The sequence below is a fragment of the Pezoporus flaviventris genome, unplaced genomic scaffold, assembly GCF_033815535.1.
Source record: "Pezoporus flaviventris isolate CSIRO_AGI_PZ_B2104156 unplaced genomic scaffold, CSIRO_AGI_Pfla_v1 ptg000005l, whole genome shotgun sequence".
NCBI classification, from domain to species: Eukaryota; Metazoa; Chordata; class Aves; order Psittaciformes; family Psittacidae; genus Pezoporus; species Pezoporus flaviventris.
Window position 1 is genome coordinate 11,967,941 of NW_026892553.1, and position 70,908 is coordinate 12,038,848.

The window sequence follows — 70,908 nt, forward strand, 5'->3', positions numbered from 1 at the left end:
CCTAAGCAAGGCAAATCCAAAGCTATTGCCTTTAATTTGGCAACAGTTTCTCTCAAAATCAGGAGAAAGAACAGCAATGCATATTGGACTTCATACAGTAACAAAGTATTTTCTGCTCTCTGGGAATCTGCTTCTGTAGGATTAATTTCTAACAACAAAATTCTGTAGGATTGTGAAGAACATAGGAAATACTCTTAAGAAATTGTTAGTGGAAAAATCATCCCATGCATTTAGATGCCTCCACACTTTAACAGAATGCACACATGTGAGCAGCATTACTGGAAGACATTCATCGTTCTGATTCAAACCCACCACACGATGGGTTACAGCAGTGCTGTGCAAGGTCAGCCTCCCTGCAGCATACATGCCTTCAGGAGAGATCAGTTTGGAGCATCAGCTCTTACTTTGCCATAGCTCTCCCATTCTCAAACTACCCCTCCAGAGCTTGGAAAGCAAGATCAGAACACCCTGACACCCCTCTCCACAAAGTCCTCAGAGCACCTGCACCAGGAAGGACCAGTCTGAAAATACCCCTGACAAATTCTGGTCAGATTTAGGCCAGTGGTTCCAAATGGCTGAAGAAAAATTAAGAATGGCCCAGTTGGTCATCACCAGTAACAGAAACAAGTTCCTTGTCCAGCCCTGTCCTGTACTTCAGAGTAATCGTGCCACAGCCATTAAAAAAACCTGCTAGCTTTACTGGGAAACAAGGAAATCATACAGCAGGAGAGAATCCTCCTGTACTAGCAACGAGCCAGCAGCTTTGGTAGTGTTGCACCATTTCTGGCACTTTACACATTCAGTTTGTAGGATGTTTACTTCCTTCCTCCCCATTAACCTGGTAGAAGACTTGGTAAAAAAAATAAAATTCAGGAATGGAAGCCACTTAGAAAACTCAAGGGATTTTAATGACTGAATAAAGGAGGAACTACTGATTATTATACTTAAGTAGCAAACAAGTATTTTGCTATCAAAGCACAAGCTAAAGAATTTAAAGAAGCCACAAACATTAATAAGCCCAACATACAGAACTTTAAGTAAGAAGGCATTTTACACACAGGGGTTTATCAACACAAAACTGTTTTAATATTTATTAAATGACACAAAATACCTAGATAACAGACTCACTCTCTGAAAGGACATGTATTTACATTATTTACCAACTTAAGAAAGACTCTCTGTACCCATATCAGACTTATGAAACATAAAAAAGGTTTTGCTGCTCTTTGCATCGAAGGATGCAATGGTGATACATGCCCCATTTGCAAGTCTGCATAAACTATAACTTTTTGATGCAGTGAAAAAGCACAATTTCATATCCTGGTAGCCGAGGGAAGAGGCTTCTGAAAAGTAACAGGGTTAGTTTTCTCCCCCACTCCAGACACACTCTGAAGAACTGTTATACAAAAAGTATATTACATTTTTGAATGCTGCTGTACTCTTACAATTTTAGTGTAACGTTTCAAAGAAAATATTCTTCCTACTATATGAAATCACTAAAAAAGTGGTATCTGAACATTTCTTTAGATGCACTTTTTTTTTAATTTTTTTTTAAAAGCATTGGGCAAATGATATGTCTGGGAAAAACTGAAAGGCTGAAAAAAAAAACAAACCAAAACCAACCCCAAAAAAGAGCAGAGACCAAAATTCGAAGAACAGCTAAAGCAATGCAACAGTTTGCTTGGGTTTGGGGGATTTTTATTAACTATTTACTTTGGCACCTTTGTGTAAACTATAGAACAAAACAACACTTACAACACATTTGCAATTACAGCATTTAAACAAAATGGTCACTTTTTAAACCAGCCAAGACAAAAAAATAGTCCATTTATGGGTATAAAGATTAAAAAACCTAAAATATATATTTCTAAGAATAAACTGCAATTTCTTATGAACAAGGTGCTATAAACTGCATGCAAGAGTCAAGATTAAAAATGTGTGGCCAAACAGACAAGCTGTGTTCTAGCCAGATGAGCTGTGGTCCAAGCCCACTTTCATTTTTCTTACAGAGATATATATGGCTCAATAGTCAGGCACATGATCCCAGCAAGAAGTTGCAGAGTTGTACGGCTGGACAGTAAATCTTGGCTGCAGCTTTGTCATTAACCAGGAATGAGCGATTCCTTAGCAGAGATGAACAAGTTCTTGGGGAAACCCCATGCAGATACAAGGAGAAGAGTTCTCCTCTCCCCTCGTTCACCTCTTCTCTTGGCATAGCCAGGGCTCTCAAAGTCCGTTCTTTGGGTTGCTTTAACTAGATTGCCGCTTAGGGTCTGCCTCAGATTGTGAACTCTGATGAGATTTGAGGACACTTTCTATGTAATATTTTCTGCATTTAACTTACTGAAATGGATGGGATAAAAAAATAAATAAACCTTCAGACCTTTCTGGTTAGGTTGACTGACTGCAACACACTTGTGTTGCAATGAGGGAGGAGTTTACCAAAATAGGTGTTTTAAACATGTAGTGGTGTTAGATTTATATGCTACAACAGACTGAATGGAACCACTTCAATACTGATAACTCATCATTTCGTGTCTCCCAAACAGTTAAGTTTTATGCTCCTTCTCAAAAACACCTTTTTAAAAGGAATCTTTTATTGGCTAAAGATACAAAACACATACAACAAAAAGGAACACTGAATGCAAAATACAGAATTTTCTGGGGAGCTGTTCTTTCCTCCCCAGTGGATCTCTATCTGAACTAATACTTAAAAGATTTGCAGGAGCAGTCTTCAAGTTTCTTACCAGATAACTCTACTGTTAGTATTTTTCTTGCAGAGGCAAGGGTGGTCCTGGATGTTTACCAGTGGTTATGCTGCAATAGTGTCAAAGGATAAGGTAGATTTTCTGCAGATCACAAAGAGCTGTATGACAGTTAGTAGAAGGTGACAGCAAATAATTTAGTAGGAGGAAAAAAAATCCATTTGCATCATCTGTCAGCTGAGGGCTGCATATAAAAGAGCTTGAGAGAAAACACAGCTGGGGGAAATATGGAATTTAACAGTAAATCAAAAAGCAATAGGGATGGGATGTGTCAGATACAAAATACACACACGTACACACATTCACCCTCTCTCGCACATGCACACCCCTGAATGTGGAATCACAGTGATAGAAGTTATAGATCATAGAGAGCTAACTTACACTGCCACTAAACAAAAGTAACGTCTTGCTTCCAAGAAATATCTGGTATTCCCCAGGACTATCAGTGCCTGAAAGAGGATGAGGTTTTTCATTGTGCTCTGCAACACAGCTGATGGTAGGTCTAAAGCCTGCTGGGTAAGGAAGAACTGTTACATGGAGGAGTTACCTTTTCTGCTGACACTCCCTCCCCCCATATATTCCTGGCACATGCTGCTATAGCAATAAAAATAATGCATCTTGTTGAAACAAAGCTCTACATTCAAGTGACTTAATCTCCCATGTCTTATAAAGATGCAAAGAATGCTCTCTGGTCATCTAAGAAAATATATTTTAGATGCCTTACAGCAATACTTAACTTTATATATGAGAGGTAGGCTTCTGGGTTCTAGGAGGCCTGCCACATCTAGGGCTGAGTTCTTAAAGCTTTAAGTTAAAGCAATCCAAAGCAGGGCAGACTTTAGAAGAGCTGCCCTGTCTAAACCTTGAGGTTAGTTCAAGTTTAGAATGTTGCAAAGCAAAACAAGTATTAAAATCCATTTGCAATTTTTGTTCTTACAGCTTTACCACAAGAACAGCGTGGCTTTTCATAGATACCTGTAAATAGATCTGCTTTTCTAGAGTATTGCTGCCAAGAGGTGAAGGCCTCCTACCCATGACTAGTAAAAACTGTCACTTTTTCCATTATGGCTGTTTTATGCTTAAAATTCCCAAGGGTGAACACTAAGTCTTATAGGCAAGCCATATAAATCTAATCTGAACTTGTTTTGTTGGAGCACTTCTTCAAGAATGGTGTTTGCTTATATACAGTATGTATGCCCACACTGCAAACTTTATACATTGTTTTATATTGGTACCATTTTGTCCTAATTATGACCAAGAATATTTTCCATTACATCAGCAATAAGCATAGCTTAGCTTATTCCCTGTTTTCCCTCCCTCAAGGGAAAAACCCAAGTGTGGGCATCAACCAAACCAATGGTATGTTACTAACTGAAATGCATTCTGTACAGTAAATTAAAAGTTTGCATGCAGTTTAAGCATTTTAAAGGCTATTTTCTTATATTAACCTCCTGTTTCCTTTTAAAGGTGTGAAAGACATCTGTCATCTATCAAGGGACTCCTCTTCAGACCCAGAGACAAATGGAATCACAAAGACCAGGTACTTTCTTTCAGCTTTCTGCACATCTTACTAAATAACATGCAAAGAGTTCAACAGCATTCTTCTTAAAATGTAAATAGTACTCTTTAAATGGGCATGTTAACCACTGAAAGAAGTCCACTCTACTATACTTTTCCATTACACTGCTTTCATTCAATCATCGGTAGTATAAAAAGTCAATTAACGGGATCAACAGGCTAGTTTATCCACTGGCAATTGTGTATGACACCAAGTGTGCAGTAAAACAAAGGCCAACATATGTTTATGCAATATAGTTGTACTGGTTGGGGTTTTCTTTATCTCTTTCCATGTAGTCCCTGTCAATTAAGGATTCTATTCTCTTCTTAAGGTCAGCAGGCTGTAAAATAAAGCAGATGTCAGCATTATTACTTTGCAGTCAATGTTTCTCAGTTCGTTCTTTCTACTTAAGCCCAATATCCTTCCTATTAAAGATGGCTGAGGAAACGGGAATTACAGTTGGAAAAAAACCCCAAACCCTTAAAACATCAAAGCTTCTAAAGTCTGCAATGTATAATTGAAGAGAAAGTAACCAAATTAACTTGTCACTTGCAGCTAAGCAACTTTTATAGCAGGTAAAGATATTTATTGCTGTTTAAACTGAACTCTAAAGAGCTGCAATTCATGCACTATGTACCAAAATGTTTCTATTTCTGACTTTTACCTGGTAAAAATGGCACCAGTTTCAATTTATCTTGATGTGAGTGAGCTTTACAATGGTTTTGGTGCCCTATGAATTCGATGGGTGAAGGACTTCATAACGATATATCATGATAAGAGTCAGAGAGTGCATTTAAGTCTATTATAACCCTGCAAAGCCCAACTGCAGTTTATGCAATACTTACAGGACTGCAGGGACAAACCCACAAAATGAGATGGCAGTACTTTTAATCTTGCATTCCCATTGATAGGAAGCACTATATATTTGAACTCAAAAGAGATACATCACTGTATTTGAAAATACATTTCTATTTGTACATAATAGGCTATTCATTTCATCTTGCAACTGTGGGCTTCATTAGCTTTGAGACATTTACCAGTATCTAATTTTCATTCCATCTATATGTGTGTGTATATCTATTAAGCAATGTCTGAAAAATGCACTGAACATTTACTGGTTCCTAATTTATTAGCAAGCATCAACCAAATTAAGAATCAAAACCAAGTTTTCAAGGCCAAGTTGGACAGCTTTGAACAACCTGGTCTAGTGGGAGTTGGACCTAGATGAACTTTAAGGTCCCTTCCAACAAAAAACATTCTATGATGCTATGAATTCTGCATTACGTATCTGAATCACTTTCTCCTTGTCCCCAAGAACGCATTGCCAGAACACTTCCAATACAAGAACAAGGAGAGCTAGCTTCACAGTTACTGCCAACACATTCTGCTTCTAGAAGCCTTTGGTAATAGGTTTTATTAACTCACTAAAAGCCTGAGGTAATTTTCAGACAAGTGAATGCACCTGGCACTTTAGGAAGTCTGAAAGCGAGTATTTGTCTTTCCCAGTAGTACAAAGATGGATGTTTTGGACAGAAGCGCTGTTCAACTAAAGACAGCCAGGGAATATAAAAAGTAATAAAATGTTTTAGAAGAATAAAAGTCAGTACTACACCTTTACTGGGAATTTAAGCTGGTTGTAGACCTCCGACACAAGCAGGTTATGACTCAGCGTCTTGCGCATCTTCATGATTCGTACAATTGCAGCATCAATCTGATATTGCCTGTCCTGGAAAACTCTCTCTGTAGTGCTTGCCTGTTCCTCCACCTGAAGGATCCATTTAGAAAAGTTTTAAAGGGAGCACTAGAACTGTCAAAACTATTCTTCATAGATCTAAGACCGTAAAATGTCTGTTGTCAAATATCTGACAGAAATTCTTTAAAAATATGAAGACTGCCTGTTAAAAAAAAGCCCTTTTGCAAGGAATTAAAATCTTTGCACAGATTTTACACTGAATGGCTGACAGGGAAAATTCACTGTGAACTTGTTTCTATGTTCACAAATCATTCAGTAAAGCTCCAGCGAATGATCAGGGGTGAAAAGAACATTCACTAATTTGAACTTCCCTTTAACAACCTTATTAGAGACACCTAGAATCACTGGTGTCTACATTGGTATGGAAGTACACATTTAAATCAGCAATGGTAGACACGTGCTATCATCCAAATGATGTGTAATTTACAAAGATATCAGCATGTATATTACAACCTAGAGGAAAATGAAGCATGTAAATGGGCAGGCAATAAGATACTTAACCCAAGGATTTAAACCCCAGAGGATTAAAATGAATATACCGTTTCTTTCATCTGAATTTGGTTGATCTTTATCCTGAAGAGCTTATGTCTGAAATCATCATTACATGTGAATTTATCACCATCTTCTACATCTTTGCCTTTGGGGCTTTTAGTCAGTACTCTGGCTTTGCCGCAAGCCAGAGATTGAAGTGTCCTTCTCAGCTCTCCGTCCTCTAAAGCAGAAACAAGTTGTTTAGGTTTTTTTAAGAAAGAATGCTTGGAAGTAGTCATCTGTTTTCAATACCAACCTATCCCAGTGGCTTGTTTTATCTCCTCTAAACTGAACTCCTCTCCTTCATTAAACATGAGCAGCACCAGTGTCTGGAACAAGGAGACCTGAAGTTCTTTTTTTCCCTGTCACAAGGGAAATTAACAGGTATCACTAGGCTGGTTTTAATTTTTTCTTCTTTGAGGGTGGGAGGGGAAGGGAACACAGCAATAACAATGACACAGACACTCCTGCACGTCAATTATTTCACTTAAAGGATGTGATTTAGTTTTTCATATTCTCAAATGGATAAAGAGCTACTGGTCACCTTGTATTACTATGAAATACAGAATAAGCTAGAGGTCAGAAAGTTAGACTATCCAGTGACAACACTCACCCAAGACATGCACCAACTTACTCAAGGCAAATCGCAAAGCAGTGAGTGCTTAAAATTACAGTTTGAAAGACTTTTAAATCAATGTGCAACAAAAACATTAGTTTAAGAAATACAAGTATAAGATCTTTGAAATAACTAAGTTTGATAATATTTGTTTTACCATTAACATTTTAATAAACACCAGAACTGGTAAGCATTCCTACTCCAAGATTAATTTTCTTGAAATATATTTGTGCCCATAAAGAAATGCTGAAGGGAAGTGACTGGCAGCCCTCTGCAAACAGTTGTGTTCTGGTACAATCCAAAACTTTTCTCTGTTTCAGTAGTGAAAAGCTTACTGTAAAGATACTTCATGCTGTCAGTTGAATTAAAATCATCTGTGGAACACAGCCTCCTCCTTTTTCTTCTCCCCGGTACAAAAATTAGTGCTGTCTTTAATATGTAACTACACCCACTGGCTATTTTCCCCAAGCAGTAACCAATAGCCTTCCCCTCCCTCATTGATAAGAGATCAGATCTGTCTTCTTAGACCTTAATACATCTATCCCAGAAACTACCAACTCTGGAAATGATAGCAAAAGGTCAAAAGTTGAAAGTAATTGCAAAAACAGTGCTAAGTTTTCTATCATGGCACAAAAAACCTTCCAAATATATCCCTAAGTTACAATTTATACTCTGAATCGGCAAAGCAGCAGGAATAAGAGAAAGAAAACACACTCACCTCTTTAAATTCTGCTTTTAGTACACAGTGTCCTAATGTTGACTGCCACTGAAGTTTCCTACCACTGTGTTTTCCTAAATAAAAGGTCTTGAAAATCTCCTGAAGTTTTACCATCTAAAGAAAGAAAAAAACCCAAAACACTAACACACAATTTCTACTCCAAAAGAATCCTTCCCTCTGCAATCAAATGAGCCATAAGCGAAGGCTCAGAGAGATAAAGGGAATTGCAAAAGAAGAAAAACTATTTAAAGACACTTCTGCGCTTCTTTCTAGAGAATACATGCATATTTCAAACCGAGCTGCAGCTGACATCAAGATGCATTACTGATAGGCTGATAGGTGGTATAATATGTCTCTATTCATTACCTCAGGGGGCAAATGGACCTCCATAGGCACATAGGTTGGCCAGTAACCCATAGTCAGAATATTCACTGTCAGTTCAATGTTGCCAGGGACATTCTGATTTTGCATATACTGCAGAAAGAAACAAAGTAAACTGAAATAATTCAGTGCTTATTGAACATATTTCAGGTAGATCTGAGGAGTCAGAGCACAGAAGAGAAGTAACCTTATGATGTCTTTGCTGTACAAACTGCAAGTTACATACGTGAAAAATAAGATTAAGAAAAAGCACTTTTCTGAAGTTCTAAAGGCACTTCCATACAGAAAGAAAACAGCAAAACAAGTGTTTTAATAAGCTGATGTGAAGATGAACCCAGATATGTGTGAATGGATGAAAGAATGTTAAAATTTGCTTGTAATCAAAACATTACAGAACCAAACTTACTAGACAGTTCATCAGATATAGTGGTGTATAAAATGTTTTGTAAGTTTACAGTTCTTTTATTAGGGTTGGTGATTTGGAAGTGTGTGGGTGTTTATTTATTTCTCTTTTATAAGAAACTTCTGGGGTCAGGTTTTTTGCTTCTTTGCTCATGAAAACCATTAATAAATGCAGTAAAACATTAAAAAGCACAGGCAGCACAGAATTAAGAAGTAGATTCTGACTGATTTTCAGTAGAGACTGTTTTCCCAGTTGGGCTTTTGTCCGCTGTTTTCAAAAGCTATCACCTACAAAGTCTTCTTCTCTTTAGTGTAAGAACATTACAGGCAATGGGAGTAATTCAAAAGAAGTTTAACTTAATTGCAATACAAATGTACACAACTGAGGACACCCTGTACGCTCTCATTAGGCTTTCTGAGAATAACTAATTCAAAAAGCAAGTAAATGAAGGCGCCATGGCAGGCTTTCCCACAGTACCTGTTTAAACTGAATCATTATGTCTTTTGAAAGCTCCATATCTTTAAACATTCCTTCAAGTTTGCTGGTGAAAGCAGCTCCACATTCTATAAAAGAGAAAATTTAAATCTTAAAAATTAGTCTTCATTTTCAACGCCACAGAGTAGCTATTCTAAGTATCAGAATATACTTTGAAGCAAGGCTACCTATTTCAGTGTATGTTCTTACCTTAAGTCCTGGATTCTGATTAAGATACAGAACAAGGTTATAAACAAGGGGGGAAATGTTTTAATGTGGCAGCTATTTTGCAACCCGTTTTTTTTCCACATGGACATGATGGGTCATCCTAGGACTCCACCTGCAACCTGTCACTTAGACAACAGTTTTGATCCTTACCAGATGCCTGCCAAACTGTCTCTTAGAATAAGATCAAGTTCTAAAAATCTTACTCTCGCCACCCAGAGACACCATCCTACGAAACAATGAAGACCAGGCTAGAAGATTGGTACCTGGCAGCTTGATGTTTCAAGTCCTTATACAGAATGAGTAACAAGCAGAAGTCATCAAGTTCTCTGAGCACAAGCACATCACTGACTTACTCAGCAGGGAACCTCAGCTCTGTCCCACAGGCCAAGATACACCATGCACTTTAAGCTCCTGACTTTTGACTACTGCTGCTATAATTACAAAACTAAAAGCAAATGGGTCTCTTTCAAAATCCACCAGTCATTCAAGATTTGCACACCAGCTCATGTAAAAGGGAATTACCAACAGCATTTCTAGGAAAGCCTGTTTTTTTAAAAGATGACTGTTTTTAAAAGAAAGCAAACTGATAAACAGACATTTACCATGTTTGAGTTTGGAAAGCATGGATTTTTCGGCATCCACTGATGCACTCTTCCCAACTAATAGTCTCTTTGCTAGATCTTTTTTATAAAAGGCCTCAAAGACATCTTTTCCTGCAAAAGATAAGATTTGACAGTCATCACAAATCATTGTTTGTTTTATACAAACCTTACTTAGCCCCAGTTCAAAGCTCAGTAAAGCTAACAGTAACCTTAAACAGCGCTATACCAGCAAACTGCACCTACAGAGACTGAGCACTTGAAAATGCAGACAGACTGCAAAAAATATTTCAAAAATACCTTTATGTTACTGGTTAAACAACTGTACCCCCACAAAAAACCCCACAACTTACCATATATGAATCTAAATATGATCATAATTTTATCCAGCATTTTTTCAAGTTCTTCATCAGTAGCTTCTTTGTTGCCTGCACGAAGCTTTGAATCTACATATTTAGCTAAAAGTATTGAGGAATAGAAAATTTAGCAAATGCTGAGTATCATAATGGAACAATAATTTATTTTTTCTACATCTAATATTGTAAAAATCTTTTGGAAGGGTAAATGATCCTGAAATCACCTTCAAATCAGTTTCACTGCAGCTAGCTTGATATATTTTAATAGAGGTTATAAAGTTCTAAAAACATTACAGCCTAATCTCTTTTTTCAGATAAGCAATTACTCTATCATAACTTTATCAGCATACATAATGTTAAAAAAAAATTCCTGTGCGTATTAAAAAAATACGTCCTGGTCCATATTATGATCTCAAAGCAAAAAGTCACCACTGGTATAGATTGACACGGCTATAACAGAAGCAAAAAGATCAGAATTAAAATATGTAAACCAGTTACTTAAATGTGGAATTTCTCTAGCAGATTACCGTTTCGTTTAATTTCAGATGGTCTGGTAAGCCCATTATAGTTAGTGAATTAATTTTAAAAAGGGAGGGCAGAAAGCATTACCCCACAAGCCTAACAGCACAACAGACTGCAAGGTATTATTCACTGTGTGGGGAAACCATTAAGGTATTCAAAGTGCAGACAGCCCTGTAACATGAGGTAAAGGTCATCCTCATCCCTCTTCACTTTTATGTATTAAGACATAGCTATGTAGAGTCCCTCATAGGTCTGTGCACATGTGCTGGTAGCACAGTTATGTAAGCTTTTGAAAAAGTCAAATTACTAGCAGTATGCTTACATCTGGACACCAGTCAATTGCTGGAATGCCCAAATTCTAATGTTCTTCATTTTTCCATAGCCTAGCCAGTGAACTGCTGCACAGAGCTTGTTCTTAATGTTTAACGCTATTCTATGAAATGGTTCACTTGCATAACAAGGCACAGTAGTTCCCCAGTTTGACAACGCGCTGTGCATCATGTCTTTTCACACATAACTCCATCATATCCCATCTGTAAGCTGCATCAGCAACTCCCTCTTGTCCCCCACCCAAATTCTCACATGGAGAGAAACTGAAGAAAAATACCTATGAGTTCAGCTGGCTTATTTGGTCTTTTGTTAATGAATGTTTCAAAGGCTTCTTTCATGGCATTTACAAACTTCTCATTCTTGAGAAAGCAAACATCAATAATATGGTCAACTTTGTCTTTAAAATCAAGTAGTTCTTGGACCATGGTTTTGTCTTTTTCTGGATTAATTACTATGGTGCTACCAAATGCCTGCAAAATAAAACATATCTTTCAATTAGCCTGAACAATGAATTTAAATTACAAGACTTTTAAAAGCCCAAGTTATTTTTGTAATGTCTTGTTTCTGGTATTCATATTAGTTCCACTGGCACAACATAAGTAGTTTACTATTATTTACTTTATAATCATTTCTAGACCTTGTATGTTGATTCAAAACCGATCTGAATAAGCGAGCAGATTCAGAACTGCCTGAAAAAATAAACTTAAGCATGATAAAAGTAATATACCATTTTTAAACATCTCTATCCTCAGGTTTCACACAGCTAAAGCTCCCACTGAACTCAGTTTTATTTAAGAGTACTGCTATGCTATTATCGAGCCTTCCTTCACAACCACCATACTTTCTGTGACAACATTTCCACTAAGTGATATTCAGGTGCTTTTTGAACTTAAAATAGTTGGTAACTTAAGCTACCACTCATTCTACCATGAAATTTTACCAGGGAGAAGACAGAAACATTCTGCCATTACCAAAATATCTACTGGAGAAATACAGTTGCCCCCCAACTAACTATAAGCCATGTAAAACCTCCAAATTTATTTGGAGTTCAGTAGTTCAACTGAATGTTCAGTATTTTCTTCAACAGGGCTAGAGCAGTTACTGTACTTTTCCTAGTACAGTTTCAAAAGCTGCTTATTAAATATATGTTTATAAGCAAGTAGCCTTTGCTTCTTAGTAAAATGCAACAGTTCATCAAGATGACTCAAGTATCTGTGTATAAACCCCATCGAGACAGTAGCAGTGTCTGTTCCAGAGTTCTAGGAACAGTACCTTTATGTACTCAATCCAGTGTTGCAAGAGAACCTGTACTCCACCTCTCACACGGCTGAACAACTGATACAGAAGAGACAAGTCCTGAATCCGGTTTTCATCAAGAAGGTGGTTTAAACCTGCACATGAGAGAATTCCAGTAAAAGTGAAAACCAGAGTAATTCAAAGAAAGTGCAGCATATTATTTCTGAAGGGGCCTCTTCAAAGCTAGTTTTATTTTAATCAAGCAATTAGTGGTTTTCTTTTATTTTAAGCTACCTAACTGTGTATCTTAGGCTACACGTACTTTACATACACAATACCTTTGCTTACTTCTGCTTTACTATTCCCTGAAGATTTGAAACTTTTACACTAGTGATCTGTATGAAAAGTTCCTTGGAAAGACAGAGCTCTGGGTCTCAATTCCAGCTGTAAAATAGATTTGACAGATATTTGAAGGCAGGCAGCTTCAAGAAATAGCTTCATCTTTCACTTAACATTTGGGAAGAGAAAGCCTGATGCTCCACAGCAAGGTTCTAAGAAAGTAGCCAGATAAACATTGCAAACTTGATACTCCTCTCAATAAAGAGTCTGTTACAAACTTGCAGAAGATGCTCACAAACCTGTCTCATCCATAATCTGTCTAGTAAGGACTTTATATTTTATTATTCAACCTTTCCTGCACCCATATCTATTTCCAGACTATTCCTCAATGCAACAGAGGGCTACCTGACTCCAAGACTATTGCAAAACAGAGGCAACATACTTCATGGCTCAAACTGTATTAAATTTTTAGAAAAAGCTGCTTTTTGTAAGCAGGAAGTAATCAAATGTTTCCCCATCATCTGAAGGCTACTCCTTTATCTCCAAGTCTTCAAGATGCTATTTAACACACTGAAATCAAGAATTCCCTGTTACAGTTTTTCTTTTGCTTTGCTGCATATCTGAAGACAGCACTGTCTCTCTTCTGACAAGGAGAATGGTATTTGCCCTCTTGCAAAATGGTCAATGCTATTTCATGAACTGAAAAGTTCATGAGTAGCAAAGAGCACTAAAGAATGGCATAGCTTGTGTATTCCCGCAGCACCTTGATCTGCCTCTTTATTTTTCAGCACAGGAATTGAAAGCCCCAAAGCAGTAATTAGAAATGTTTTTATAAAGAAGAAAGATTACCTTTCTGAAGAATGGCTGTTAAATGTTCACCTAGAAGCTGCTTTTCTACAGTAGCAATTAGTGGCTTCCTAAAGAAAAAATGTTTAGAGTTATTTTTCCTTTTTCCGTTACTGAAAGTTTTAAATCCTTTTTTTGAGATTATGTTAACTACACTTGTCATTGGGAGTGCTCTACTTATCTGTGGCCAGGGACCTAAAATGATTATAGACATATTTATCCTTTTTCCTCCCCAGTAAGCAATCTTTCTTCTCTTTGCTGACTGGCTGTTTAGTTCACACAATAAGCCTGTTGTATGTGACCTCTACGGAACTGGACAGTGATTCCATCAGTCCAACTGATGGGAAAAAAAATTGGGCAAAAGTCTGACAAAGAATTTATCATCTGTTCTGTGGGAGGAGACTCATGTCTTGGGAGACAAACCAAGGAGAAAAAAAACCACCTCATGAGTCAAGAATTATTAAAACAAAACAGGGAATTGGCCACGAATAACAGTGTGGAAGAAGGAAGCCACTAAACAGGCCAAATGTTTTTAACAGCTGAAGGAGGAAGGAAACAAAAACGTATGAGGATCATCTCAGAGAGATCCTCTGTGCCTGCTCTTTAAGCTGCCACCACTTGCTCAAAGAGTTTTGTTCTATTAGTGACCTACATTTTCTCTCAGACACAACAGCTATAGCTTTATATCAGAGAAAATTTCTCATGTCCTATCAGTCATGACCTCCGCTTGACTGTGTTACAGGAAATCCTGTCTCTAAGTAGGAAGACTGAAGACTGACGTTACTCAGTAATTTCCCAACCTCCATAAATAACATGCAAATATTTTAATGTAAATATTCAGTCTTTAGCTTTAGAATTCTCTGTCCCAGGTCCTATCTTTTTCGGATAGGATGGTACTTAATTAATTGCATTTCATCACAAAAGTGACCTTTGGACCGGGGGTGGCAGCCTGTTTTTTTTCCAACCAAATGACCAACAGCATTTATGTCAAAAATAGAAGGAAAGGATATTAGCTGTGTCAGCCAATACAGTGCTTCGTTGTAAACAACGAATTGTCGGAACTGAGAAGCATCTGATGGTCAGTCAATAACTGAAATAAACTGTAGCTATTAGATGGCCCTCAACAGAACAGCCAAATGGCTTATACCAAGCAAAACTGCACTTACTGTGTGCTCTGATCTAAGTACGTGATTATCCTGTCTGCTTCTTCTTCCAAGCGCTTGTTGACATGGTGAAGATATTCTGGAACCTGAAAATACCAGAGTAGTTTTGTACATTAAAAAAAAAAAAATTAAAAAGAAATACATCAAGGTGTGTGTGTGGGAAGACAGTACTGGTCTGACAGCAGCAGTTCTAAGCAGAAATCATTGGCATTGTGACTGAAGTCTGCATGTGAATTTCCTTTTTCAGAGTACTATAAAACATAAAGGTCACATTATTGCCCGGTATACTGGCTAATGCAGCAAAATAGTTCCTTTTCCTGACAAATACTTGGTAATTAAACATAACAAATATTGTTAAACATTCAAAATACCTCTCGTTCCTGCATAAGCCTCTGTCCCTCTGCTGCATACAGACGGTTAGTCTCTTCCAAGAATCTATGTTCGAAAGAGTCTTGATAAATCTAGGGAAACAACATGATAACAATGCAGGGTAAAACTTAATGAGCACTAAATAAGAATCTGAGCTCTTTACCAGTCTAAAAGTGAAACAAGTTTACTCACCTGTAAGTCAGAAAGCATGCTTAGAAGGCTTCGAAGTAAACTCCTATCAATAGCCTCACCATTTCTTTCCCTCTCAATCAGGAGAAGAATGCCATCAATAGTTTTGTTCTGAACTTTCTGATCACTGATTATATGAGTTCTGAACAATTCTAGACCCATATCCCTAGAAAGAAAATACTGTTCAATAAACTGCATAAGAATCAAGCCGAATATATAAAATTTTATCTGGATCAAATAGAGAAGCCAATAAATGCTAGCATTCTTCAAATTTTAATTCCTCTTCCCCCAAATGACTCAAGACGCACGCATAAACATTAAAGTAAGCTGTGACAAAGCATCAACAGTAAGATACAGATTTTAAAGACAAAAGCACATATTTTTCCCTAAATGACCACCTAACGTTCCAGTGTCTTTATTTCTGAGCTGGTTGACAGGATGATGGAAGCTGAATGGACAGCACCCTTCACAAGAAAAGGATAATGTCACCCGAGGTCCCAATTCCATGGTTAAGGTGTTGGATAATTTTCTTTGTCCATCCCTTTCTAATCTCTAACTCTTAGGCACAGCTTAGAACTCAGTGATGTGAAAGTCAAGGACCTCTGCTTTGTGCATCCCAGTTAAAACCTTCCATTAATTTGTAACTGTGAGCTGGGACACTTTTAGGAAAAGCCAGAACCTGCATCCTCCATCTCCACTCCTTCAATCTCTGGCAAGGTAATTCAGGTAGTACCAAAGGCACTGTAGGGCATTTGCTAGTTATTAAAATAGCGGGGGGAGCAGCACAGGGGTTGAGTCGATACAAGAGTAACTTCTTTTTATTCTAGGTAACTTCTTCCTTTTCAAAGTATTTAAAGAACTTTGAATACTGTGTATGTTAAAGCCAGTAACTGGTTAACCCAAACCCTTGCACTTCAGTTGTTAAACACACCCTTTCCTCTAAGTGTACAAAAGGGAGGTTGACATCTACCTAGCTGAAATTTGCTATCACAGCTATTCTAGAAGAATTCTGTAACTCATAGAATCATAGAACGGTTAAGGTTGGAAAGGACCTTTGGATCACCTAGTTCCAACCCCCCTGCCATGGGCAGGGACACCTCACACTAAATCTTATCACCCAAGGCCTCGTCCAACCTGGTCTTGAACACTGCCAGGGATGGAGCATTCACAGCCTCCCTGGGCAACCTACTCCAGTGCCTCACCACCCTAACAGGAAAGAACTTCCTCCTTATATCCAGTCTAAACTTCCCCTGTTTAAGTTTTAACCCATTACCCCATGTCCTTTCACTACAAACTCAAGGCAAATAAAGTGGTATCTCCCTTTGCAGCAGGCATGTACACATTCACCATTTAATGTACAGGTCACTATTAAGAAAATCAGCAGGATACATGTGATAATTTAAATATCCCCCAGTAATTTTATTCTTTGTGTTCTTACCAAATAGACGGCAGCATTGAATTCTGAAGTACGTAAGTTCGGTCCAAGAACAAAAAGATACTTCTAATCATAATCTATTATGAGAAAGAATAAAGAAACCCCACAATCATTTTACTCTTGAAACTGAAAAGCAACACAGATCATGCTCAACAACAACAAAAATACCCACTGACAAGTTTCAGGCAGTGCTTTCTTAGACACTGCTGATTTAAGATATTCTGCCAATCTCAGTGAGATGATCTGTGTGACATTTATCGTCTTTCTCTAGCAAAGAACAGCTCCTTTTATGATAGGCATAAAAGGAGACAGGTTTGTATAGAAACAACAGTTAGGAGCTGGGGGTGTGTGGGTCAATGATCAGACCAATGTGTCAAAAACCACACTACAGACAAGTATTTTCAAGGCTTGATTTCTGACAAAACTAGATAGAGTTGTATTTCACCATGAAACCTTATGTAAATTTAGAATATTTCAGAAGCACAATACATTTGTAAAGGAAAAAAGTTAAGCAAAACATACACTGACTAGTAAACTGGTTTTCTTTAAAAGGACAACAAACTTACCATTTGTCTGCAGTGATCTTGCCAACATTTGTCTATTTTCTTTAGAAAAAGGACACTATCCAATGAATCCATGAAGAAATAATTAAGGAAATAATGATTAACAGGTAGTGTTAGCAATGGAATGAACCAACGTTATTATTTTTTTAAAAACACTTAACAGAGCACAACAACCTCACCTACTCCCAAAAAGGATGAGTTAACTTCATGTAACGTATTTATTTTTAATGAGAGCCCTTAAGAGTGAGAAATCAAAATGATTCAAATGTTGTAATAAAACAAGGATTGAAATACTTCTGAGTGCTTTGTCTAAGCCTCCATCCCCGAGGAGTGGAACAAACATATATATCCCCACACCTCAATTACCAACAATTCACAACAGATTTAAGAGCCACCACTACACAGCTACTGCAGCATCAGCTCATGTTAAGAGATAACCTTAAGAGATAAATTTTGTCCTCGAAATTTAACTTTTACTCAGTTCATTGCATAGTTTTGGTACTATTAATATCCACTTAATGGGATCTCAATATGATGCAACTCAAAAACTTTTGAAAAGAAAACATTTTGATTCTCAGACTCCCTAAGACTGTATGCTGCCAGACCACTAGCACTTATCAAAACCAAAACAAGACTACTTGTTGGAAGACTTTCCCGTTTACCTGAGCATGGCAAGTTCAGCATATATAAAGACATGAGGTGGTAAAGCCAATAGAGTCTTTTTTACCCTTGCTCTAAGTTTAATATCAGCTTCTGTGACAAGTTAAGTGTTCTACAAATACCAATGAAACTTTCTCAGACTTTCTCACAGCTTACAGACATAAAGGAACTAGTAGTGTTCTCTGAAGTCTCACAGAAAAATAAAACCTGATCTAATTATGCAAGAACTAGGAATTCAGAACTAGTCAAAGAAATCCATCACCACAAACTGGCAGGTAAAAATGCTCTGGCTTGTCAACAGCTGAAAAAAGGATATTCTCTGAATTGGTGAATTTGTGCTTTAATATGGTCTTCACAGATCTGTCTCAATTGTTTGTACAAGTTTGCAGAGATCTTGTAGGAGCAGAGATTTTCAACAGCCTGAAGTAAAGAGAAACAGATACTAAAAAAATGTTTATATGATGCTTATACGTGGTTTTACAAGGAAACAGGAAAAAAAAAAACAAACCAACCATGGAATTCTTTCTGCTTCTCGCTCAAAAATCTACCAGCTTTTAATTATAACAGAGTTAAATGCTGCATGCAAACCACCAGATATGGAACTACAGTGGTAATAAGAGACAAAGGAAGGCCATGCCCTGAACAGCTTACAGTTTATTAATTTCAGTTGGAGTACTGATATCCCATAAGGAACTGCAGGGCTTGCGTCTCTAAGAACACGTTTGTTAGTTTAATATGTTCCAGCAGCTTGCTGGGTTTCATACTTCAAAGCAGACACTTAAGGTCTTAATTTTATTAACTGCTGTGCTCTGCAAATCACACTGATACTAGCAGAAAAAGCAATACCAGTGTTAATTTGTTTTGCAGTTCTCTCCTTGATTAAGCTTCCCTCATCCCCAAAAGTACATATATATACACATATTTTATATATGTATATCTCCATCCATCAACCCCTTGCCTAAATAAGTTGTTGTACTCCTGAACAATTTTTATACTAAAAAATATTTTTGGAAAGGCTCATATTTAGAACGACATTCCAGATGTGTGCAGTGACAAAGCTCAGATTTCTAGATCATAAGTAAGTATTAGAAGATTTTTTGCTGTGCTTCACAGTGTGAAAAGTAGCTTAATGGGGACCTGTCTTGGAGGCTGCTCAAGCAAACAAGTATTCTTAATCCCTAAGTGTAACTCAAGACTTTTCCAAAATGAATACCAATTGCCCAGATTTGGAAAGGAACTTTAACTCTTTGCAGACTGATGAAAGACACATTATACAATTATTCTGTAAAATACCTGTAGAAGCTAGAGAGGAAAAGTATAATGCCTTTTGATTTTACCTATTTATTTTTTTTTACGTAAAATACTTCAGTTGCCAGTACAACCAGCTCACGGGAAGAAAAGAACTGAAAGCAACTGCAGGCAGCCATGCAGGGACAGCATAGTTCAGACATATACAGAGCAGATCTACTCCATTACACTGAAGTCCCTCAGAGTATTTCCCAACAGTCCAAACAGGAGCCACCAGCAAACAGTAAGCAGCCATCACTAGAAGCATAGCAAGAATCAAAACAACTGAACAGGAAGTTCCTCAGTTTATCCTAGGATATCAGTCTCAGTATCAACAGTACACAACTTTCCAGAGCAAGTTCACTACAGCTAATACTGGCTCTAGGACAAGGAGGAGCCAAAAAACACTTAACAAAAAAAAAAAACACACTCCACAAAACCCAAAACCCCACAACAAACCAACCCACACAACAGAAATCACAAAAGAAAACCAACCCTGCATAGGCTTACTGTCAGAAACAAACGATACAGCAAGAAAGTGAGTATGCCAGTTAAGACTAAACCAGGTCTGAATGATGATAATTAAGAAAGCCAGAGTTATCACTGAAGTGTACATGTCTTAGTATTTGGAAATAGCAGCAAATTCAACTCCAGCCTTAATACTGTAAGAAACTCCAAGCAAATACAGTGATGCTATAGGAAAACATATTCTACGGCTCACTGTTCAGAGTAGGTTATGGACACAGCTTAGCTCTGTTCTGCTGCTGTACCCACAGGGCCAAGCTCTAGATGCAACAGCAGCAAAACCAGAAATAACCACTACTCTCATGGAGTAGGAGAAAACGGAGATAAAACCACTACACTTCAAGAGCCTGATTATACCCCAGTAAGTGCAATAAATGCATTTCTTCTTTTCTCCCATTTGATTTGGAGAAGCCGACTGAGAGCTAGGAAGAGTAGTTTAGAACTTGCTGGTTGCCTGTACAACCACAGCTCTCTCGCTTCTACCTATCAGCCCTGGACACCAGCAGCCACTTTGCCATACTTCATCTGTCTCAACTACCAATGTTTTTGTAACTGCTGTCTATCAAGGCAAGTACTATTGACATATACTGCTCCAAATCCTTAAAAGGATTAGCCTCTGCACTGCAGATGGACAAACGCATTCCATTAACTCTTAGCGAAGCAAGCTTACATCTATTAATATACACTTACATTTATGTAGTGATCATATAAAGCTGTGCTTTTTCATTTGCATATCAGAAACTCCCTAGTGTTAAACACACATCTGCTAGCATTGAGTGTTTGAACATCAAGTGCAAAACTTCTGCATCTTCACTGGTAACATCCATAGAAATATTTTGTGAATTCTGCTTAATTGGCACTTTTTTTTTTAAGAGATTAAACTTTCTGAAGACACTGATACAAAACCTTTTACTAACATTTGCTCTGCGGCGCATAACACTACTACTGCAATATTGTAACTTCCAAATTTAGTTACTGTTACATAATAACAATATATCAAAAATTCCCAAGAACTTTAGGGGCTCTAAATTATCTTGTTCTGAATTAGAGGAACAAAGGCTTCTGATCAGGGAATCTGTGCCCTAAAGATGGTCACAGCATCTAATGGCAAAGAATCATATTGCTTTTGGGTAAGATATATTCTGTTGTTGGGCTTTTTTGGCTGGCTCTCTATCCCACCGAACAGCAGCATCCACACTTGGGTTTGTGTGCTGGGCAAGAGAACTGAACACAGCTTTGATTGAGAGCAAAAGCAGAAACTCCAGAAGTATTTAACTCTCTGATTAAAAAAAAAAAACCCAACCAAAATGAACAAAACCAAACAAAAATTAGGGAGCTGGTACCAAAGATCTGGATCTCTATTTCCTCGTACTAATTTAGGGAAAATTATTTTAATAAAGAAGCTTTCAATCCTGCAGCACTTCAACCACTCGAAGATGTGTATCACTTCTCTAGCTGAGAAGGAAGAAAGCGTGTATGAATCTAGTGTCCCACAAAGAAATAAAGCTTCAAAATGTTTGCCCCGTGTGATTTTCCAGCACAGAGCAGAGTTAAACCAAACTCAAGAAGTTTAATTCCATCAAAAAACCCCTAGTATCTCATTTTAAGGTGTGCAGTACAACTTTTGCAATTCCCCTCTACGTCTGGATAATGGTGTCTGCCAAGGCATATTTGGCATCAGATCCATTTACCAAGCAGCTGTTCAGAAATGACATTAAATAGCATTTAAAAACATTAGTGATTCCTATTACTATTTTTAATCAAGGCATTTATTTTTAGATTTATTGAAAAAAAATATCTAATCTGTTTGCACCCTATTTCATTGAAAAGGAAGTTACTGCAGTCTTAAAATGAAGGCTGAAAAGAAAAAAGTGCTTTTTTTTTTTTGAGCACAAGCAACATAAAATTAGGCCTGTGGTAAAAGCAAGCAGCAATGTAAGTGATTATTGTGAAGCAGAAGCAAGACTTTCAGTAGAACTTTGTATTTTTAAACAATTTTGGATATCCTTCACATATTTAATTATCAGTTATTTGTTCTGTTGCTCAATCTAAAGTAATTTACAATACCAGCCAATACAGTGGGTTGCAATTTGTTATTAGTTTTACAAGCTTTGCAGAACTAACAGTACTGTGCATCATCCTGACAAACTGTTAAAAGTTAACATTATAAAAGATTATTATGAGCTCAGAAACGTACTGGACTGACGAACTTGGTTCCATGAGAAATGGCAATTTATCCTCCCCTAAGTCTGTCCCCAAACCTTGGCAAACACAGTTTTTCTTCCCAGCTTTTCTGAGAAATGCAACTTTGAGGACAGGGGAGGAAGAGACACTAAAAATAGATGGAGAGAAAGCTATATACACACAGAGGAACAAATCAAACAGCCAACCAGGCTTTAAAAGTACAGTAAAAAGTGTAAGTGCTTCTTAATACCTAACTAAAGTAGTACTGTTGCTAGGTCACTAAAACCACAAATACCATGATGTTAGTAGGGAAAAGGTGAGGAGGGGGAGTCTTCCTAACACATTCAGGTGAAAAAGCAGAAGTGGAGCTTGTAAAAAAAAAAAGTTAGGAAATGCAGTTCAAGTCTGATGACTTCCTGAAACATTTAGGGCCAAGCAATCACAGCTGTTTCTGGGAATAAAATTTGACTCTCAGTTGTTAGAATAGACAGAATACTGATTGATAAGAAAATCGCAACCAAATCAAAATAACACAGTTCATGGAGAAAAATGGTCTTCTATTTACTTTTAGGAATTAAAACATTTCAGTTTCTAAGTGTTTTATGATCTTCAAAAGAGAACACACGTTGCCTTCAGAAAGAGGATTAGATTTTAATATAAAAATCATCTTTTTCTTACCTAAACACCAATGTTTTAGGATTTCATATTTCTCCTTTAGCAGCTACACACTATAGACCCTGAAACAGTAAGGGAATACAGCTCCTTGCCTTATTTAATTCTTGTCATCTGTTGCAAGTGAAACCATCTCTTGGACTGTGTTTGACAAAAGCAGCTACGAAGCAAAATCTCATATTCTTAGCACTGTATCAAGCCAAGAAAAAAAAAAACAACAACAAAGCAAAAAGCTCTACCCCAGTGCTCTTACTTAAAGTACTTACCTGATAAAGCTCCTCTAAATTGTACTTAATTGAAGTACTGTTCTGGATAGCTTCTACTGCTTCTTTCAGTTTTTGCCAGGTTTCATCTGTGTAGTTTTCAGGCAATTTGGGTTTATCTTTAAAATAAATGATACAGAGTTTGAAAATTCTTTAGAAAAAGCAGATGCATTGAAAAAATTCAGCACTGTTCTTCACATACACACCACGGCATCTGTAGCCCAAACAGGACGCGTGATTAATAAAAATCACAATACTGTGTCTGAGCAACTCAAGAAGGGATAAAGGCTAAAAACCAGCAAGAATGATCTACACCTTCATTACGCTTTTTCTCTACAAAAACAAAACAGCTAAAAAAAGTTGAAAATGATGTGGGTTAATAGATACAGTTGTGTATAGTTGCCTTTTTTCTTTTTTTCAATTTACTGCTCATTAGCTCTACTCTGTACTAACAGTTGGAAAGAAACCCTTGAGAAACACACATGGAAATACTGTAATTATAATACAGGCTTTAGGGTGGGAAGAAAAATCTTCCTACCTACAAGTAATCCAGTTACATCTCTCTTGCCTTTGGTCAGCAAATTTTTGTTAAGAGTTAAGCTCTCTTTTAATGTTCAAATAGCTCAAGCTTCACAGATTTGAATCTTTCTATTATTTTTCTCAGGCTCTCAGAGGCATCTCTAGAGATGCCCCTGCTATGCAGCAGCATCAACAGGACTAAAACATTTACAACAAGCTAAGAAAGATTCTCCAAGTCACAGCCACAGCATACAAAGACTATTTTAAAATTCTCTGCGTTCTCGTAACTAGCTAAAATGACTATTTTTAATTCTAATAAGCATGTTCCCAAACAGAGAAGGAGAAAATTTAGGGAGGAAGGCACATTCATATCCATGCCACCAACAGGTAAAGTGGCCCAGAGTTTATACTCTATTGAAATTGATTTTTATATACCTGAAGGTAAAAAACAAATTGTGAAGCTTTACGATTTCTCTAGAAGTAACAGAGAGAGAAGTTTGTTGGGTTTATTTTTATCCCGCCAAGCATTTCCCTACAGTATTGGCAACATCCCAGCATTAACTGTATTGTAAGAATCTGGAGAAACCAACTACAAGTAAGACTTGCCTGTTTTTACTAGCAGCTAATGACTATGCTACTCAGCAGTAAATACCATGATTCTGCATTTTAGGAAGTTATTTAAGTTGCAAAGGATGTTGCTGCTATCACTAAGATAAAGGCAACAACCATAAAATGAGTATTCAGTTTAGCATTTGAGAGTAAATAAAAAGCAAAGCTGGTAAATTCCTGAGACAACCTTTTTAAGCAAGTGATTCAAATACCAATTCATAAGTGATGATGATCACAGCACCATGCAATCCATAACATTTAACAAATACTTTAAACATGAAAAGTTGACTTCCCTTATAGATAACAGTGTACAAGCAACAGAAGAATGGACTCTATTTCTCACTATCATGCATCATAACTATAAAATTTAAATTAATAAAATTAAATGATAATGACATAATGGGCAGACAACATTTCTGAGGACCTTAGAGCAAAAAGTTACACTGTGATCATGAATTGCTGTAAGACACAGTGGGTAAAAGAATCCTAATCCTTAACTTGTGTGATGTCTCTACCAAAAATTTCTATCAAATGTGTATTTAGAAATCATTTTTAATGCCAGTAACATCTTTCACCTGACCCCCTTGTCTCACACCCTCCGCCAACCCCAATACAAGGGGAAAAAAAAACCTCAACCCAAAAAAGCAAGCTACCAAACTATTTTATAACAAGAGGCAGGAAGTAAGCCTATGATTTCCTCATCTTTATGGGGAAAAAAACCGACAGAAGTTTAGCCAAGCTTTCTGCCTATTTGCTAGAAAATGAAGCAGCATCACCACAGAAAAGTTTAACTTCTCTGCTTCAGCTGGTCTCTAGTAACAATATTTGAAAGTCTCAAACATCTTTTGAGAGAATTTATAAAATAATGTAAACTTGTAAAGTGAGAGTACGTTAAGACAGAAAAAACAATAAAGAGTTAAATAATAAAAATCACAGCGAGGATATTGCAAGGAAAATACTCAGCAAAAATCTGAGCTACCTACTTTAACGGCAAGTGGGGAAACCAGAAAGGAAACCCGCCATAATAGCCTGATAATCACCTTAGTTTCACCATTTAAAGCTAAGCACAGGCAGATTAACCTATAAACAGACAGCATGGATAGATGCAAGGCATCTATAGATTCAGGCCCAGTTTCAAAACAAAGCCCCCAGTCTGTGCAAAGATTTATCATACACTGAGCTAAAATACACATATATATATACATATACTAAACCCTGAATTAGGATTACTAGAAAAGAAGAATCAAACATTATAAGTCTGAATAAAAGTAATTTACACACTTAATGTAGTAAAAGCTTTCGTTTAACAAACAAGTTAAGGCCTCCTCAAGAGACAGAGTGAAAGGAGTCTGAAAAATAATCCCAAACAGCAAAGTGCAGCTCAGGATGTATACATGACTGGGCAAGTATGTATCATAAGACATTATTCGCCCTTTACATAAGCATAGAAACATTCACCACAGAAAAGCATTTCCTGTAAAACCTGGAGCTATTTGAAAGCCAACCGGTTCTCACGTCAAAAACAAAACACGAAGGTGAGCATCAGCTCCCCATAGGTTGTGACAAATGGCCTGTTACCTTTAAAGTTCTTGATCACTAATTTCTTAGCGGAGCCAGGTTTACTGTTGGCGAAACTGGAAACAGTAGAGGAGGCAGCTTTGGTCAGGCCATTCGCATGGTGCCCCACAGCCACTGATGAAATTAAAAGGCTTTTATTTTTGAGCTGTTGTTGGTGCTGCTGTTGAGAAGAGGCAGCAGGAGAGGAGGATGAAGAGGACTCTTCAGCCATCTTCACATCGAGTCCAACAAAATCCACGGAGTCCTCAAAGCGCAGCTTCTTCTGGAGGTGATGGTTAGAAGAAGCAACTCCTGAGGAGGAGCACGAGGAGGTGGAGATGATGGAAGAAGATGATGAGGAGGTGTTCTTGGAAGGAGAGGAGGCGCAGGAAGAAATGGAATCAAATTCCTCTCTTTCAGAATTGCTGTTGCTGCTGTTATTTAACTTTCTCTTCTTGCAGGAGGAGCTGCTGCTGGTATTACCATCAGTGGCAGGTCTGACCTCCTGGGCTGCAGCTGGGGGGTTGGGGGAAGAGAAACCTGTGGGAAACATGAACACACAGAAGTGAACAGGCTGAGGGGCATCAAATCCTTGTGATGTGACAAAGAGAGAGAGAGAGTTTGAGTCAGTCTCTGCTCGGTGTCTCTCGAGGGGATCTTTCAACTCCTCTCTCTCATCAGTATAGTCCTTCCGTCTTCCCTCTCCGTCGCTTTGTTCTTTCTCGAAGGAATCAGTTTATCTTCTCTCTTCCCCTTTTCTTTATTACTTGTTTCTTCAGGTAGTTGGTCTCTGCTTTCTTGCTTTTACTCCCTTCTCAGCTGAGCGTCTCCTGTTCCTGCCTCTCGCCACCCACTAGTTCAATTCTTCTCTCCAATACCGGTATCTCCCCGCGGCTGCCCGCTCCCCCGGCTTTTCCTTTCGCTCCCCTCCTGCTCCGGCCGCCTCGTCTCCTCCGAGCAGCAGCGGGGAAGGCTGAGCGCGGCTCCCTCACGCCTCGGCTCCAGCCCCTCGCCCCACACACCTCCCGCTGCCCCGCCGCCGCCCGGCCCGCTCTTCCCCCGCGGCCCGCTCTCCTGGGGCTCCCGCCTTCCCCCCTCGCTGCCGCCTGCTCGCGCTGCCTGAGGGGGGACGGCCCGGCCCGGGGCTTGTTATTGTCAATACACGGCAGAGAGGGAGCCTAAAGATGGCGGCATATCCGGTCGCCGTGCATGCCGGGGCGCGGCCGTCCGGAAGCGCGGCCGGGCAGCCAGGATAAGGCGGCGGATCCCACCTCCGGCGCACAGCCCCGCTGCCGCCGCCACCCCCCGCTGCTTCCCGCTGCCCTCTGGCCTACCGGAAGTGATCATAGTTGCCGGCCGCTCCTAACGGCCGCACTCGTTACCGCGTCCCGCAGGAAGGGGACGTGGCTGCCGCGCTTCGTGTGGCGTGAAGGCGGAGGGGGCGGGGCCCGGCGGGCGGCCGCGGGGCGCGGGGCTTGGCCCTCGTCGCGGTCCGTATCGGGAGCTTGGGGTCCTGTCCCCTCCCTTCCCATCCGTCAGCGCGGCGGGACACGGCTGCCGCTCCTCTGCCGGTGACCGCTGCTGTGTGCTGCGGCTGAGGTAAATGCGGGGCCCAACCGGGTCTGTCAGAGCTGAGGCCGGGATCGGAATGATGGCGGCGGCGGTCTGCGAGCTGGTCCTGGGAATGGTTTTCCTTACACTGCTATGTAACCGATCGTTTAGCATCAACTTTTAAACATGAATTTAATACATATGTGGACTTGCACTGCGCTAAGGCCTGGGGTGGTGGTTTCTGCTATTTACTTACTTATTTTTAAACGTCTGGAAGCAAAAATAGAAACCGTGGACCTTTAGTGGCTCTTCCTTGATGCTGCTGTATCTGTTACCAAAGGAAATGTGAGCTTTTTGAGAGTGTTGGTGTGATTCAATGGCTATTGAGAAATAACTGCAGAAAAAGTAACAAAACAAGTGATGACGTTTTGTTCCAGAAGGGATTCTCCAGGGACTTTGGCCAAGAGCGTCCCCCTGCCCTCTGACTGCAGAGCTGCTCTGGAGAGGCTGCTGTGCCTGTGTTCGGTGGAAAACGATAGCGGACTTGTCCTGACAAACGGTGGTTCATGGAGGTGTGACAGTAATTCTGCAGAGGTTTTTCTGTCTGAGTAGCTGTCAGGCAGCTCCTGAGGCCTGAAACACAGTGCTGGTGATAGAGAAGCACATCTTTAAGAAGAAACCAGAGCCAACCAGACCTTCAGTCTGGTTGTGACTGGCTTTTGGACAGGATGCTTTGTTCAGAAGTTACAAAAAGTAAGTTACTTTCCAAATCAGATGTAATAAAAAGAAACAGGTTTGCTAAGGAAATCTCATACAATTATGCTGTCAAGTTTTCCTCTATTACCAGTAACTGTCGTGTTCACTCAAGCCAAGTAATGTAAGAGGTGTAGGGATGTAAAAGATCTTAAGTGTCTACAGTTTCTTGCTTGGCGAAAACAATTGGACTATGAAAGAGGAGACATGAGGAGGTGGAGAAGCAGGAGCGTTATCCTTTCATGCTGCCCTTCAGGTGGGGAGGTGTTGGCAGCTGTGTCCCATCAGTCAGACTGCAGCCCTGGGTCAGTCGTGCTCTGGGATACATGGAGAGGGGGTGAGTCAAGGTGGAGCACTGGGGGATCCAAGTGCAATGGATTTTGCCCTTTTCCCACTGAAACATGAGGAGAGAGATTTTAATCCTTTCTGTTTTGCATATGATCCTAAGGGGTGGTTTCTGTTGGGGCTGTAAAACCATTTGCTGGGTGTGATACCAAATTAAATTAGTATTTCACTGAATATAGAGACTTAGGGCTACAAGGATTCTTAAACTAGTAGTTCACTGTGTGTAGAAGCTACAAGGATTCTCAAGATAAGGAGAGTATGCAACAAGAGAACCAGATATCTTCTCTCAAAACAATGTAGGCTTCCTCCTGTTGATAAGGCCTGAGAAATAGGTTGCAAAAGGAAACAACTCAAGGAGCCTCTCAAGGTCGTAAATTAGCCCAAGCAAGAACATGTAGCTAAGTTAACTCAGTCCTGGAGGAGCCAGTGGTCCAAGTGCTTTAAGGTAGCAGAACAGAGAAAAGAGCTTCCTGAAAATTAGGAAGTAATGTTGCTGTTTTATGCTGTGGTTCAGGTGTTTTTTCTTCAGTGAGCTGTGCCATATTCATTAGGAGTCCCTAAGGGTAAAAGCTTACCTTGTAACACTCAAGATGGGAATGTGATGAATACTTCACTACAGTTTTAAAAATGGGAGCACACCTGCAAGGATTCTTTACTTGGCAAACTATTATTTCATAGAAGTTATTCTGAGAAACACAAAACCAGTGTGGAGTGGTTTGTCAGTGTGACAAACTCCTGTTCCCGCTTTCTAATCTGGGCATGAGCAATGATGCCGTGTTCCAGTTAAAACTGAATTCCTGATTATAGCTCAGTATTTTTAGTGATGCTACAAAATAGGTGGAGGTGGCATCCACGAGTTAAATGCCAGTTAAGTGTGTTCCTGACTGTGTATTTCACTATTTGAATAAATGATACCACATACGAAGGCTTGGTTTTACTTTATTTGACCGACGTAACTCTTTAAATACTAGGTTTTAATTATTTGTTATAGTATCAAAGCTTATTGTTTTTTATAGAAAAAAGAACTTGGTGCTTAGCATAAATGCTGAGGTCTTTTACATCCTCTCCCTTCTCTTCATGCTAGAGGAAACATTTCCATTACTCTGAAAAGAAACAAGGCGGTTGCTTCTACATGTGCTTATACAGTAGGTACCTGCCTGAAGAACACAAACACGCATGTCTGCTCTTGAGACTCAAGAGGGAGTATGGTAAGTGCCCTCTGTCCACCTTTGTCTGCTGGTGATTCACAGTTCCTGCAGCCATCACCAACCAAAACCTTATTTGATTCAAATAACCGCCATGTAGCGCAGTCATCTTCACCAGACCCCATCTCTCTGGCTGGCAGCTGAAATCTTCACTGCGAGACAGGTTTCTTCAGCACCTTCCCTTCCTGTTACTGGTTCCCGCCTGGCTCCAGTCCTTTCTCTGTTACAATAAATGCCTTGTTGGGTATTTTATCCCAAGCGCTGTCAGCAGGATCTCATGTCCCGTTCTGAGCTGGGTGGAGGAGGAGGGTGGCTTCTGCTCTGCTAGTTTGAAGGTGGCCGCGTTTCGTCCTGTTAAACATACATTGTGTTTAAACGCTGTTAGCAGCTATTAGCGCTTCCAAAGGATTTTTTCAATGCAAACGGATGTGTTACCTGGGAAAACAGCGCGTAACTAACGGGAAGCCCCGCAGGCGGTTCGGTAGAGCCCACGTGTGGTGGTCGCTGTCGAGCGCTCGGGAAGAGAAGGGGACCTGGGGCGCGCAGTGCGCATGCGCCAGGGCGCCGTGCTGTCCGCTGGGAATTGTAGTCCCCATCAACACCAGCGATGCTGCGTGCTTTCCGTTGTCATGGAGCAGCGCGACAGGCCGTAAAGCGGACTGCGCTTCCGGCTGGCGCGGAGGGGAGGGCTGGGAACCTCGTGTGAGGGAGCGTGGAGGCTGTGGGTGCCCGCCCGCCGGCCCCAGGCACCCGCCCGCCTCGCCCGCCCGGCGCCCACCGCCCCCAGGATGTTCAAGAAGTGAGTGGGTCTGCGTGGTCGGCGGGAGGGGTGAGGGGAAGGGGAGGGTCAGGATGGGCTCGTCAGACCCCTCGGTACCAGGACTCGGCCTGGCCGGGCCTTGCTCGGGGGCTGGGACTGGAGCGGCCGGCCTCTCTCCCTGCCGGTTGCTGGGCCCTCCCTGGGGCACCGGGCGCTGCTTCGCCGCCAGCTTTGCCTCCGGGGGCGCTGGTCTGGACCGTTTGGGCACTTGCTTGCGAAGAGACAAAACCCTAGACAGTGAGCTGAGTCATGAACTTGTGTGAGCTTCTAGGTGGTACAGAGCGCGGTTCTGCGCCTGTGGTGAAGGTTTCTTACAGATACGTGTGAACAGGGCCAGAGGTGTTTGTGTTACCAGCCATGTCTGCTGTAGGGGTTGAATGAAGTAATGCTTTGTGCTAAGGTGAATCTGTGAGACTAAAACCGTGTTTTGTGGATTCATATAAAGTGTACAAACAAAGACAGCCTACGGGTGGGGGCCCCCTGCCTTTCCCCAACCCACTGTTCCCAGGGGATAGTTTATGCCTCGTGAAATCCTAGGTTTGAAGGTTGGGCAAATGTGATACTGTTAATGTTTTTCAGCAAATTTATAAATGCTTCTGAAGAGTCTTGCTGAGATATGGCATCTTTTGGGCAGTAAACTGTGCATTTCTGAAACGTTTTCACTCACTTGACAGATTTGATGAAAAGGAGAATGTATCAAACTGTATCCAGCTGAAGACTTCAGTTATTAAAGGAATTAAGAATCAACTGATAGACCAGTTTCCTGTTATTGAACCATGGCTAAACCAGATCATGCCAAAGAAAGACCCAGTCAAAATAGTAAGATGGTAAGTTTCTTTTCTCTTAAACGTTTCTGCCAAGGTGCTGGGGTTTCTTCCTTTATATGTTTGCTTTGTATAGTCCATGAACCTGGTATTCTTGAAAAACAGTTGTTGTTTCTTAACAGATAATGATATATGTTGTGTCCAAACCAGACAGCTTCTATGTGCTCATCACACTCTTGAAGGTACTATTGTTTGATGAAGACAAAAACGCTGCCTAGTAGTGAATGTGTAACCTATTTAAGGACTCTCCACATAATCAGCCTGTTGTTGAATAAAGCATTCAGCTTTATGGATATGGAGGCTTGAACTTGTTTGGATAGTTTCCAGTACTGTGTGTGTTGGGTATTTTTCATACTGTCTTTGGGCTTCCATATATTATCTGAAGTATTTTCTTTCATTTTTTATTTTATAGAGGTAGCGTAGCTTTGGTGATTCTTTCTCTTTGTCCTCTATTGCATTTAAAACAAAGCGAAGAGCTGAATATTTGTCTGTAGATTTCTTCTTCCTTTATTAAGGGGCAGGCAGTGTGCAGGGGCCAGTGCTGAAGAACAAACCATTACAAAGTTTAAAATTTTCTTGCTAATTGACTGTCTTGGTCTTCAGATGCCAAGAGAGAGCAGACTTTGTGAAGTGAAATCTTTCATTTAAACTCTGAAAGGGTGAGGCACCTATTGGAATAATTTTTTTCTTAACCTTACAGCCATGAACATATAGAAATCCTCACTGTGAACGGGGAGCTGCTGTTCTTCAGACAAAGAGAAGGGATTTTCTACCCAACACTAAGGTTGCTTCACAAATGTAAGTTTCCTGAGGGTAGGAGGGGTGGGGAGAGGAGCAAGAGCGTGATCTTCTGTAGAACCCAATTAAAAAGAACTTACTGCTTACATATTTTATATATGTATCTAGAATAGATCTTAAAGATACAATATGCTTTCTCAAGTGTAATGTATTGATTTGCTATTTCAGGTGCCTGTATGGATTGTTTTCCTCATATTTGCTGTAATGCTGGATGTTAAACAATCTGAAATTTGATATCTAAGAATTAAATTGTGCAACGCTCTGAAAAAAAACAAAAAAACAACTTGAGAGAGGCTTCCCTAGGACAGAGATCTGAATTTCCTTTTGTTAGTTCCTGTCCTTGTTCTTTCAAGTCTTCCTTTTCACTTCCTTCTTACTAGAGTACAATTCTTTACTCATGAGTTCAATAATGTAATATATACTTGTCTCCTTTAAGGATTTCTGGTTGCGTGATTTTTACTTTTTACAATTTACTCTTGCATTATTTTTCTTGCTGTCCTCATTGTTCTGCTTTATTCTGTTACTCTGGTTTTGACTAGGGTAGGTATCCTTAGAAATGTTGTTCAGTCAAATCTCAGTATTTGAAATACTTGATGAAGGTGTGTGCACTTGAAGGCTGGCTTGGAGAGCCAACAATTTTCATGAATTTTGTCCATCTTTGCCTTTTTTTGTCCTGTTAATGTTGAACTGTTTCATGGAAAGGCATGGTTGTGTAATTTGAGGGGTTTAAGAGCCCTTAGTTTTAAGACCTCTTAATATGTGGGCTCTTGTGTGGTTGTTTTCACTGGGGGAACTTGTTCAAATTGTTACTCAGTGTATGAATACTCAGGAGGCGTGGGCTCAGTGTTGGAATCCCCTTTTGTTCTTGGATAGAAGGTGTGGTCTGCGCGAGCATTACTTGTGTCCTTTTGGGGCAGCACAGACAGACAGGACCTTCAGTAATTGCTTCGCAAACTTCTTACCCTCTTAGCACATTACATATCTAATTGCCACATCTAAACTGCCTTGATAATGAGTTATTCATGTTATCATTTTACCATGTTAATTGTGATGCTATATCTTTCCCCTCCTAGACCCATTTATTCTACCACATCAGCAGGTTGATAAAGGTGCCATTAAGTTTGTACTAAGTGGAGCTAATATAATGTGCCCTGGCCTGACGTCTCCTGGAGCAAAACTTTACCCTGCTGCCATTGATACTGTTGTTGTATCCTTCTTTAACTATGAATTACTGCTTGCTGTGAGATGAGTTAAATTTATGTTCTTCTGTTCTCAGCTGCTCATAATCTGAACTGCTGTTTATTTTAATGGTGTTTTGTGGAATAACTAGTAATCTGAAGAGAGCTGCAGAGGTTCAGATATTACTTGGCAAGGTTAACATTGACCTTAATTTTTTTTTTTTTTTACTTACTGTGATGTTCCAAACCAAATATCTAGTCCTATTGTGCTGTTGGGTGGAATGCTGCTCCACTAATCTAATTGATAAGTGGAGCTCCTTTGAGTTTAGGCAGAATTGTAAAAACAGATGAGCTACAGTTTAACTTGTCCACTGCCTTCTTAATCTTGTATCTCCTTCAGTTACAGAATTTGTTCCTGTTCCTAGGGAATTTGGAAAGATGTCTATGATCAGCTTTGCTATAGTCAGGACTTACTCTTAGGTGATTGATGAAATTAGCATATGTAAAAAGAGGAAAATGTGCTAATTCACTCCTGTTCATTATATTACAGAGAAAGGAACCCTGAGTGCATACAGCATTAAAACCACCAAGCTGTACTGCTTTTGTTGTTAGATGCTATTGGAAGATATCAGTAGTTAGCATCAGTGTTGCTAAGCTTTGAAAAGATGCATCTGATTTCAGTACTTCTGCTCTTTTTAGGTTTGTGTCTCAGTTCCTCTGGAATCTAAAATGATCCTACAGTTTTGTTTCAGAAAGGATGAGGCCATCAGTGTTACGAACAAAGGAGTGTAGTGTGGGAGATCTTTTCTGTAACTGCTGTTCGAAGTTCCTAAATACATGCTTTGTTCTACACACTGTGATTCAATTGTTAAATGCAGTGCATTGTTTTTCTTACCTTTAAGAGCTGGAGCTCTAGAATTACTAAAAGTTCAACACTGGGTTTTGAAACTTTTGGGAATTTGTTTCCTCATACTGCTTTTCTGAAACAGTTTTAAAACCAGTCTGTTTTCCTTAGCGGTAATTTGTAGGCAATAATGGCAGAAGGAAAACAACATGCATTATGTGTGGGAGTAATGAAGATGTCAGCTGAGGACATGTAAGTGTGTTAAAAATTGAAATACAACTTGCCCCATGTCATTATTCTTATGCTAGTTTGAAATATAAGCACTACTGTCGAGGCTACTGCATTGCTGTTGCAGCATATGTTGTTCAAGTACAGAATTTGTTAAGATTGCATTGTGTTGATTAATAGGGAAAGAGCAGGAGGAAGGGAATAGCTTCCCTGCTTATTTGTTTACTGACTGAAATCAAAATAGTTCTTTTCACGTAAATACGGATTTTTAAGATGCACAACATTTGTACTGCCAATGAATGTCAGTATTTCTTGCTCTCTAATCATACTTTATCAAAGGTCTTGCTGAACAAAGAAATACTTGTATGGAGTACTTACTGCCTGGGCTGGGCAAGAGATGTAATTTGGATTTGAGGGGGTTGAAAATAATTTTTTGTCTGCAGGGACAGCAGAGACTAAAGTTCTGCTGGCACTTGGTTGACAGTTGGGCTTTTCTCTGTGACCTTCTCTTTTTCTTTACCTTGAGCTCACACGCAGGATTCCTGCTTGATGTCGTTGCCAGCTTAGATGAGCTACTTGTGAAATGCAGAAGCCTGTTCAGGGAATAAACATCAACTGAAAATTATTTGAGAAGGAAAAGAGACAGAAAATAGTAATGGATGTTAATTGTTTGTAGCGTTTGGATAGAGCTAAATCATAAGTAGCTGAACCACTTTTAGTTCTGTAATAACCTCACAGCAGGTTGTAAGCTGCACCCGCAGGTTTGGGCTGCTGTTGGTTCCGGCCCCATCTAGCACTTGTGTGTGGGAGGAAGCTGATTTTGATGCAAACAAGTTGCTCTTTCATGTGGAGACAATTTGCAGCAGGATCATCATCTGTGCTGGGTCCCTCTATGGTCCTAAGAGCACTGGGAAAAGAGGTGGGAATGTGTTAAGAGGGCAGGGATAGAGTGGGGCTGCAGCAACCTGGATTTGGACCTCCTGTAGCTGTTGAGGAATTACATTCCTTAGGATTCTTTGTAATGCTCTGGGAAGTCTCCAGGAGCAGGTGGAAAGAGTAGCTGCTTCTGTCCCAGTCCTATATCTGCTGTGATTGCTGCAAATCAAGATCATCTGTATTCCTAACCCTAACTTCAAATTCAGCAGCCTTGCAGCTGAATATCCTGTTCCTGTGAGAAGCAAATGGAGAGGAAATGATACTGATCTGTGCAGCCTGTTAGTATGGAAATAGTGCAATAGTATGATTTGTCACTTGGTGTGACTACCGTACATGATGTGTTGTTGCAATTAACGTAGTGGTATTTTCCTCCCTGATTACTTTTGGACAAGTTGTGTAAGTAATGGGACACTTAGCCTAAATACAGTAAATTATATTCTCCAGGGGAATGAAACTTGTCTCAGTCCTAGAATGAAGAGATTTGTCTTATTTATGGTGACAAAACTAGATTTTTTTCTGTGGAATAAGGTACTGGAAAAAAGATGAACACAAATCCAATTCAGACACATAAACCAATCATCTTTAAAAGATGACCTGACTCAAAAGAGGTAGAAAGATATGTCTGTGGCATGCTGCAAGTCCTTGGAACTTAAATGTAATATTTGTAACACTTTTTTAAGTTGGTAGATGTCCACAGCCATCAGTGAAGCGCCTTACTTGTATTTGATTATGTCATTGATGCACCTGGAGCCAGAACTTGTCAAATTCCACATGCTAGCCATGTTACACAACTTCCTGTGCTTGGAGGAGAAGAGTCACTTAAAACTGCTCTGCTACTTTCACAGGGAAAAGCTTAGAATAAGTAGCAGAAGTGCTGTCTGAAACGTGCCTCCCATGAAGAAGTAGTTAAAAATATCGTGGAATGTTTGTTGAGAAAACACGGAAGGCAAATACTGTCCTCGTGTCATTCAGCAAAGTGGGTACATGTCATAGCAAATACTGTTTCTTGTCTACCTGCTGTTGAAGATTATGACACAGTGGATGATAGCTTCTGCCCTTCCAGTTCATAAGTGTTGCATCTTCTATTTGAAATACTGTATTTTGTAGTGCTGTAATGTTTAACCTAGCTAATACTTTTGTACCTTTTCCCTCCCCCTGCAGTGAGAAGGTCAACAAAGGGATTGGTATCGAAAATATCCACTATTTAAATGATGGCCTTTGGCATATGAAGACGTACAAGTGAAACAAAAAGAACTGTTACTCCAAAGGAATGCACTTAGATTAAATGTGGACTGCTTTGTAATTCCTTATTTTTAATGTGACTGAATGTACAAATTATTTTGTTCTGTGGCTATGCTAAATAAATCAAGTGAATGCAAAAGTTCTGTTAGGCTACAATAGTTTTCTAGATTTCTTTTTATTACAGTTCTTTTGTCTTGAAGTCAAATCTTCAGTGACTGAAGATAGGTGATGGCAAGATTCTGCATGGACTGTGAGTAGACTATTTCAAACAAAAAGGAGGAAAAAGGCAAGAAATGTTTACATTTTTATACTCCTCTAAAAGAGTAACAAAGTGTATGTGAAATGTAATTTAATACAGTTTATAAAACCTCTGAAACATTTCGGTTCTTTTCTTCTGATTAACATCTTTTTAGTCTACCTGGTTCTTGAATCAGTTTTTTTGTCATTATTTTTTAACTTAATTTATTAACAGCATTTATTTCAGTATTTTACATAAGGATTTTCTCTTTTTAATATGCATTTATCTGTATAGGATTTATGAATTAAAGACTGGTATGTGGACTAGAAATTTTCATGCTAGTTCATATCTGAAGTATATATATATATATTCAAGTTTCTACCTGCCAACATTGTTTGATATCTCCTTATAGTGTTCTTAGTAATGTGGACATACTCCAGGTGGAGTGTGTGCCAGCCTGGTGCCTGATGCTGTACTCCCCGTTTGCCGCCTTATTTTAGAAGCAGAAACAAAATCACTGTTTAACAAAGGCACAGTAGCAAAACATAGTTATCAGTGTAGCCAGGAGTAAGTTCTTCAGGTGGACCTTCAAATGAGATCTCTGCTTGTTCACACTGCCACGTGTATGTACACCTACAGAACGGGTTAAAGAGCACTGTGTATTTGTCTGGATATGCCAACTCTTTGTTCAGTGACTGCACACCTAAAGCTACATCTATGGAAAACAGCCTGTGCTGTGGAATCATTTAATAAACTAAAAAAACTTTAAGGTCTACCACTTGTAACTGTCTCTGGAAGCATTTATTAATAATTCAGGTGTATTCTAACACTTATATAGTGGCAGAAGGTAATTTTGTATGCAACTGCCTTGTGTCAGTGCTGTTCTGCATGTTGGCTTCCCCACACTAGGACCTTTACAGAAGGTAGTGGCAGAGGTGGTATCTGTCTGATTCTAAAGTCAAGTTGCGACATTAGGAATGTGCTTCCTAATACATGCTACTGTAAGTAATTTTACAGGAGAAATTTGAAAGATCATACTTGTGAAGATGACTGTTTAAATCTTAAACTATTAATGTAGGAAGACAAAAATTAAGGTGATGATAACAGCAGTGCTGCAGAAGAAAGTTTGGTCAGACCTTCCCTTCAGAGTGCTAATGGACATTTTTATCCATCTTAAAGACTGCTGTAAATGTGTACTCATTTTTTGTTAGTGCTTCAATGGATCCTTTTTTTTTTTTTTTTTTTGCCTAAAACAAGCTAGTCTTGAGTGCTGTGGCTTGCTTTTCCCTTTCCGTCTTGTCTCCTGTTGTATTACAGTACTTCTCAACTCTGTGATAAATGGGATTTATGGTAATTCCTGGTTTTTTTTCCTTGTTTTGCCCTATGACTGCCAGTGTTGCAGTGGGGTCTTTACTATCAGAAACAACACCGAAATAAAAATTTTACTTCATCTGCTTTGTCAGTATTCCCAACTGTGGATCTAAGCTTTTAACAGTGATTCTGTAGAAAAGATGAGTTAAATCATGCTTGAATTAATTTGCATACCAGTTTCATAGAACCCCAAGCTACTGATTTTTCTCTAGGCTTTGGCAGCAGTCATGTATGTGTTTGCCTTGATGTGTCAGCTGAGAGTGTGCAAGAGGTGAGATAAGCTGCACTTTTCGAAACAGCTGAGCTGTGGTGTCCTGTTCGGGGCTCTGAGCAGTTGTTTTGCCCTTCCTGTCAAAAATGAAGGATCTGATGCTTAAAAAAAAAAGTGGATGTTTTCTTTGGCTTTCATGCAGTTGTCATTTCCCCACCTGCCCCTCACAGCTCAGGACAGGCTGAAGTATTAAAAATGGCTTGTTAAAGAAAGGGAAAGTAACATTCACTTTATCAGGTCTTTTATGGATGTTGTAGTACCAGCAAAGCTTGTGACAGTCTTAGATGTACTAGGTAAGGAAGGTACTGCATCTAAGTCTTGAAACATCCAGGTTGGGTCAGTGAATTCTAAATGGGATAAACTGAAGTGCTCTTTATCCCTTCTTGCTGTGGCTGGAAGGGAGTGTGAAAGTGTGACCTGGTAACTTGGATAAATCTGACTATTGTGTAAAAAGCAAATGGAAACACCCCCCCCGCCCCAAACCAAACAAATGCAAACCCACAAACAAAATCACCAGTAAGAAATCCAAAGACCACTGAGGAGTTCTGCAGGTTGCTTGTTGCATGTGTAACCTGTTTTGCATAATATTCAAAGAAAGGGGGGCAGTGCAAGCACATGTTGTTCTTCCTGCACCTTGGTGTTTAAAAAATCTGTAAATGTGTCTATATTTGTATTGATATTTAACTAACTTCTTCCTTGTAAACGCTATTAGCACCATTAACAGGACTGAAAATAATACTGAACCTTTACTCTTAATATGCTTATCTATGGAGTGAAACTTCAAATGAGCAATTACTCCTGTGCTAACAGGCTGCTTGACCATGGTAATACTTATTCAAATATAGTCACCGCTTTTGTCTGCTTAAAACCAGCAGTCCAAAGGTCACTTGGTATTTTTCTGCTGCAATTTCCTGACAGATCTCTTGTTGGCTTGCTTTCTGCTAATTCCTGATGGGGCTGGGAGGCTGTGTACGAAGCAAATAGGTGCTGCGTACACAGCACAGCTCAAACTGTTGTGTATTTAGTGTAAAGGAAATGGCTTAAAATTAGTCTTTGAGATTGCAGCTGTAGCCAGTTTTATTGGTATGTCTTGGTACAGACTGGTATATCTAGAAAGATATAAAGACATTCTAGAAATGCCTGGAAGAATTGAAAGAATCAAAGTCTTGCAAAAAATATAACAGTAGGCTAAACTTCATTTGGGTTTTCATTAATAAATATTTACATGTACAAACCCCCCCTATAAACTTAATTTCCTTTTATTATAAACATTAACTATTTATTTATCATTTCATTCCAGCAGTGTCAAAAGCCAGAAACATTTCTGTATAAAAGATTTAGAAAAAAGTTCTCCTTCCACTTTTAAAATGAAGAGCTTTACCAAACCTCAATGTGCAAAAAGAATCTGTACACCAGTACCACCAGGTACAAAATGAAACGTGTCAGTACAAACGTATGTGGTGAGAAGAGCCATCTCTGTGGTTCCAGGTCTGTTTTGAGGACACATCAGTCATTGTCTGAGCCTGGAGGTGGCAAGAACACCAGTGCATCGTTGTACGTGTGGCCGTAAGGTCGCAGCCTGTAGACACCATACATCATCACGTGCATGTGGTTTGGGGCCAGACCACTGAAGGTGATGGCCATATCAGAGCAGCAGCCATCCACCACCTGCTGAGGGTGAGTAGACATTGCATCCTTAATGAGAGCATTGACTGACTTGGTGTTGAAGACATCTTTTCCTTCTGAATCTTCTGCATTTTCAGCAAACACTCCAGTGTACTTCAGGCAGATTGCCAGCTGTTTGTCCTCAGCAAGCTTCCAAATCATGCCTCCTTGCTCTGGGCACTTGTCAGAGTCTTCAACAATACGGGAGAATCGTCTTAGTGATTCAATGCTTAAGACAATTCCTCCCTCACCATCTACATACTCAAGGTCACCAGATTTCACAGTGTGGCCTATATAAAAAGGCTGTGAGGGGTCTTTTTTCAGTAAGAAATATTTGAGGTTTTCAATAATAGCAAATGTTGTTGGGTATGCAAGGAAGAACCAGCTGAATTCATCTTTATAGTGTTCGTATGTTATCTTGTAAGCTTTTCTCATCATCACCCACATGTCATTTGTGTTGAGGGCTACAGAGTCAAACACTTTGACATTTTCTGAGCTGTAGAATTCCACCTTGTCGCAGTGCTTGCTCCACGTCTCTCTGACAGCAGCCCAGTGCCCCAGATCTTTGGGTTTCACAAGGATGATACAATAAACACGGATACTTTTACTAAGCTCCATGCGTTCACCTTCTGAAAGGTTTAGGACATCCTCTTTGTTGGGAGCCTGGATGTGATGATGCTCGTGGCGATGGGCTTTAGTCCCGTGGCCTACCTTCATGTGTCCCAGGAGTGTGACCAGCATGCAGAAGGCTCCTCCCAGCACCACCCCTTTCACGAAGGAGCTGCTTTCGGACATCATTTTTCCTAGAAAGGAGACACGCTGTGAGAACTTCCAGCAGTAACTTTACTAGGGCAGACCCCTCACGGTTTTAATGTGTTCTTCCATTTCTAACCGCGGGTGCAGTTCCCTTAAGTCACAGACACCGCCGGCGAAAGAGGCGGCAAACCCAACGAGTTCCGGTCTCTTTCGCTGCCGTTACCAGCACTGCAGAACGCCACCCTGGGCTCTCGTACACCGGACCTGCCCCACCGCCGTGACCACCCCGCTCCGCCGCGCCCGGAGCACCGACATGCCGCAGCCACGTCACGGCCGGAGCGCAGCGGCGCTGCCCAGCGGACCCCTCCCGGAACCAGACCCCATCGGTCCCGCTCCTCGCCGTTCAACCACGCTCCCTCCCCTTCCCCCGTGACCCCGCTCACAGCGCCTCGCCCCGCCCGCCGCAGACCTCCGAGACAGCCGGAGCGCCGGCGGAGCCTCACGGCCGCTGTGGCTGGGGCCGGTCCCGGTCCCGTGCCCCGCGTCCCCCGGTGACAAGGACCGGACCGGACCGCCCGGCGCTTACCGGTGCCTCCCGTGACAGGACACCGGCACCAGATCCACCCCACCGGAAGCGCCGCGCGCTGCCCTTCTAGGCGTCGCGCGCTCGCTGGTGCGGAGGCGCCACCTGGCGGTGCGGATGCCAACTCGGAGTGCGGTCCCGGTGCCGGTCCCTCCGCCCTCTCCCGGTGCACGTCGATCCCCGCTGCCCGCCTGCCCCCCCCCCCCCCCCCCCCCCCCCCCGGCCTCGCGGCCCTGCCCCTGCCTGGCCGCGACCGTGGCGGCCGCTCTTGGCGCGCTCAGGCCGGTGCCTTCAGGCAGGGGTTCGACGCCGCGCTGAGGTGGCCCCGCCATGTGGTGGGGAAGGGCCGGCCGCAGCTCCCGCCGCGCTGCCGCTCGGGGTCTCGGCCCGCTGTCCCGCCGGGCAGCACCATGCGGGAGCGGTGCCGGGGTCCGTTACATGTGTTCACTGTACTGACCTGAGCCGCCCTGGGAAGGTGTTGACCTGACCAAAGGGGGAAGCGGTGTGAGTTTCCAGCACAAACTCTCTGCTTTTAAATTAGAGCGTAGGTGAATGGGGACAGCATGGCAAAGGAAGGGCAGAACCCGCCTTAAACCATTGCCGGGATCGAATCTGCTGACGGCAATGGGATATTGCCCTATATTCAATTTCCACATCAATACAATACACTGTGCTGGAAGCATGGTACATCTCAGTTGTTTCCTCCGGCACAGAACACAACAGACACACAAGATTAGTTAATAGAGAATCCCAGAATGGTTTGTATTGGAAGTGACCTTAAAGCTCATGCAGTTGCAGCCCCCTGCCATGGGCAGGGAAACCTTCCACTAGACCAGGTTGCTCCAAGCCCCATCCAACATGGCCTTGAACACTGCCAGGGATGGAACAGCCAAAGAACTTCTTCCTTGTATTTATCTTTTTTTTTTAAAGAGTTCAGCCAATTTTTCTACTAACGTAACTTTTCCTTTGCTTTAGTGATAATCATTCCCGAGCTCCACATTGAAAGATGTAAGAATCACTTTCTACACATCATCTCTCAGGAAGGTAGAATTGACAACCTGATCTGAAGGAGCATCACTGAACCGTGATTTGTTCCCTTTTCCACAAGCAACTTGGATAAAAAAAGGTTTTTATGTGTTTTATCTATTAGCTGATCATAGTATACCCTTAGGCCCACATAGTGGTTAAGACACTGTCCTATATAGGTTTTCCCTATATTGTAAGATATGCCCCAGTTGGATGAACTTAGTGGGTTTTATTTAAGTCAGTTTACCACTGGGCTGCTCTGGATTCTCTGGCATCTTAACTGGGTTCCCCAGATGCCTCAGTTATTCAGGTAAGGGTTTTTTTAGGCTCATGGCTGTACTGTAAACGTCAAACCTTAGCAATGTTATCTTTGGCAAAAAAGATCTGTGAGAACATGGGCTGATTGCCTGTTCTGGCCCTGGGGAACCATTGCTTGTGGTTCTGGTAAAAATGCTACAAAATGGTTATTTTGGTTGGGTTGGTGTATGTGCAGAACAGCTTCATTTGGGGGAACTAAACCTCAGTTACACACTGTGATAGGAAAAGACTGTTAGTTTGTACATTCAGGTAGTTCTGTTACTGAGGGCTCATAGCTCATCCTATCTTTTCCCACCTGCCTGCTTTTAAGGCACAAATAGGTGAACACACAGGTTGTTACTACATACCAGAGATTGGAGGTCAGTTCAAAGTTTCTCCTGTTTGCAGAATCAATTGTCTTCAATCAATCAGGTCTTCAGCAGTTGCTTGATGGTGTGCTATGGAGAGTTTTGAATGAGTTGAGACTTGTTGCTTGGGCTGATGCTTCAACAAATTGTTTTCCTGCTTCACTTCAGAGAGGTTCTTTCCAAGACTCTGACAGAATGACTAATGTCACACATCTTGACTGTCACTTTAATATGTTTTCCACATTGCTTTATCCAGCAGCAGATCAGTGAAGAAACAGTTTAAGCAACATGTAGAGCATGTTACAAACCCGAAGAGGCTTTCCTGGCTTCTGTATTGCGTGGTATTAAAAGGACTAAAATGGCATAGTTGTAGAATCATAGAATCACAGAATGTGGTTTGCGTTAGAAGGGACCTTAAAACTCACCTAGTTCCAACCCCCCTGCCACGGACAGGGACACCTTCCGCTAGATCAGGTTGCTGAAAGCCATGTCTAACCTGGCCTTGAACACTGCCAGGGATGGGGCATGGTATTGTATAAGCTCTCACAACAGCCATTAATGAGTGTTTTGTGGCAATATTAGAGCTCATTTAGGCACACATGTACTCCTGTAAACTATCCATCTCAAATTATTACAAGAAATGTTTTAAAAACTGCAGGAGATCAGTGTTGGAAGTCATTCTGCCCTGGGCTGGAACCAGTCCAATGTCCTAACTAAGGGAGAGCCAGCCCTAAGGTGGAAGTTAAGTGAGGAGAGCGAGGGGAGATGCTGGGTTACACAGTAGGAATGAACCAGGACTGACTCCTCAAAGATCAGTGCAGATGGCTGTGCATTAGCTTTGTATTAAAACATGCACTATGTCTGCATACAGACTATTGACCAGATTTCAGCTTTGAGTGCTGACTTGCTGTCCACTGTATTTGCCAGCTGCAGCTTCACCCCTTACTTCCTGCTGATCCTTCATAGTATCTGTACCACCCTATCAAAGAACAGCAGCATTTGAAACTTTCATACCTGTGCCAGGATCTAAACTGATGACAGAGCTAAAGAGCTCCACGGTTGGTTGCTTGTCTTGACAGACAGCTGATCCCCTGCTGTTTTCTGTTTGTCTTTCCTCCCTGGCTGCAACTGCGTTTGCCTTCTGATGCTCTTTCTTGCCTCCAAGGAAAGCCATCAAGCATTATGTTCTCACTGTGTGGTCCAAGAAATCCGTGAGAGATTGGCTATTATGAAAGCATATTTGATAGGAACTTTGTTCCAATTAATGCCGAATGTTTTAGCTGACACATGAGTTGTTATCTTTTACAGTAACTGCTTGTTAATGATCACAAATGACTGTCCACTCTCTTGGAAACAGACTCATCTGTCTCTCTGTTATGGAAGTGTGCAGCAGAGAGGCTGGTGTAGAGCAGTGCAGTGACATTCAGAATGGGTAACTGAAGCTAGAGGTGAGCTATTGCAGACGTTTCTGGGTGGTTAAGACACCAGCTGCATTTTATGCTGTGTAGAAAGAAGCCCTAATCAGAAGATGCTGTTGAAATTATGAGAAATGCAGAGGTATGGTTGCACTTGGACATTTGACTTTGTTGTCACGTTGCACATGTGTATATAGTGCTGAAGCTATTGGGAAACATGCAAGTTCCACCCCTTCATCTGACTCCATCAGAAGAGGGGGCAAGTGTGGTTGTGGGCTGAAGGCTGCAAACTCTCATCTTGAGGAGTTGAACTCCCACTGAAGCCAACAGAGACAGTGCAGGAAAAGGGCTTTTATGAAGCCCAGTTATTACTGTTCTGTTACATGCCTGCTACTTCCATTGTTTCATTCAGCTCATAACGTGCACAGTTGAACAAACATGTCTGTCAAGGTTTTTAATCCTATTGTTGGAAAAGATTTGGGAATACCCTTTTTAAAGTCATAAAATAGAGAGGTGGAGAGTCTGGTTTGCAGGTGGGTAGAGCCAGACTTCTTCATCCGCTTCACAGGGAGCTGCTCAACCCGGCATTCCTTTTGTAGGAGGATGGGTTCTGGAGCCAAACTTTAGCCTCCTCTTATTAAAATTTTGCCCTGCATCCTCTTCTTCACTTTAGTTTCCCACTCAAAATCTGAAATCTGGGAAGATATGGATAGACTCCTTGTAGTCTGCATCCTGGGAAGTGTGCACAGCCACGTATGACAAGAAGACCTAGACACAGATGTAGGCACTGGACAAAGGAAAAAAGCTTTAAAGCCAAGAGGAGATACAGTGTTGTATTTTCAATACTAATTTCAAAACACAGGTTGAAATATTTACCTCTGAAAAAACGTCCTCCCCAATTGTTGGACAAAATGCTGGAATTACAGGGTGAAATTTTGTAGCCCATATTTTATAGCAGATAATGCATAAATACAATCTTCTAGCCTTGAAATGTGTGGAATTGATTAGCTATGTTCAACAATAGTTTTAAATCACTTTTATCACCGCTGTCAATCATGAGCACTGTCAAGGAAAGGCTTGGCATTGAAATGACCATTACTTAAATGGTGTCCTCAAGCACAGGATGGTATATGAGAAGCAAAAGATGAGTGACTCCAAACGGACTTACCAACTTAGGACTGCTTTATAACTTCTTCAGTTTTTAATGCTGTAGCTGAACGCAAACCCCACCTTATTCTCTGGGTATGCTGAATCAGTCAAGAGAATGCTAATGGTCCTCCTAGCTCCAGCTGGAATTAAACTAGCAGAGGCAATGCCCCGAGCTGAGCTGACATCATTGCGAATGGCTCCGATGCACAAATACAACAGGAAGAGAATAAGAACTAGACATTTTAATGTCAACTCTCTTAGAAGCATAGGAAAAAAAGAATAATCATTGATCGAATAGAAACAGAGAAAAAAGAAAAAGCAGAGAAATCTTATTTTTCAGGCTCCCAAAAAAAAAAAAAAAATTGGAGATGAAAATAGCATTCTATCAGAAAGAATGGGTTCTTAATAGCCCTTTAAAATAAAATGCATGAAGCAGTGATGAAGTGATTTTGCTGCATCTTTAAGGAGCTTGCTTTTGTCAGATTGAGGTTATTTGAAAAAGGCCGTCTGCAGCAAATTACAGTTTCAAATTATGGTTTTTCAGGCTCAGATTGCACAGGTGAGAAGCACCACTGTGAGCAGTGCTGGCGAAGACAGCCCTGTGGCACACGGAGAAGGCAGAAGGGGAACCCTGCTCTTTGGGCTCTGCCATGACACGATTTTCAGACAGTTTGTGGAGCCTGAGTGCAAATGAGGTTTGTGTTTTGGTGTAACAGGAGTTCTGGTCCAGTGACCTAGGAAGTCTTTAGACAATGCTGTGGTTTGGTTACCTGAAACTTGGAGAGACACAAAAGCTTCTGGCATGGTATTTGTTTTAGCAGGGGTTGTGGTGAGTAAATAGTTACTGTTACTAGATGGAAAGATCTGTGAAGTTCTGTTGATGTTGACCCACTAAGAAGAGGAAGAAGAGGAAATACGGAAGCAGCAGAGTATTTGTTAGGCCTGAATGTCTGTAGCTTCCATGAGATGCTTTCTTGTACCAAATGTTGATAATCCTTCATTTCGCCAAGGATACAGATTCTGAAGTATCAGGCTCTTCAAGGAGACATTTGCTTTCCTATACTGATGTTGAAATAGGAGACTCCTGAGCTGTATGTGCAGAGGCAAAACAAAGATGTCTGCTAGCAATGTTTGCAACAAACTGGAATTACTAATAATGTTAGAGCAGCGACTCACAGCCCTGTACTGCTCTTGTAAATCTGTGATTTAGCAGAGAGGAGATGTTCTGTGAACATTATATGCCTGGTCGTGGGGCAGGGGAAGAACTGTTTCATTATGTGCTAGCTGAGGACCCATGAAAGAGAGAGCTTGTCCTGTGTAGGAGGAGATGCTGTCACTGACACTGCGATCAGATGCAGAAGCTTTATGCTTTCTGGTGAAGCAGGGATGTAGGCAGAGCTAATAGTGTGTGCATGTCAGTAGGCAGTAGCACAGACTGTAAGCAAAAGAGGAGAGCACAGAGGGTCTGATAGCTGCACTTGGGATCAGTTGGTGTGTCAGATTTTAGACTCTTTCTCTTTCAAAGAGATATTGACAGTGTTGTGCTGTCTCACAGGGGCTCAGCTTGGCCAGTCCTAGCATGCTGTCTGGTTTCTTTCAGCTGGGTTTGTAAATAGTGGGCTGCATTGAGACTGACCTGCACAGCCTTCTGCTACTGCAGCTACTGCACTGCAGCCTTTAGCAGAGGCACTGCTGTCAGCGACTGAACCACAACGCTCCTCTGCTCTGCCTTTTATTGGCCTTTATGGATTCTTTTAAAATATACAGAAATGTAAAGGTGCTCCTTAGCACTCTGGTAGTATCCACAGTGTGCCAGAGGCTTCACTGAATGGGAGGGGGCAGCAGAAGAAAGGCATCTGGGGGATCTCTGACCCTACAATGCTCAGCTCCTGGCTCCCTGCAGTGCTGGCACTGAGGATGGCAGTGGTGCAAAGTGAATATTGGTTCTGGTCACACCAGCCACACCTCCTCTGATGGCAGGGAGCAAGCCACTGTCACTGCTGCTTGGGGCAGCAGGTACAGATAAGATGCCACTTCCCAATTCCCAAGGGAAAGAGGTCCCAGGCAGTAAATGCAGCGGAGCCTGTTGGGGGGCAAGGGAGGGGATGCTACATACTGCATAGTCTTCTCTGTTCTCCCTTCATTTCTATAGAGCTTCCATGTACTTTATATTCTCTATGTGGGACTTATTTTTTTTTTTAATATGTGCAAATGGCATAATTCTGAGAGTGCCCTAGTAGTTTCAGATGTTGATGTGCAGATACATGGATAATGGTGCCTTAGCTCCCACTCATATCTAAACATCTTACCTTAAGGGAGGAATAAAGCCATAGCTGATTGTTCCACCTTGTTTCATCTGGGCTTAATTTTGCTATCTCATTATTCTGAGGATTTTTTCTTGAGAAAATTTATGCATGTTTGGGTCAGTTCTATCAGTACAAGAGGCTGTAAAGCTGCTATGAAGAAACAGAAGAATCTCTTTAGGAGTGTGAATTGTCAGTGATGCACAGTATCTATTCACACTCCAAAAGATTGAATTAAAAGTGATAATTATGTGCTGTTTTTGCTGCTTAAGTGGTTTAATGCCATTATGAATGTGATACTTAATGGAAAAGCTTTGAATCAGACTAGCATGGGAATACTAAAAATTTTAATGGATTTCTGCTCAAGTCATTTTCCCTATTAGGAAACAAACCCACCAAAATATGTAACTAGGTCTTTGGATTCAATTATTAATCCTCTCTCCGAATTTGAAGAGCAAAATTATCACTTAACAGCAGTTCTCTGAAATAGAATTTTAATGATACTAGTCATCTCGTAGTTGAACATGATTTTTCCTGATAAGAATAAAGTTAAAAGATTCTCAGTGCTGAATCAGTTTTAGTTATTAATCCTAAGCAGTTAAAAAATACACTCTCAGCAGCATGTCTTGAACATCCTTCAAGAAACTGCCAGTTCTTGTGTGTTACCTGGCTTCTCTGCATGAGGAAGAGGCTTTGGTACATGGTAACTGGAAGGGGATTGTAGAAAAAAAATACATAGGCAGACAACTGTGCCATACACTTGAAAGGATACTTACGGGCTGATCCTGACATTCTGTGGTTCTGAAACAAATCTGATGGGCTTCATCATAATGAAGGAAGGAAAGGAAAGTCCTTCAGGTGAGGTGCTTGTTTTGACTGTGAAACGAGAAAAGGAAGCAGGTAGAAGGCTGAACCATTCTGGGTCATCCTTTTATAATTTAGTGCTAAAGCAAATGGATTGAGGTATTGAGGTGGTGTAACTTGTGCTCCTTGAGTGTGGATGGAGATACTCATGGTTTATAGGGAAGTGCTATTGCAACTGCTATTGCAAACTGAAAATCAGAAATAATCCCTTGTAGAAGCTTTGCCAAGCTTGTCTTGGAGGAACACAGGTAAATGTGGGAAGACACAGTACAGAAAACCATTTCTTTTAATGATTAGCCACATATTTCCAGTTGTTCATTCATCTGATTATTCCCTGGGATTTTTTACATTCCCCCTGAAGGCTGTGTAAACCCAGGGGAGAATTTTCCTCTGTGGTGTTAACTACCGACGCTGGTTTATTCCCAGTGTCTCATGGGAACTCTGTGCTTTTTGATTCCTATCCTGGAAAACTAAAGTTAGCAATTATTCTACAGAATGCCTGCTATCTGGGACAATAGTAATTTGCCAGGAGCAACTTCCTGACACATCTGAAGATCAAGTCACCTCCTTGGAATTATAGAATCACAGAATGGTTTGGGTTGGAAGGGACCTTAAAGCTCTTCTAGTTCCAACCCACCTGAACACTGCCAGGGATGGGGCAGCCACAGCTTCTTTGGGCAACCTGTGCCTGTGTCCCACCACACTCATAGTGGGGAATTTTTTCCTAATACCTAATCTAAGTCTGCCTTCTTTCAGCTTAGATGTCAGTACTTTCTTACTGCTTGTGTTTTGGTGCATTATACAGCTTCAGGTTAATACTGATCAAGTTTGTTTGGCCTGTTAGTAGTAGTAAACTTCTGGGCATTCATGACACAGCACCCAATATTACAGCTTGCCAATCTGTTTAGATTATTACATATTTATTTATTTTCCATGTATTTGTATTTTACTTTTCCTCTTTCCATGCTTTAATGACAAATAAAGAAGTGTAACAGACTCATGCGGTATCTTCCCAAGGTCCTTCTGATGGAAGTGTTGGCACTTCTCTACAGTTGCACTCAGTTTTCCTGACTTAGCAGGACAACAAAGCAAAGTCTTACAATTATGAACAAATATTGTGAGGTTGCATTTCTTTCCCTTTGAAACTGAGAACCTGATACAACTTTGACAGAAATGCTCATAAGCAAGTGAATGTCCTGAAAGGCTGACCCTGAGGTTCACTGATGCTATTGGGATCAATGGAAATATTGCTGCTTCATTGTCTGCTATGATCCCTAATTTTCTGTCAGCAGTATCTAGGCTAATTGTTGGAGTTTTCTTCTTTGGGGATTTTTCTGGTTGGAAGCCCATCAGGAATACCACCACGACCAACATTAATATACGTCTGAATGCCACTCCTCTTCCTCAATTTGAAGTGAAAGCGATGTTGGAGTGCAGGATCAAGCTCTTAATTTGTTACTTTTATTTGATTTGAAGCTTGGTGTCCAAGGTCGAGCTAAAAGGGTAACAGAATAACTTAGTCCTGTGAACAACTCATCATGTTAGACAGAAAGCAATTCAGTCCAAGGTACAGCATGCTGGAAGGTTGCCACTTCCTTTCTCTTTCAGTACTGTTTTGCATTCTTATGCAAACTGTAAACAGTCTCTTCATCCCTTTCTGTGAGTAACTGGGCTTCCTTCCTGAAACCTTCCCAAATTCCAACTGCATTTGGCCATAATTTTGTATTTATGTTTGATACAAAAGTTTTCAAAGGAGCTTCACAGACACTAATCAGGGTAAAAATGCAAATCTAAAATCTGTCTTATTCTAATGTTTCCTTTGGAAACCATTTAATTTCTTACAAGCACACTTTGGCAGATGATGTGGCCCTTATAGTAATAAATCACAGGAACATAAGACACTTCACTGCAGCTGCAACATGGCTAGTTAGGATCCTATTCAAGAAAAAGGCTTAGGCAGTGTATTTTCTTTCCTATACTCTGCTGTACCATTTCTCCCCTGTATAGATCAAGTGAAAAGGCTCTCAGAATGCTCTTATAATTGTCTCCTTAGAGTTATAATCTGCAAATGCTTTTTTTCTAAAAGATAAAAATACCCAAATCTTAATGGAGTCTATTTAAATGGCACATCATTAACTCTCCAGCCTCCTTCATGGTTTTGTAAATCTCTTTAATAAGGGTGAGAAGAAGCTTACAGAGGTCTCTTTGATTAAAGGTTTGACCTAGAATTACTTTGAAGTTGTATTATGGAGTCAGCAGGTTTACTGTGGTAGACTTAACAGAGAGTCTTTTGAAGTAGTTTGCAGGTAGAGCTGTAAAGAGAGTAAGTGTTATATAAAACTTGCTAAAACCCCAGCAGGACACTGTGTTGAAAAGCCATCTCCACAGAGCACTGGGAACAAGCTGCCTTACTAGTTTAAAGCCTGAATTTGCAAGTCTTGTGAGTGGGATTATATGGCAGAATTTCAAGCAAAGGAAGTTAGATTCAGTGATCCTTTAGCCCTATGCCCAGTGTTCCTGCAAGCTTATAATCACTAAAAGAGTAACAGTTCTAAGAAATTACTCCAATCAGCAAAGAACACAGCCGGGACAGTGAGTGATAAAATGTTCTTCTCCTCCTCTACAATGATAGCACTAAAGACATTGCAAGTGAATTATTTGTCTCTGGTGTATGATGTGTGCATCCTACCCCAGAACTTGGTGGCTGGATGTAGACAGATTTCTCTGCAAGAGGTTCAATGGTTTTAATCCCTCCTGAGGTTAATGGCAGAGGAGGCTTCAGCTGTTATCAGAAACCCTTAGCGTTCTCTTAGAATAAGCCCCATTTCTACAGACTCTGGGGAAACCAAGTGCTGATCTGTTTGGACTGATTAGGTAGCAGCAAGGCTGAAATACTGTTGAGGGAAGCATTGCTGCAGAGCTACTTGAACACGAGAAATATCTGAGGTGATCCCACAAGTAGCTGGTATTCAAAGCACAGCTCAGGTGAGAACATCCAACACACAGAGGGTAGAGGACATGGTAGAGCACTAGCAGTGATGCATTCAGAGAGCAGTGCCAGGTGCACTATGGGCTTCCTGAGTGCCTGAGAGGTTTTTGATATTTGAAGTTTTGTTACTGTTCCTTTAGAAGAAAGATGATAGATATAAATTCCTTAAAAAGCAGTAACGTACCTGCCTCCAGCTGTGGCCAAATAGAATGTTTCAGCAGTAGACTGTACAAAGTAAAGCATTGCACTGATTTTGCTGGGATGCATTTCCTTTATGACTCCCCAGCAATCTCCATGCATCCTGCCAGAGAGAGAAGTGATTATTCCTGCCTGTAACAGCCTAGCGTTTTGTGGGAATAGTACTGCAGTATTTAAGTTTATTCAAATGCTGGATGACAGGAGTCAGGACAAGACCTTGGTTCTCTGTGTAGTGCTGATGTAACTGTTGGGATGGTCTGACAGTAATGAGATGAAAGGGCTCCAGGTCACAGTTGCCCTTTGTCTATGTGGGGAATGCTGTCCTTCATCCTGGGTTTGATCCAGCTCCAATTACTATGATGTAAAAGCTCCCAAAAACTTTTCTATTATAATCTATATTGGTATAAAGAAAGACCAGATCCTTAGTGTTTGTTGCTGAAGTACATGGTGTTACTTGTGCATTGTCTTCACAGACATGACGAAGAGCAGAAGATGATAACATCTTGTTAGGAAAAACTCAGTGTCTGGAGAAACTAACATATATCTGCGTGGACAAGCCAGAGGCTGCTTGAGCCATCCTGTAGTCCCCAGCTGCCTGTAAGATCAGGCCTTTGTAAAAAGGAATACGTGGACCCATGGATGTGGCATTGTGCAGGGCATCATGAGAGTATGATGGCAGTTTGGGACTAAGCATGCACTGTTTTTCCCATGCTGCGCATAGCAGAGTTAACTTGGGCTAAGCCTTCTCTCATTTCTGTTATGGAGTTTCAAAACAGCAGTGATGTTTCTAAAGGGCTAATGTGAGGCAAGTCCAGCTGTTTTCCCCTTTCCTGTTTTAGGCACATATTTGATCATCTGAACCTCTGCTGGAAACACCCCCCTCTTTCACTTTGTATTCTCCTTGGGGGGAATACAGGCTTCTATCTTTGGATACCATGCTGAAACCGAAAATAGGCTCTGTGTGTGCCCCTTCATGGACATAAAGCTGGAACAGGAAAAATATTACCTTCTACTCCTTGGAACTCTGACAACTGTCTCCTACTCTCTGATTTTCATACTATGCCATTTCCTCATCTATTTTACTGAGTGTGTAGGAGCCTTTATTGCTTCCAGTATTTAGATAGAATGAAAACTGTTGCTGAAATGAATAGCTCCTGAAATTGTTTCCTTGCTGGGAATCATTAATATGCCACACGGATTCAACTCATGTATCTGAGCTAATACTGCACCCAGAACTGCTAAAACTCTTTCTTTTGAACCCTTAACCCTTTATTGGATAGGAGAGGATGATTGTTTTTCACATAGTAGCTGAGGTCTCAAATGTATATATGCTGCAGTCATTCAAGATGTCACTTTTAGGCATGAACTTCTCCTGGAGTGTTACAGATCTTACTCTTTCACCAGGGATCTCAGGATATTCAGCGAAGTTATTCTCAATTCAAATGTGAGGAAAAGGAGGCATAAGAAATACCAAAATGTCTCTTGCAGAGCTGAGAACAGAGCTGCCCTCTGGCTTCCTAGGACACCAGGCAAGTCTTTTCATCTCCATGTGCTGGTGGTCCATAAACTGGCATTGTACAGGAATGCATCTCTTTCCAGTACTCAGAGGCTTGGGAAATTCAGCAGGAACTGGCTGGAGTAACCAGTGTTGGGAGAAACTTTCCCAGCTGGGAAAAGTCTGAAATGAAAATGTGGAGTAAGGACAAGAAACTGCAGTTGATGGAGATTTGAAGGCAAGCGGCTGTAAGTGGTTGACAGTGCTCCCTCAGCCTATTGCAAATGTGGAATTAAACATACTGGCTTTAATCACCTTCCTCAAGCCATTCTGATGTTTACCTGCTACATGCAAGGAAATAGTCACTCTGGCTCAGCTGACAAATGGTAGTTCATTAGGATATGGTAATTTGATTGCTTGTCCTTGTCTTTCTCTGCTCTTAGTATCTGAGAAAGAAGAGTATTCTAAATGGTAAGGGAAATAATCTGTCCTGATTTATGGTATAAAAAAAATCCCAGAGGAAGGTTAATTCAGAGAAACAAAAGTGTCTATTAACATAAATGACTGTTAGCTATAGTGAGCATTAAACTTAGACATATCTATTCTCTCCATGTGGTGCCACAGTTTTTAGTGTAGAGGCTTGAGTGCTCCATTAAGCTGAATGAGGAATAGTGGAAGCTTTATAGCTCAGCTAGGCACTGAAACGGTACTGGTTTGGAAAGCTTCACAGATGAGACAGGCTTGAGAAAAATAGGTGAATCAAAGTTGTAGTTAGAAAACCAACTAAGGCCCAATACACCCATTTCTCCTATGGTTTAGTAACGATACTTCTGTTGATTTACTCCCCTCACCCTGTCTAAGGAGATGAGATCTATAGCAATGATAGAAAGCTCCATTTTGAACTTACGTGAACTCACTCAACAAGGGGATTAAAATTGGATTTCAGTTTAGTAGCTCTCATGTTGTCTAGCATCAGGAAGTGTGTTACTAGCAGGATAGATACCCTGCCTGGTGTGTGCCTGTGTGTCCTTGAGTACTCCTGTGCTACGTTTTTAGGGCAGGGTTGCTCAGGCTGCATCTTGAAGGCCTGTTGTGGCTGAGCTTATCCCTCTGTGAGCTGTTCTCAGGTCAAATAGGTTGTGCTGGGACCAGCCTGCTGCACTACATTGGCTCTGCAGTAAGCCCAGCACGTTTTCCTCAGCTGGGTAGGCTACTCTTCTGTGCTTGCAGAGCAAAGCACATCTGCTTAGGAGGTGTCAGGGCTGTGTGTATGTACAGTCAGCCCAGCATGGTGAGAGGAAACATCGCTGTGGTCTCTGGCTCTTCTCTGGGTGAGACTGGGGAACTGACCCAGCTAACCAAAGACAGCGTAGTTGTGTCCATGCTGCAAGGTGGAGCAGCCCTGCAAGGGGACTTTGCATGTTGAGCTTTGTTATCTCCATTTACATTGCTCTGGCAGATTGTGCTCATGGTGTGTTAATGAGTACTCAGATGGGTAATGAGGCTTTACTGCAGTACTACTGGTTGTGTTAAAGGAAATGGGAAAAGCAAGGAAAATACTTGAGATAAGCACATGCAATAATGCCACAGTAATCCAGACAATACCAAAGGAAGTGGTGACTTCCAAAATTAGCCAGCTTCATTTATAAGGGTGAAAGAGTCAAGATGTCTTGCAGATGGGTTCTGAAAAGGATCCTGGAGAGGCAAGGATACAAAGGTGTCTGTACTAGGAAGTTAAGGCTTAGTAGAAAAATCTAGAGCCTACTTCAGCGGTTTCACAGGCAGCCATTGGAAGAAACTGAGAGCTGGGGACTGTTTCTGATCTAATGAAATAGATCCTTCCTTCAGGATTAACTTTGTGCGGGCAAGTGGGTCAGTGACTTCCTTCTATGGCTGCTACAAAATCTTCAGCTAGATGGTTAAATGGTTGCCTCAGTTGTCAATCGTGGACCAAACAAGAGGCCTGGTATTTTATTTTATTTATTTATTTAACCTAAAGTGTCTTTTGTCTTCATATAAAATGCATGTGAGAATAGTTCTTGAAGTATCTTGGAAGATAACTGTTAATAGCAGCTTGTGCAGAAAGGAATAGACTTTTACTCTACTAAGCTAGATCCTGGCTTCAGCCCTTGCTTGTTTATTATTGTTGGAAATACTGAGTAAAAGTAAGGAAAAGTTTACATCATTTGGTAGTTTAACTTCATCCTGGTAGGAAAAAACCTAGATGAGGCTGCAGAAGAACTGCAGCAGAGATAGCAGTGTCGCTATTGGAAAGCATCTTAAAGCAGACTATATGCATTCACCACAACTGGCAGAACTTCAGGAACAGAAGTTCCTTGTCTTGAAGGTAGTCACTACTGTACTGAAATATAGAAAAGAATGGTAGAAGCCAGTGGCCAAACAGTATGTTCCTGAGGCTATTCCATGTATCATCCTTTTTACCATTCATTCAAAGGCTGGCAATTCTCTGCACTGGCTGTAGCTGATTCTGAGGGATGTTTGTTTCTGATTCTCTGCACTGGAGAATGAGGTAGATATGTAGAAGACTTGTTACTGAATCTGCTTTTAGATAGACTTGGAAACTGAAGAAAATGAAACTTTTCCTTAAATTGAGGTGAAAGACTAATGTGGTGGGAGATTGCACGCTGAAGCAGAGTTGCTTTCCCTCTGACAGACTGGTCAGTACAATGGTGTCTTGATTGCATTTGTTTTTAAGCAAATATCTTTCTGAGGGGGAAAGTAAAATAACAGCCAGCTAGCTTCACATCAGTAAAAAGAATGTTGCTCATTCCCAAGCTTGCAGGCAACACCACCTCTTGTTCTGAGCCAGCCCCAAGGGCTAGATGAGTTCACAGTTACAAGCCTTTACAACATACAGGCAAAACGGACCCCAGGAGCTGACTGTGTTTTGGGAGAGAAAGAACTATCTGAAAACTTCATCCTTTGTTAAGGTATGGGTTAATCTACTGCCTGTTGTATTTTAACTCCAGTTGCCCTTCAAGCACACGTCTAAACTCTTGTCAGTAAGAGGTCTTGTAAGCTATATAATTCTGACTGGTTGATAATCTGCTGTTGAAAGATTGGTCATAAAATCACATGCATTAAATTACACTGGGAAACTAGCAGCATGATACAGAATAAACTGTGGTGTTTTATGTATATGGCTCATGGCACAATATTTGTCTTGGTCTCTGAGGAGGATTCCTACAAAATATGATGAAATAATGGCTTGGAAGTGGAAAAGACCAGGGCTGGTTTTCTTGATGTAAGAGATTTACCTTAAATCTAGAGGCTGAGTTGCAAGTTGCGTAGATAGAGGGACTGTGAGTGACAAAGGATGATGATATTGGTGGGGCTGTGCAGGAGTCAGAGCAAGCAGCTCCTACTGCAATTAACTCAGGGCTTTGGTGGCTCCCGCTGCTCTGGTTTGATCTGGGTGCATTGTGGGGTGGTGTAAATTATCTCCACTCACAAGACACAGTGGAACACAGTGTCCTATTTATTAGGATACATATTAGCTGTACTTACAGTTTTTTGTAAGTATAACTAAAGGACTGAATGTTTGGTGTGGCGCTCACACAAGTCACTTAGTGAAGCTGAAGTGACATTGTGAGCCTTAACTCTCAACAGCTTCCTGGTTCAGTATTATATTCCTGGCCTTGGGAATAAAAATCTGTCTTTTCGAGTTCTGGTGAGCTGCAGGCTGCATGCTGTGTGTCTCACAGCACCGCAGTACCATTGCTCTTTGGCAATGGGATGGGGTGTTAGGCAGTGAAAAGGATGGCTGGGAAAACCTCTCTTGGCCCTTTCTTCTTGCCAGATCGAAGCCTCAGTGACCCCAAGGCTTGGGAATACTGTACAGAAAATAGCTGGTGTGTATGGGTCAAGCCTAACTATTCTAGATGGACTAGGGACTACCATGTTTGAATCAATCTCTCTCTCCCCTCCTCCTTTCCCCCTTTCCTCCTTTTCTCCTTTCCTTCTTTCCTTCTCCTACAGATGGGTTATTATGTTTTGACTTCAGTTATATTCACATCTGTTTCTCAACAGAGGTGTTTGTTTTTGTAACTGGGAGCTGAGGCTTTTTGTAGCAGATGAGTTATAAAGTGCTTAATTAGGAGGATGGAGAGCAGCTTGAAACGAAGCCTTCACCTTCCCAGTTAGAGTGACATTGTGCTTTTCTGCTGTAGAGGCTGTATTGATTAATCCACTCTGCCTTGAAATGTTACTGTGCTTGTTGCCTTAGCTCTAGCAAATGGTGTTTTTATAATGAAGCAGAAAGGAGTTTGAAATAATGAGACACAAAAATAATTACTGTGGTGGAGCAACAGAAAACTTCATCTTCTTAAGAACCTTACAAAGAGTCTCTTCCTGTGTGACTGGTCAGTGCTGTGGTAGAGTAGTACATCACAGGGACTGCTCTGCTCTTTCCATCTGAGTTGATGGGGAGATGGCAATCTCTTAAATGAAAATGAGAACATAGTGAGGGTACTTAAACTACTCCAGACTCCTCGATAAACGTGATGAGCAAGCTTAGACATGGCCAGTATATCAGAAACACATACAGATTGTGCTCTGCTTGAAGAGGGGTGAGAAGGGAGCCTTTGCTTATGCTCCCCAAACCCCACACCAAAACAATGCCAAAACCCCTGCTGGGCTATTTCTTGGCTATTTTGAAAGCAAGCACTCTAGCATGTGTCTAGTTCTAATAGGCTATTTCCTAAAAGGAAACTAAATCTCTTAACATTAGTGGAATAGTTCCATGGGCATCTCTATCTTGTGGCATATCCATTGTAGGAAGAAACTGGGAGGGGGAGGGAGAGGAGAAACAGGAAGGAGACTCTTGTCCTTGACACTATTCTGATTATCTCTGTAAAATAAGTTTGTGATTGAAATATTTATTTGAACTGAATTCAAGAGAGGATGCAAAGGTGTTTTAGGTACAGAGGTTTCATTGCCTTTGAAACAGCATTTGCTATAGCAGCAGAAATTGTCAGCTGGTAGCTAGTATTCTTATTTGCTTTTATATGAATCAAACAAACTCAGATCTCTACCACTTTAATGGCTCTCAAAGTTTAAGTACCATCCTCTGTTTCATACTCACCAAGTAATTCTACAAGCTCTGAGTAACTTCAGCTGCAAACCACCAAAAAGTAATTAATAATATTTGTTCCTTACAAATGGGATGGTCTCAAGCCCAGTTAATTTTGGGCTGTAATCCTCAGAGCTGTTGCATTCTCACATTCCAGTTGAAGACAAGGAGCTGCTTGTTAGGTTGGGTATGGTGCTGTGCTGACACAGGTACAGTCTTCAGCAGTGGAGTTACTGTCTGAGAGCAGGGGTAGAAGACTTGGCCTCTGTCTGCACCTGCATTTTCCAAAAAGCCCTAAATGACTTGCCAGGAATAGAAACCAGGTCTGCGTGGTGGTAACGATCTTTCTGCTCTCTGCGTGTATTTTTGAGATGAATACATGCTAAAACCAATCTGGTAGCTATAAAAACCAGTAAAAATGACCCTGCTTGAAATAAAAATGTCAGACCCACTTGTGATTATTTAAGAGGAAAAACCCATCATGAGCTGCGTTAGAGATGAGGCCTGTGCAGAAGAGGTTTTTAGGTTCTCTGTATTCTCTCTCAGTGCAGCACCGATGGCTACTCAGGAGTACAGCTATTTAAAATAACAGTTTGATGGTGCCATTAAACTGTAAGTTTCTCCAATATGAAGTATAGCCCAGAGAGAAAGATTTTTAGTATATCCTTAAAAAGTCAACAGTCCATCCCTTCCTGATGAGTACCCTTGACTGTGGGAGCACATGATGCTGTAACTAGCCTCAGTCCCATCCTTGTTCAAGAGGCAAAGTATTTCTCTAATTAAAAAAAAAAAAAGGAGTTTGGGATTGTCTAAACTTTTCTGTGTAATCTGAATTAGAGAGCTGTGGATTTGGGTCCCAGTGTAATATGGATGCAATTGCAAAAATCAATGCATAAAACAGAGCCCAGAAGAGAATTGTATTTAACAGGAGACAGAAAATCAAAACAGATTCCAAACAAATCAGAAATTAAGACTGCGGCAGCTAGAGCTGAGTTTGCCCTATAGGAAAAGCTTATTAATGTAACAAAGGTGACTTTTTTTTTGCCAGAATTCCCCATCAGTATTATTTGCCCATGTCATGTTTCTGTTCTGTGACATAACACACTTATGGTAGCAGATCAACAACAGTAAAATGACAAGAAGATAATTAAAGCTTCACTTTACAACATATTGGAACTTTAAAGATATTAGAAGGTGCTGACACAAATTCTGAGCACCTGAGCTTCAGCAATATCACAGAACAGAAGCAATATAGCTTTTAGTCTCCAGAAATATCCTGTATTTCCCAGACCTAATAAAGTATATTGTATCCTTAATTTGTTTTAGGAAAAGATCCAAGTGCTTTGCATTTGTTTAACCTAATCCAATCTTGACTGTTGCTAAAATGAAAGGGCTCTGTCTTGCGTGTCACACAGGGAAAGGTCTACTAAATATTGTCGTGGTTTAAACCCAGTCAGGTAACTCGTTCACTCACTCCCCCCTTCTTTCCCTCCCCTACTCCCAGAGGGATGGAGAGGAGAATTGAAAAGAATGCAACTCTCACAGGTTGAGATAAGAACAGTTCAGTAACTAAGGTATAACACAAATCACTACTGCTACCACCAATAATAACAATGATAGTTGCAAGTTGCGTGGATAGAGGGACTGTGAGGAAATAGCAAGGGAAGAGAATACAACACCTCAGCACCAGCTGACCGATAACTCACCCCTCAGCCTGACCAAGCACCGACCCATACCTCCTCCAACCCTGCAGTCCCCCAGCCCTTCCGGCTAACTCCCAGTTACATCCTGGGCATGACGTGCTGTGGTATGGAATACCTCTTTGGTCAGTTTGGGTCAGGTGTCCTGTCTCTGCTTCCTCCCGGCTTCCCCTCCTCCCTGGCAGAGCATGAGGCTCACAAAGTCTTTGGCCAAACCAAAACATCATTGTTATCAGCTCTGTTCCCGAGCTGAAAGTCAAAACCCTGCATTGCACCAGCTACCAAGAAGGAGAAAAATGACTGCTACTGCTGAACCCAGGACAAATATATAGTTTTTGGAAGAGAACGGTCACTTGTTTTTACAATAGTAATCAAACCAGTGAGAAGCCCACCTGTTTTCATATAGGTTTATGTAGTTTAAGAAGCACTGGAAGTCTTCACTAGTTAAAATATTTGTAAGAAGAGAAGGTTCAGAGGAGGCCTTATTGCTGTCTGCCTGATCAGAGAATATGGAGGAGACTGGACCAAACTCTTCTCTTCATAGTTGCACAGGGATGGGATGAGAGGCAATGGGTGCGAGTTGGAACATCATAGGAAATTCTGGTTAATTGTAAGGAAAATCTTTTCTTCAGGTAACCTGTGTTGTAATGGCAAGCATTCTATGGACTCCTCTGTTCCCATGCCCAATTCTGCTGCTTTCCTTCCTGATCCTATACCATCTCTAGATGCTAGCATCCATTACTGAGGAGCTTGTGCTTTTTTATCTTTGCTGACTGGGTTTTTTTTTGTCTGAAGCAGGTGAAGGAGCTAGTACCATGTCAGCTGGTTGTTTGCAACTGTCCAGCAGACCATTAAATGTCTGCTTTGGGTAACTGAGGTCCATGGATGGATAGTTTAGAATGTATTTAACACACTTAAGCACCAGTGCCTCTTTTCTCCCTTCAGTTACTGCAGCATTCTTTATGCCTCCTATTCGTTTAATTCATCTTGCAAAAGAAAATGTCTAATGAGCCCCACTTGGGATTTTCCAACTGTTTGTCTGGCTGCAAACTGTCATTTCCAAAGGATATATTAATGGTGCTGTTACCTGTTGTTCACATCAATGTTAAAGCATGTATGTGCTGTTTCTGCCTTGTGCTCCCATAATTACAAGCCTCTGTCTGGCAAATGAGGATATGTTTGCTTTCTTGATTAAGCAGGTTCTAAGAAATTTTTCCATGCTTGGTAGGACATAACTTATGAAAAGAGCGAGTTTAGAAGAGAAGCCCAGCAGTGGAGATTCTTAGCATTTCCCTAATTTCTCCCTCTGCTGGGCAGAAAGCACTTTGTGAATGCTAATGAAATCAGCTTTGCATTACCCCAGTGAAGTGGCTGTGCATTATTCCTGTAAGAAGAGGGAGGCACAGCATGATTAAGTGACTTGTCTGGATTCAAATGGCTGATGGGATTCCAGCATTTGCTCAGGTGTTGGCTTTCAGCACCAGACCCAGGGTTATAGTACAGGCTTGGTAAAGTGATCTTTTTTTTTTTTTGAAACTGGTATTTTGTCTCATAAGAGCTAAAGTTTAGTTTAAACTGAAATGTCTTTACTTTCTATGGTTGGGAAGTTAATATTCAAAACATGAACTGCGTGTAATCAGTGCCTTATTTCTGCAGTCAGCCTGAAATAATAAATATCAGAGAGAAATGGGCTGCAAGTATTTCTCCACTGAAGAGTTAGTTCAAGTGTTTGTCATGAAGATTCAGGTGATCCTGATGAACCGTTTCTGCTCCAGTCAAATGAGACAAGAAAGGAGCAGGGTGCGAGCATTAATGTGCTAGAAGAGACTGTACCCATCGCATCTTCTGCATTGAAGGGAATGGACGTTGGGTTGTATGTGAATTCCAGTTTCTCTCCACTCCTATCTCTGCTTGGGTCACAAAGTGAAGAGCTGTCCCTTAGACATGATCAGTGGCTCCCCATCACTGAAATTGAGCTGGTGGAGGCCATCTCTTAATGCTTTTTTTTTTATGTGATGAGCCCTCTGAGCCCTCTGATGTCCCTTCACAGCTCTGGCATTGTCAGGATTTCATGTTTCAGACTAGCTTCTTCTACTGTAGCATTTAAAGGGAGCCACCTCGGTATGTTTCTGTCTTACTGAATACGGCTGATTATTTTTCACTGAAGTTGTTTTAGAAGCTGTTGTAGACTTAGTTCTATAACATTATGATATGTCTGTATGGTCTTCAGGATTTTTAGGCTTCTCTGGAGGAACTGGGAAAGTTGGAGAGAGTTAGCTATGGGGGGGCCAAGCTGTTGATGTAGTCATGGACTCCGATATTTAGACTGAAATAAGTCTGGTCAGGCAGCTTTGTTGACACATGGAGATGGGAATATGGACAGGGATCTGCTGGCTAGGTCCATCTTCAGTTCGGGAAAGCTGCTGAGGTCATCCACTGGGTGAAATGAAGACTGTCTCTTGGAATGAGTGGTGCTGGAGCTGATTTACCAGTGCTGAATCCCAGCCAGCTTGCAAGTTGATACTCCTTGATATGCTACCCTACAGAGAACGGTGTAAATGAGAGCCTGTGCAAGGAGGTCAATAAACAGTTTAATTTAATGGTTGGTAAGTACTCTTGATTCCCATGATCCTTCCAGGTTCTAATTCTCTAAGCACTTGTGTCAGTGAAATTGCTGTTAACCCTCAGTTCACTGCCAGTGTTGCTGTGGTAATGTGGGGCTCTAGCAGCAGAGAGGTGCTCATGACCCCAGATATTTCTGAGTGGACAGAAGCAATCAGTTGAGTGGAAAGCTAGATTGTGATGCAAAATGGCCTGTTGTATGGTAAGCCCAGTGTGAGAAAGGAAAGCATACTTAAAAGAGCCAGCATGCTAGCAAGCAGCAACAGGAGTGTGTCTAATCTGGATGGCCTGCTATGGGATGAGGAAAGACAGTAGACGGGCTCTTTCATCTGGTGCTGTTGTCTCCTGTGCTGACAGCAGGCTCCCTACAACCAAAATCTGGAGCTGAGATGATTCCTGATGCTTTGGGAAGGATTTCTGTTCAACAAGAGGAAAGTGAGCAGCTCTTGTCAGAAGTAATAAAGGAGCTGTCTGAGATTGTGGAATGGAGCTGACTGAGTCATTGGGGTGATGTTCTGCAGTTCCTTGTCTCAGGATGGGAGTGCAGGTGGGTGCTTAGAGCCTGTGCCCCAGTGGCTGGCACGCCAGCTTCATCCATCCTGGATCTTGGCTTTGCAGGTGGCTGCATGCTATCCCTCTGCCCTTCCACCTCACTAAGTCAAGTAGCTCTCACATGAAACTGTGCCTGGAGCAGTCAGTCGATTACTGTTCATATAAAAATGGTATTAACAGGCAGGCTTGTGCTTGTGTGTGCGCGTGTGCTGGGAATCAGAGCAAACAGTCCAACACCAGCTTTTGATTTAGGCCTTGGGGATGTACAAGCCTCCACAAAATGTGCTTTATTGTGATAGATAAGCAGTGAGATGCATTTATATGGCAACTATTACAGTACATGATAGAGACTGGGGATAGCACTAAATTTTTTCCTTCAAAGGCAGCAAGCGAATTGCACAGAAAGAGCTGGGAAACTTTTGAATAATCCTCTATGGCTGTGAGTTTGTTTGTGGTGCAAGCTTCTCCTCCTCCTCTTCTCTGGTCTACTGAGTTTAAAATCTGAGGTCAGTTTCTGAAGTCTGAGCTAATGAGGACGTGTGCACACACGGGCATTAGGCAGAAATGGGGTCATGTCAGCCTTCTCACTATTGTGAAAATCACCTGAGTAGTATTAGTGAAAATCCCTTTTCTTTTTCCCTTTTTTTGTGGCCGAAGGGAGGCAAAGAGAGCTCTGCTGTTTTAACAGCCTCACCCCTGCAGGATCAGTTAAAATGGAAAGTTATTGCAGCGTGAAGATCAGAGCAAAGACTCTGACAGAGCACAGCTGGTTCAAATCAGCCTTGATTAATCCATCATCTATGATTGAAAATTGGTGGTGAAAAGTTGTCAAGGTCACTGCACACAGGCCAAGGCTGATGGTGGTTATTCCTTGAGGGGCTGGGCTTTCACCCACATTTACACCAAGCCCTAAATGAATAATACTTAAAAAATGCCCAGGAGTAAGCAAAGGCTTACTCCTTCTATCTGAATTTACTTGGGTGTCGATCCTCAGGAAGGCAGATAGCAGACAAGCTACTACTTTGAGGCCTTTAAGTCTGAAGTTATGATCTCTGCATTAACCCTGGAGGAGCCCATGTGTGTATTTGATTTCTGTAGCTACTTGGCTCAGGGAGAAATAAATCACACCTGTTCTGTAAATCACACCAGTGATATAGCTGGGGCTATAGTCTCTCTGAGCTTGTCTTGGTTGTGGCTGCTGATCTAACAGGTATTTGTGAGGGTCTCCATAGGTGACTAGGTTTTTTTTTGTTGCCCTGTTGAAGGGGAAAGTGGTATTGTGGGAGGATTAATGTTGTTTCTTTTATTTAGGAAGATTTAGCCCATCTTCTGGATGAGTGCTCTGTTAGACTACGTGCCCTTTGGAGAGGGGAACTGCTGGCTGCTGGGAGGAGAAAGAGTGAGTATGGTGTTTTCTCTTTGGATTTGCAGAGAAATGGGGAATCCTAAGTTACATGAAATAGCAATAAACTGGGGCAGAGAGGAAGGACTGCAGTCCAGGTGGTTTTCCTCTGCTAGTATACATAGAGTATTGTACTTCTCTCTGATCAATGGTTGTGTAAGTATTCCATGTGGAGTAGATCTACATTAGTTGATATGAATGCAGGCATTGCTTTCTGCCCTTTGTCCCAGGTAGCCTGTTGCTAGAGCATCCACCTTGGAGCAGTGTGCTTGAGTTTCCTCTGGCAAGAGGGATCTGAACTTGTGACTTTCTGTGTACTTGGTCCTAAGGTTAGATAGGCTTCCTTATAGCGAGGCTTAAAGACAACTTGTGCCTAGTGAATTTGTAATGGATATTTGCTGGCCAGGTCAACAGCTTTTGTGGTGTTAGTGAAAAATATGTTGTGGGTAGCAATGACAGCTAGGGAAAGGTGTTAGCACAGAGGAGAGGAAAAAAGAAGCAATGTGGTGGTTCAAAGAGGCTTCCTTTTGTTCAAAAAGCTGTGTGGGGAGGTTCATCTCTGCAGCTGAAGGAGAAACTGCTTTGGAGAAATGGGCTTTCTGTGCTCTCAGCACTTCCTGCTGACAACCTGAAGAGGCTCCTGTTGTGCTGTAGGGAGTTCACATTAATTACCACTGGAGTCGGGCTCATAACAATGGAGATCTCTGAACATCACTAATAACTAATAAACCACAGAGGGAAGAATGTGGGAGGGATTGGTGGTGATATTTTATTTCTGGACTCTATTCTGAGTAGTGACACTGGTCCTAGTAGTGTTCATGACAACAACTGGGATATGCTTCAGCTGAAGCTTATAAAGGGTTCTGTGTTTAGTGAGTGGACCTTTGTGGTTCCCTTCTGCAGTGCATTGTGGTGTTTGTATGGTGCATAGGACACTGGGAGTGTAATTCAGATGCCACATGCTCCTTCACAAGGCAAAACAACACTAAAACATGAGGAGCTACAAAACTCTGCTCAGGCATTTTGTGGCTGCCGCTTTTGTTTCTTTGAAAACTGTTGAAAGGACACAGGATTGTAATTAGTTGAGCCTTATTCTTCTGATTACTGCTTAAACGTTAATATTCTGGAAAGTGTGGTGTTTTTCTATGAAAAAGGATATATTACAGTCCATATTTCTGCAGAACCTCATCCATAAGGAGAAATGGTCCATTACTTAGAATAAGTTTCCTGAATATTTTTCAAGTACTTACTTGCTTAATAGAACCATTAGTATCACAATTGCATATAAAGAAAAATGCCAACTAACCAGAAAAATTCTTTGCAGGTCTCAGGCTGTTCATATGTATAATGCTGCTACATACTTTACAAGCAAAAGATTTTTCTGTATTTATTTTGAAAGCTGGCATCATGTTAATAAGCTAAAGGCTTCCTTAAAGCAAGCCTTTAAGACAGTCGGATCCTACTGAACTTATAATTGCTATTTGTTGGCAGGGTCAGCAACTTTCAGATCCCAATAGGTTACTGAATAGGTGTAGAACTGCTATCCAAATGTGTCTGCAAATATCCCTCTACCTCTGCTCCACCTATGCGTTGTAAATAGCTAAGGGAGGAAAACATCAAATGCTGAACAAGAAGATTCCTAAATGACAGACAGCAGTAATTTAACCAATTATAATTTATTTATTCCTTCATTACTCATTGCGCTATGGCTAAAAATGACTGCTTTTGTGTTCTGCTCTTCTCCAGCAGTGTTACTAGAATGAGAGGTTCCTTTTTCTTATTCCTGCAGATTCAATGCATCTACAGGCAACAGTTTATCACAGCAGGGTGAACTAGTTTAGGCTGAGAATTATTCTGCTTACAAAAACCATGGGCAGACAATCTCTAGAGCATTCAGGACACGGGTAAATGTGCTTTTAGTTAGATAAGTAATTACTCACATTGGCCATCAGGAGTTTTATTGTGCATCATTTTTCTTTTTAATCTATAAAATGGCTGACCTAAGCTTTGTACCTCATTCTGAGGAGAACCTGTCTAGTTTGCATAATTTGCCTTGAAAGTGGCTGCTGAGCTCAAAACATGTCACTGTAACAACTGCCATGAAGGAGAGGCAATCTGGCTTGTGGAAGTTTCTATACTTATTAGACAGTCTGTCCATTGCAGCTTAGTATTGAGTAAAATCTAATTTAGTTTATGTCAGAAGCTTGAAACTTGAACAATAAAGAAACCTGAAGGTAGGGTGTTATTCAGGATGCTCAGATTTCCATAATGTTGCATAGAGGGTATCCAAAAGCACAGGCCCTGCAGCTGATGTATCAACTAATACTGCTATAAAATAACTTGGGTTGGGAGGGACCTCAGGGGGTCCTCTATTCAGAGATGCCCTGCTTGAAGCAGGGCCAGCTTGGATCAGGCTGCTCAGAGTTTTGTCCAGTTAAGTGTTAAAAGTTTCCAAGGATAAAGCTTCCCCACCTGCCCGGCTCCTGTTCTGGGGTTTGATCACCTGCATGGTGAGGGGGAAATGCATGCAAATACCTAATCAGAATTTTAAGCACTGTTCTCAATTTGTGTTGACTGCAAATGGGACCAAATGACTGCAAACTTGCTGAGAATGCTGCCTAGGTCATTTAGAAAAGACTTTAAATAGCATTGGCTTTAATATCCATCTCTGAGGCATGTTACTAGTGGCACCAGTGGGACTTGGTGCTGTTGATCACAAGGTTGGCATTTTTTCACTTAAACCAGATATGCTGTATTTGTAAGATTAGGATAGTAGCTGGTGACTTGCATGTTTCATTGTGTTGTGCATAGTGTGCCTGGATGTTCTTCTCCTGTTGGCCAACATGTCCAGTTCCATTCCCTCCCCATTTAATAAAAGAAAAGCAAATGAACTGGTGCGACTAGTGTGCCACTCATGAGCACACAATCATAACTCATGTTGATCTAGCTCAGAGAGCAGCCTCTGGAGTTTGGTAATGTTGCACTCTTTTGCAGAGCACCCATGAGAACATGCCATTCTGTGCATTGCGTGGCTTATACTTCAGGAGCAGGTCCTGTGCACTTGGATGGCTTTGGGAGTGAAGTGTCGCTAGGCTGCTGCTTTGCCGTGTGTACAGTACCAGTGGGTCAGGTTAGGCAGGCATGAGGCAGGCAGTGTGCCCAGAATACCAGCAGTAATATCCACTCTAGCTCGTGTTGTTTTGACTCATTGCCTTGACTGTCTCCTGCCTTGGTTCAACTGCTAATGATGGCCCTAGGGCTGGTGTTGGTTGTAGAGCAGGGTTTGGAAATAGTTTGTATTAGCAATAACATATTTTAATTACAAGCAAGCAGAGGTTGCTTAGCTCCTGTTAATGTGAAGCATAACTTTACATACCAGGTGCCCTACCCTGGTGGTGGCTAAACAAGTTAGATGCTGGGAGCCAAGGGTGATATGAATCTCTTTAATCTGATACTATATAGATGCTACTGAAGATTAAGAGCAAGGCTTGTTATTTTATAGTGTGGAGCGTTATCTTAGAGTTGATAAAGGGAAGTAGGACCTGAAATTTAATGTGTTTTATCTAGTAACTTAATCAGGTGTGAGATTGGCTGTGTAAAACAGATCGTAGGCTGTTAATGAAGATTCCTCTCATGTGTGAGACCTGAGGTATATTGACAGCAGACAGAAATAAGAGGGAAATTTGTGTATTTCTGATACGGACTTGACAGAAGGTGAATTGGAAAGCAGTAAAGTCAGCCTGTGTATGATGTCTAGGCTATATAATATTATGGGAACCTTATTTCCAGATTTATATAGTGCAAAAGAAAGGATATAGTATTTACAGATTGAGACTCGAATCCATAGCCTTCTCTCCTTGACAAAGCAGGACCATCTGTTTCTTGCTAGCATTTGCAAGTGTCAGCTTTTATTGCATTCCTTCTTCCTTGCAAGTGATTTTCCCTGAGCAGCTAATTAATGAGGAAAACCTCCCAGCATCTAATAAATGTAGATATCTATCTTAAACCTTTTTGACTTCACTGAGATCAGTCCAGTCTTCAGATGGCCAGCCCTTACCAAATGATGGTACATCTCATAACTAGCTGTCATGTCCCTTGTAAGCTTACCTACTCGGGAGAATGGAAACTTGTTTGAATCCCAGATTGCCTTAAGTCATGATTCTGCTACTTTGCTGGCCAAATGGCAAGGCATCTCTTTTGCTCTTACTGCTTTACCACTTTTTTTCTTGCCATGGTACTTTCATACCTGTTGAAAGACTATGAGTTTGTTGCACTGCAAGTGGTTGCACAGTTATTCTTTCAATTCCAACCAGCTCTTTTTTGTTCCATGCAATTATTATTTACAAATTTAGCCTGTTAGTTATTTGCTCTTCCAGCTGCTTCAGAAGAATTGTTGTATAAACTGTTATATATATATATGCACATAACTAATGCTAATCCCTATGAAAACACACTTAAGTATGTCTTTCTTGCTCAAAACACTGCTGCCCAGTGTTGCTCTTTGCTGATGATTTCCCGTTAACTTTAAAACCATTTGACAGTGCTTCTGTCGAAACCAATTTGATCCAGACGTTTTGGTGATTTTTGTGAGGCACTGTAGTGGATGCTTGATGAAAGTCAAGATACTGCTTCTCCTGTGTTCCCTTCAGCTACTTGTTTCTGTAATTCGATCAAACAAAGCAATTGGTCTTCCTTGGCCCAACCTGTTTTATTTGCTGTAGTGCCAGTGCAAGCAGCAGCACACAGCATGGGATCTTCATCCTGGATAGAAGAGGAAATGTTTCCCTGAGAGTTACTATTGAGTCTGCCTAGACAGACAGGTATTACTGTGGAGGTGATGAAAACAGAAGAGAAGCATAAATGACAGGAATGCAGCACTCTGCAATATGTCAGGAGCGAAAGTGCTGTGCTGGCTCTGTTCTGAGGTTGCCATGCAGATGCTAAGGCAGTGGTAGTGATACTGTGTCTCAGCATGTGCCTGCAGCCTTGTCTTTGTTGGCCTTTCCTATGCAGGCTCTCTATGCCCATTTATTTTCACTGTGTATTTCATATACTGTAAGTCAAGCTCTGCGTGCCTCGCAAATGCTTGTATTGAACCACTTTTCTGTGGCCAAGGGGGCCAAAGGGACTCTTCAGATTTGAAGGAGCTGCTCTTCTCAAGGACTGACAGGAATTAGTCTGGCTGAAAACTAATGACATAATGAGCTAGTGACCAAAATTCAAGATGCAGCAACTTCACAAAGCCTAGGCAAGGGAGCTGCTTCTTATGATTGGAATATCACAGTATGCTAGAGATTGGAAGGGACCTCGAAAGATCATCTAGTCCAATCCCCCTGCCGGAGCAGGTACACCTAGATAATGTTACACAGGAATGCATCCAGGCGGGTTTTGAATGTCTCCAGGGAAGGAGACTCCACAGCCTCCCTGGGCAGCCTGTTCCAGTGTTCCGTCACCCTCACTGAGAAGAAGTTTCTTCTCAAGTTTAAGTGGAACCTCTTGTGTTCCAGTTTGTACCCATTACCCCTTGTCCTATCATTGTTTGCCACTGAGTAGAGCCTGGCTCCATCCTCGTGACACTCCCCCTTTATATATTTATATACACTAATAAGGTCACCCCTCAGTCTCCTCGTCTCCAAACTATAGAGACCCAGCTCCCTCAGTCTTTCCTCATAAGGGAGATGTTCCACTCCCTTAATCATCTTAGTTGCCCTGCGCTGGACTCTCTCCAGCAGCTCCCTGTCCTTCTTGAACTGAGGGGCCCAGAACTGGACACGATACTCCAGATGTGGTCTCACCTTGGCAGAGTAGAGGGGAAGGAGGACCTCTCTCGACCTACTAACCACCGCCCTTCTAATACACCCCAGGATGCCATTGGCCTTCTTAGCCACAAGGGCACAGTGTTGGCTCATGGTCACCCTGTTGTCCACTAGGGCCCCCAGGTCCCTCTCCCCTACACTGCTCTCTAACGGGTCGTTTCCCAACCTATACTGGAACCTGGGGTTGTTCCTGCCCAGATGCAGGGCTCTAAACTTTCCCTTGTTATATTTCATCAAGTTATTCCCTGCCCAACTCTCCAGCCTATCCAGGTCTCGCTGGATGGCAGCACAGCCTTCTGGCGTATCAGCCACTCCTCCCAGCTTAGCGTCATCAGCAAACTTGCTGATAGTACACTCAGTTC

The 70,908-nt window shown here is 41.2% G+C and overlaps 3 protein-coding genes across 6 annotated transcripts; 1 reads left to right on the forward strand and 2 right to left on the reverse strand.

The window, feature by feature from the left end:
- Positions 1-1,063: 1,063 nt before the first annotated feature.
- On the reverse strand, positions 1,064-26,868 carry CUL4B (cullin 4B). Of its 2 annotated transcripts, XM_061446078.1 has the most exons (20): positions 25,672-26,867; positions 22,969-23,084; positions 18,351-18,454; positions 17,378-17,447; positions 16,815-16,888; positions 15,380-15,542; positions 15,190-15,279; positions 14,822-14,904; positions 13,659-13,726; positions 12,507-12,625; positions 11,512-11,704; positions 10,380-10,484; positions 10,030-10,140; positions 9,203-9,288; positions 8,308-8,415; positions 7,942-8,055; positions 6,864-6,969; positions 6,616-6,788; positions 5,936-6,088; positions 1,064-4,663 (listed from the first exon to the last, which is right to left on the reverse strand). In XM_061446078.1, the coding sequence occupies exons 1-20, from the start codon at positions 26,201-26,203 to the stop codon at positions 4,568-4,570; spliced, it is 2,664 nt and encodes an 887-aa protein (XP_061302062.1). In that variant the 5' UTR covers positions 26,204-26,867; the 3' UTR covers positions 1,064-4,567. The 2 variants fall into 2 exon arrangements, with proteins under 2 accessions (XP_061302062.1, XP_061302063.1); XM_061446079.1 differs by lacking the exons at positions 17,378-17,447; positions 18,351-18,454 and having other exon boundaries at positions 25,672-26,868.
- A 3,245-nt stretch (positions 26,869-30,113) lies between these two features.
- MCTS1 (MCTS1 re-initiation and release factor) lies at positions 30,114-37,397 on the forward strand. Its single transcript, XM_061446080.1, has 6 exons — positions 30,114-30,303; positions 30,999-31,151; positions 31,849-31,946; positions 33,020-33,153; positions 34,153-34,220; positions 36,294-37,397. The coding sequence occupies exons 1-6, from the start codon at positions 30,293-30,295 to the stop codon at positions 36,373-36,375; spliced, it is 546 nt and encodes a 181-aa protein (XP_061302064.1). The 5' UTR covers positions 30,114-30,292; the 3' UTR covers positions 36,376-37,397.
- Positions 37,398-39,306: 1,909 nt separating this feature from the next.
- Positions 39,307-41,874, reverse strand: C1GALT1C1 (C1GALT1 specific chaperone 1). 3 transcript variants are annotated; one of them, XM_061446084.1, is made up of 2 exons: positions 41,742-41,874; positions 39,307-40,722 (listed from the first exon to the last, which is right to left on the reverse strand). In XM_061446084.1, exon 2 carries the CDS (start codon positions 40,715-40,717, stop codon positions 39,761-39,763), a length of 957 nt encoding a protein of 318 aa, XP_061302068.1. In that variant the 5' UTR covers positions 40,718-40,722; positions 41,742-41,874; the 3' UTR covers positions 39,307-39,760. The 3 variants fall into 3 exon arrangements, with proteins under 3 accessions (XP_061302068.1, XP_061302067.1, XP_061302065.1); XM_061446083.1 differs by lacking the exon at positions 41,742-41,874 and adding an exon at positions 41,262-41,405; XM_061446081.1 differs by lacking the exon at positions 41,742-41,874 and adding an exon at positions 41,145-41,308.
- Between the last annotated feature and the right edge of the window lie 29,034 nt (positions 41,875-70,908).

Excerpts from the sequence above, each read along its gene's own strand:
- MCTS1 (XM_061446080.1), top strand. Across the intron at positions 33,154-34,152 it reads CTGCCATTGATACTGTTGTT|GCAATAATGGCAGAAGGAAA; the intron begins GTATCCTTCTTT and ends GGTAATTTGTAG. Across the intron at positions 34,221-36,293 it reads AAGATGTCAGCTGAGGACAT|TGAGAAGGTCAACAAAGGGA; the intron begins GTAAGTGTGTTA and ends CTCCCCCTGCAG.
- C1GALT1C1 (XM_061446084.1), bottom strand. The coding sequence starts at position 40,717 with ATGATGTCCGAAAGCAGCTCCTTCGTGAAAGGGGTGGTGCTGGGAGGA.
- CUL4B (XM_061446078.1), bottom strand. The coding sequence starts at position 26,203 with ATGTTTCCCACAGGTTTCTCTTCCCCCAACCCCCCAGCTGCAGCCCAG. Across the intron at positions 10,141-10,379 it reads CATATTTAGATTCATATATG|GAAAAGATGTCTTTGAGGCC; the intron begins GTAAGTTGTGGG and ends TATCTTTTGCAG. Across the intron at positions 4,664-5,935 it reads AGCTTAAATTCCCAGTAAAG|CCTGCTGACCTTAAGAAGAG; the intron begins GTGTAGTACTGA and ends TTTATTTTACAG.